Source organism: Sitophilus oryzae, unplaced genomic scaffold (genome assembly GCF_002938485.1).
Source record: "Sitophilus oryzae breed Bouriz unplaced genomic scaffold, Soryzae_2.0 scaffold_980_pilon_pilon, whole genome shotgun sequence".
Taxonomy (NCBI): Eukaryota; Metazoa; Arthropoda; class Insecta; order Coleoptera; family Curculionidae; genus Sitophilus; species Sitophilus oryzae.
The window spans coordinates 4,556,086-4,611,952 of NW_022147617.1; the positions used below are offsets into that span (position 1 = coordinate 4,556,086).

Consider the following 55,867-nt stretch of genomic DNA (forward strand, 5'->3'; position numbering starts at 1 on the left):
CTTCTCTTCTAATTCCCTGAATTCTGTTATCTTTCTCTAAATTAAGTCATTTTGATACTAAAAGGCTGGCTGTATGTCTTTAGATTTTTCTGCGATCTTATCTTCTACAATATTAATTAAATCTGAATTTCCATAATCTATCTTTCAAACCGTCTTCTAATTAATTATTTATTATATCAAATTTTTTTTTTTTTTTTTTATATATAATGTTAATTTATTCTTTCTAATTTTTTTAAGGACGAGTCAAGGTCAACTTCCAACTCAAAGCAAAATTTGTCAGGATCCTCACCTTCCACCACCAAAACGTCTCTCAATCTGGCTTGCAAAATGCTTTTCTTACCATCTGTCTCGCACTCTATCTCTCTTCCAATATGCATCTCAGTTCGGACACTTTCAAATCTTTCAACAATTTTTTTAAGCCATGTCAGTCTTTTTATTTCTTGTCTATCACACACCCCACACCTAACACCAATTGTTACGTTTTCGTCGGTTCCTGTGATATTGAAAGCACAATTATTTAAACACATTATTTACACTAATTAACAAAAAACAAAACATAAAAGACTAATTATATAAATATTTTTTTTTTTTTTTTTTTAATTATTAGAATTATTTTGAATCATCAAAAAAAATTAAAAAAAAACTATTTATAACTGCCCTCTTCAGGCCACAGCCGCCGGCTTTTAAACCTACAGCAAAGAAATCTAGAATAGTCCATCGATCGTTAGGCGCATAGAGAAGGTTTTCGAATGTACTCGTATGTACTAGTCCATTCTAGTGGGTCTCGATTCTTCTCGAACGAATGAATCATTGCGGTGTCTATGCGATGTTAAGGTCATCCGAGGGCGGGCCATATTGTGAGGTTAGGTCGAGTCCACACCGGCTCGCAACAATAGGGTGTATATCTATATAATGTAAAAATGTGTGCTTTGTATAAACTAACTTAGAGGTTCCTAGTTGCATAGGCAAAAGAGGGTTTTTTATAGTTTTAAGTTCGTTCCTGTGACAGAATTGTCTTCGTGTGAAGTACCAGGTATATCAGCAGGATCTGGATCTTCTTCATCGTTGTTTTCCTGAAAATTCGATTTTTCTTAACCCAGCTCTTCTAGCTAGGCTTTTATGATATGTTCCTTTGTTTGTTATTAATTTAATTTGATCTTCTTGATCATTGCCTTTTAAATTTAGGTTACTGATCTTTTCCTAGCTTCTGCTTCCTTTATATAAACCACATCTGATTCAAATTCGTTATAATTTTTTAATTCTTAGTTCTAGCGTTTATACTCTGAATATTTCTATAAAGATCTTCAGCTTGTTCTTTATGTTTTGTATATAATTTGATAATTATTATTCGTCATTTAAATCAAATGGGTCAGTGTTATTTATATGCCCTTTAATTATTTCAAAAGGTGTATTTTTGTTACGCTATGAATTCAATTATTATATCCCAATACTAGATCGTTTTTATTAATTGACTAGGATTAAGATTTGGATGATCACTCTTTAGACATCTATAATGTTCGATTAGAGATGAGTGAAATCTCTCTACAGGTGAGTTTGATGTTCACCAGGTTGTGTAAGTATATCCTAATTCTTTATAGAAATACTATAAAATATATATATATATATATATATATATATATATATATATATATATATATATATATATATATATATATATAGAAAATCTAGGATTTAGTGGGGTTGAAGTCGGAAGGGTTTGACAAAGAATTAATAATACACTTTGTTAATTGTCAAGCTTCCGGAATTTATTTATTCCTCCCTCAGGGCACTAAAATGGAAATACAAGTTAGACAATTGCTGTTATAAAAGTTAAGAATAAGACTTACTTAACGTGGTACAGAAAATACCTTCATAAAAACTAAGATAAACATGGTTTGTGTTGGATAACCCACCGTGAAAGTATCATCGCTGACCACAGGCCAACCACAAGGATTCCTCTTATAGGGCGGTTAAGCCGCCAAATATAAGTTAGGACATTAGAATAATTAAGAGATGTTAGAATTTTAAATTAAAAGAATTTTTGCGTCCTAATCCGAAGCGTGGAGGCGCAAAACAATTGACAGGCGACAACCGCGACATCCAAACGTCAAAAGTCAATTGTCAGAAGTCAAGCTAGTAAAAGTGATCTATGGATGTCGAACAAGGCTGTGGCATGTCCATCATTGTATTCATGTAAAAAACAATGGTGTGGGTGGTCATGTAGAAAAGTGGAGTGATGGCACAACACTAAAAACATCAAAAACATTAATAAACACCCTACTCGTGCAACGAGAGTAAAAAACAATTAGGTGGTAAAAATACAATTAATTTACAATTCAGAAAAAATGTCACCAAATATCCGCAACCAGAAAACACCGAGCGCAATCAGAAAAAGAATTTTTTTTTGAAAATCTCGAAAAAAGACCTAAAAATTTGAAAAAAGCAGAGTAAATGCAAACATCTAGAAAAGCCAAAATGTGAAAAGTTCAATAAAAAATATACAAAAAAAAAAAAAAAAAAAAAAAAAAAAAAAAAAAAAAAAAAAAAAAAATAATTAAATTGAAAATAAATTCTTTTCAAATTTCAAATTTATGGTGTTCATGAACCAAACCTTTTCATAGTATTGGCAATACTTCCAAAATTACAAAAATTACAAGGTGTAAAAACCACAGAAACAATACACCGCAAAAAGTAGAACAAAACAAATCAAAGCAAATTAAGACCAATTGAATGACAAGGTAAAGACAATGTGCGGCTTGGACAATCCAAGAAAAGGCAATGCACCAAACTGACAGTGCACTCCACGCAAATTCGCTTATTATTAGGAAAACATTTAATCAAAGGTAAAACCACCGTTGGTTCTGAAGGAAACCAAGGAGGGTGTAAGACAAAAACAAGTGCACGGTGGCACCTGTTATGGTAATATGCACTGGAAACGTATTAGTGCATACACCTAGAAACAGTCCGAGAGGGACTGGGAAGGGGCGATTAGCAAATTACATAGCATCTATAAAAGATATAGTCAACATTCCGTTGCATACATAAACAACGAAATGAGACAAAAATCTCCGGGTGGAAACACCGTCCCACTCACCACCTACACAACAACTCATCACCACGCGATGGGTGAGAATTGTATGAGTGCTCGAAAGTCTACACACTGTTAGTGTAAAAAAATTTAACAATTGAATTTCTTTGACTTAAAGGTTTTAGTGGTTAACCAAAAACCCCCAAGACAATTAGTAAGGCAAGTGATAATGTGAGGGGAACAGCGAACCAACCAAGAGACAAGGCTAGCTTTGCAATACCAAACTGTGGGTGCACGCACCACGCACAGTACCTCAAAACCTGCGATAGGCTGAGGGTTTCTAAACAATTTAAGAGGAGCCTGAGCACTGATGGTTCAAAGCTCCCAAAAACATGGAAAGTTTCCCGACAAGAATGACAAGAACCAAAGACGCAAGAGTCAGATCGCAAATGTGGAGAACATAAGAGATTAAAAACACAGGGAAACCCGCAAAAGCGGAAAAATATTACATCAATAAAACCGTCAGTAGCATTAAGAACACATTAGAAATCTAGCAGACATTGATATATCAAACAACGAAAATTATCAAATACTGACATTTATAGCATTATTAATGCATAGACACGGAATCGCTTAGTTAGAATTAATTGTTAAGGGATAACAAAATAATGCGGTTAATCTGAGTTTATTATATTATTGTTGTTATTAATTTTAATATGTAAGAAATATGTTCAAGATAGGTGATTATTCGCCATTTCTTCAAAACTTCCTAAAATGGCTTCATTAGCAGACTGTCAACAGCAGTTACCTCTATGATCTTCAATAACATACCGTTTAGCGAGTTACGATCATATTGCCAGGAGTAGTGCATTTGTTCCCGAGGGGACCCATTAACATAACTTAGTTCACAGCCCGAAAGCATTCGAGTTCGTATACAAATCATTACCTTTTGTTTTTCATCGGTAGATTTTATTCTGTATGCCAGGTTCAGCTGGCCAAAGAGGCGTAAACTCGATACCACCTGTGAATCAGAGCCCGTCTTTATGAATGGATGACAATTAAAATAATGTTATCTTCGCGAGGAGGGGTGTTTCCCTGATTAGAGGAAGAGGAAACGATCCATGATTTAGTAACTGATTTTGCCATAAAATTTTATTAATTTATAGATATCAAGAATGATTCGGTAATTTCACAGGCACCCCTGTGGCGACCAGGTGAGACGCAGAGACGCCGAGACCACGCATTCAGCCTGCGTAGGGTGAAACTGAATGCAGGTTAATGGTTCGTCATCTGGCCGTACTTTCAGCCATTTTCGTGACTATCAGGTTCTATCAAGTTCATAAACAGTGAAGGAATTGAATTATCAACCTCCCTTTCAATAGTAATTTAAGATCAAAAACAAGATTCAAACGTTCTGGGGAATGCGATGTCATAACCGACAATATAAGGTCGTCAACATACCTCTTAATAAATGGAATAAATAAGGGGATCAAGCTCATGTTCAAGCAGGTCGTCTCAGAATATAGCTCGAATGGGGAATGTTATTCTCAAGTTTATAAATTGCTTATAGCCCTGTCATTAAAGTCAAAGACTGTAGATCAAAACAAAATTTAAAATCAGGTAAAGGGGAGCCAGTTCAATATGCGTGGGGATATGGTCTTTCTGCCAGATCAGTTAGTAAGAAAGGAACAATATCGAGGCTGGAATAAGAACGTTCAGGTATTGAAATTATTATTAATTGAAAAAAGGGTTGATTTATAAAGGCCGCAGTGAGTACAGGTGAGATTTTTTCTAAAAATTCAAAATAATAACAATACCATTTTCAAAAAATGTAAAAAAAAAAAAAATCTCACCACTGTACTCACTAAAGCATACAACAAATCTAACCCTTTTTACATTGACGATTCGTTTGTTTTTTGTGAATTTATTAATGAATTTCAATTGCCTCAGAACTACGTTCTTGTTAGCCTCGATGTTGTTTCGCTCTTTACTAACTTACCTCTTGATCTAGCCCAGAAGACCATAAAAGACAAATGGGATACTATATCCCCCCACACACCATTTGATTTGGCTCTTTCACAATAAAATTCTTAAATTTTTTTTTTTTTTTTTTTTTTTTTTTTTTTTGTCGGTGAGTGTATATCAAATTTTATAAGCAAATTTATGGCAATAACCCATGTGAGCTTCAGCATTTCCATAATTTCGAGCTTACAGTTCTGGACGGGCTCCTCGCCCAGGGCATTGAGCGGGTCCCATATAACATTCCATTTATCAAGAGGTATGTTGACGACCTTATATTGTAGGTTCCTATGGACATGACTGATCACATTCTAGACGTTTTTAACGATCTTAGTGACAGTCTTAAATTCACTATTGAAAGGGAGGTTGATAATTCAATTCCTTTCCTTGACATGAGGCTTATTAGGAGACCTGACAATAAAATAGTCACGAAATGGTATAGAAAACCTACCAGTAGTGGTAGATACATTAACTACCATTCAGACCACCCTACACGAATGAAACTGGGTCTCGTCGGTGCTCTTGGTGACAGGGTCTCTCGTCTCTCACACAATTCTTACAGGGGTGCCTGCTTGAGTGACCTCAGGTCCATTCTTGTGAACAATTCATATCCCCCATAATTAATAAAATTTTATATAATAAAATCAGATTTTAAATCATAGGTCGACCACCATACCCGCTCTGGATCAAGAGTTAAGTACCCCTCCTCGCGAAGAGGTTAACATTACTTTTAGTTGTCTTCCATTCATAAAAGACTTGACTCCTAAATTGATTCAAGTTTTTAAGGGTGAAAACATCAAGTTTGCGCTACGCCTCACTGGCCAGCTGAAGACCCTCAAAGGCCAAGAATAAAACACCATTAAAACCAAAAATCAATGTTGTATACAGACTCAGATGCTCGGACTGTGATTCTTTCTACGTTGGTCAAACTTCGAGGTCCCTTAAGGGTAGAATTACTTCTCAAAAAAGTGATTGTAGGAGGTCCATTAGGTCATGCTCGCTGGCGGAACATGTCATTGATGAAGATCATAGAGTAGCCTATGACGATTGTGAGATCTTGTATGTGGAGAAGAACATTTTAGGAGGAAGTTTTGAGATGTAGGATAAATGAATGTCCGCGTACTTTAAACCGAATGACGGACATAGATGATTTGAGTTCAATTTATTCTTACATTAAAAATTCAAATAACAACAATAATATAATAAGCTCAGATTCAACCTTGTAGCCTCCACTTTCATTGTTTTCCCTACATTTTATCCTAACCACTTAACAGTTAATTTAAATTCTAACTAAATGATTCCATTGTGTACGTACTTCATTGTATGCATAAGAATTTTCTTCAGTATTTGTCAATTTTTCATTGTTTGATATTGTCAAGGATGGAATTATTCGATATATAAAATAACATATTTAATATTAATATATTTCGTAAATTAATAATTCGATTGAAAGGAAGTATAGAATAATTAAAGTTCATTGGCATTTACGCAACAAAAGTAAAGTTTTAAAAATCAAAGTTATAAGCATAATTGGTAATTGCGAAAAATATTTCCTTCAATATCACGAATTTGTAAAATCACCAAATCAGTATCTAACGCGGTCATCGCACTGGTCATCGCACCGATAGACCAATAATGCTTTCGATTCACGATCTGACGTACCGAACCTAATAAATACAAAATGTCACCTGTTGGGGACAGTCGACAGTCGATAGACGATAGTAAGTTCGATAAGGTCGCGGTCGAGATTCCGGGCATTGGCGTTACACTACCCCGACACTACCCCTGAGCTCAGTGATGATGTCCAAATATACATAAAGTGCCACTAGTTTTATACCATTTATGGTCTATCATCAAATTGATTCGTTGCTAAACCAGCATTTACTTACAGTTCGCCAGTCTTATCCCATTACCAACCTGACAAGAACTGTGAATTAAGAGTAGATGCTTCCCGAATAGGTATAGGCGCAGTTTTGCTCCAAGAAGATAGTCAGAAAAAATTACATCCCGTAGCATATGCTAGTCGCAGCTTACCTAACGCCGAAAAGAATTATACTATAACTGAATTAGAAGGATTAGCAGTTATTTGAGCTCTAACGTATCTTAGGCATTTAATATATGGGAAACCTGTTAAAATCGTAACTGATCATCATGCTCTTTGCTGGTTAAAATCATTAAAAGATCCAACAGGTAGACTAGCCAGATGGTCCATTAAACTTTGGAGTCTGAATACACAATATAGTTCATGCTGCATGGAGATGCTGGACTGTATAGAGCTGCCACCCTGTTTTAGTACCGCAAGCAAAACGACGAACCAACGACGTCCCTACTTTCCTTATAAAAGCTACAGATATCTCAAGTGCTCAAAGACAGGATAGTAAAGTTAACGAACTAATAGGAGTCTCCAAATCCAGTAAATGCTTCTATAGGTATAAGAAGACGTGCAAAAAATTTCAGACTTGACGATGGCGTCTTATATAAAATAAACACCAGCCACCAAGGAAGAGAAAATTTACTAGTCATACCGAAACAACTTGTTGGAGAAGTCATTTATTCGAATCATTCTGAACCCTTGAGCGGACATCTGGGTACTGCTAAAACACTACATAAAATAAGAAGTAGATATTATTGGGATGGACTTCAAAAAGATGTGGAAAGGTTTATAAAAGGATGTCCTGATTGTCAGGCAAGAAAAGGGCAACAAAACAGAAAGCCTATAGGTTTACTACAACCGATACCAGTTGGTATACCCTTCTTGGTAGGTATAGGACACGGTGATCCATTCAGAAGAAGCAGCAATGGAAAGACTGTAATTGTAGTAGCTACAGACTACGCTACACGTTGGGCCGAAACTGAGGCTTTACCTAGCGGAAAAGCCGGCCCAGTAGCAAAATTTATACTAGAGAAAACTATAACTAGACATGGTGCTACTAAGCATCTTCTGAGTGATCGAGGGAAAGTTTTCCAATCGGATTTAGTCAGAGAATTATTAAAACGAATGGGCACCACTAGTCAATTTACAACCGCTTATCATCCATCTACAAATGGTTTAACAGAACGATTAAATAAAACTATTGCGAACATGATTTCTATGTACACGAATAGTAACCAAACAAATTGGGACCACCCTTCCTACACGTAACATTTTGCGTACAATTCCAAAACAAAGATACACGTAAACTTCTCTCCCTTTATGTTGGTATATGGCAGAGAGCCTATTTTACCAACAGAAGCAACCTTATTACCCCCTCCCAACCCCCAGAATAGTCACGAATTGCGAGATACCGCCCTGGCAATTCTAGTATGTAGTCATTTGCATATAAAACGTCGTCGTTGACAAAGTTCGCTACGACTTTAAACACAGGCACATTGAATATGAGGAAGGTGACCAAGTAAAAGTCTTTACCCCCGTACGGAAAATCGGTAGAAGTGAAAAACTTTTGTTAAAATGGTTTGGACCATACTATATAACTGGAAAGGTTTCTGATGTAGATTATGAAATACAGAAGGGTTCATCCAAGCAGTCCAAAAGGGATATAGTGCATGTTAGTAGAATCCTACCTTATCATGACCCGTGGACTCCCGAGGCAATACCCGAGTAAATCATTCATACGTATAATGATTAATCTATAATTGAAAACAACTAACCTACAATTATATTTGAATAAGGAAATGGATAGATAATAATAAAATTATATAGGATAAATTCACATATTACCGTTATCTTACGAATAAGATTAGTTTAAAAACAAGGTTCCCTCAAAAGAAAAAATCTAAATTTCGAGAAGAGTTAAAGAGTGTATATATGTATATGAAACGTAAATAACGTAATTATCTTATTAAGTGCCATAATTAAAATAAATTATATAATTTTATTTTGAAACAAAATAAACATATAATATAGTGAGAAAAATGAAATCTAATCGTTTAGCGATAATAACATATATGAATATATGAATATACATATATTTCATATTTCTGTAGTTATTATATAATAATGCTAATATATTCATAATGAAAAAAAAAACAGATATAAGGGAGTTAAATAAATAAGAATGTTTATCCTAGGTTTGTTTGTTTATTGGCAACAGCTGAACACATAACATAAACGTGAAGAAAATTACACCGTTGAAGTAAGCGTAGGTGCTAAAAATTGGAACCGTTACCAGGATACAAAAAAAATATATGAGGCAACAATTCCACTAACTTACCAAACAAGTTGGGAGGAAGATTAGATTAACACTACCGTACCATTGAAAAATGTTTGTCAGAACTCTGTTTTGAATGACAAAGAATGCATTATATTATACCAAATGGGGCAACTTTCAGAAGCATTTTCAGAAGAATTTAATATGCTTAATGAAAATTGGAATACTAAGGCGATGAGATACGAAGATCCGCCAACAGTAAGACGAAGAAGAGCGCTAGACTTTATAGGATCAGGATTGTCTTGGTGCTGTGGAGCGGCAACAATGCAAAAATTGAATTTAGTCGAAGAAACTGAGAAATATGTGGTTCAAAGGTTAAATAAAATCAACGAAGGTGTTTCCGAAACTATAAAAAAGATTAGCGAAGACTCGAAACATTTCAAAGAATATGAAGAATCAGTAGCAAAGGCATTTGAAGCCACAGAAACTAGAATAAAGTACATTGAGAGTTATATTGAAGAAATTCAGAAAAACATAAAAAACTCTGTAGACAAACAAGAAGTATTAACATTAAACATGCTTTATAACCAATATCTAAGTTTAAAGAGAATCGTACTCCTAACAAGAGCATTAAGAAGACATGCCATTATAAACTCATGCAAAGACCATAAAATACCATCCGATTTAGTTAATCCACGAATTTTAATAAAAGACTTTTTTTTTTTTTTTTTTAATAAAGAAATATTTTCCTCAGGTCAAGGACTGGCCATCCAAACACCTGAGATATCAAGATACTACGAAATTCCTATTTGCGATTGTTCATTCAATAAGTAATTAAATTATTCATACACATCAAAGTTCCGATAATCCAAAACAACCGACAATGGCAGTTATATGAGTTAGTAACTACACCATTTTGGTAATGGTTTAATCAGACATGTTCAATATCACACGAACCACTTTACATGGCAGTATCGGTAACAAAACATCTTAAAGATAGCATGAGACAGATATCGGGAACAGGTCTACACCAGTGTAAACCCTATCACGACAAATTGTGCTACATCCCTAGATTCTCTGCAGATAGTCTACAAGGGCCACAATGCGCGAAAAAGTTATATACAGGAGCAACAGTACAAGAAATAAGCCAGTACTGCCCAATGAATTGCCACTCCGCAACAGCGATGATCATATCCGAAATAGACGAGGAAATATATGTACTAACACACATCAAAAACGATTTAGAGATATCATGTGACATACAGACAGGCATCAGCCAATACAAAATATCATCAAACTTTGCAGGTCAAGGCGCTATAAAAATTCATCTACCTTGCAATTGTCATTTACATTCCACTAACGAAATTATTATACCAAAGAAATTTCCGTGAGTAGAATATCTAACTCCATTCAATACAAACGTAGTTCATATTATACCTGCAGTTTGGTCAAATCTAAAATCTTTTATTCTTAAACCAAAGATGTTACACGTCTCTCCAACTTTCAAAAATTTATCTGAATGTTTAAATTCAAACTGGACCCTTCAGGTGCCAACCCTAACCTAACTCCCAACCAAAAACTAATATCGATACAGTCATAGATTCAATTAAAAATTCGTTTCCAATATTTGATTCTTATAGTGATACCTATGGCGCTCACAGTGATACTTTATTCATGATATGGAATATCGTATTATCTGTCTTAGTAATATATCTCTTATGTAATCGTAATAGACTAGCAGTTGCAACGTCATTAATTCAAATGGTTCACGGTCAAGGTGCGAAACTTGATCACGACACGTCTCATGACATACTTTTTGGGCTAGTTTGCACTTTTTCATTGCTTTTTACAGTTTAGTTATTTAAATATACGAAAAAAAAAAATAAAGTTAAAAAGGCAAAATAATGGGCGTTTAAAAAATTTAAATAGGATGTACCTTAACAATGAAAATAAAAATATTAAACTCTCTCGCGTATCTAGCGAAAATCGAACATTTAATTATAATCTAGAGCCAAACGATAATCAGAACCTCCTATCTCTATCTCCTGGGGATAAAATAAATGCAACTATTGAATGCATACAAATAGAATAAGTATTGTGTATACGTGTATTGAAAAGGCAACTCTGTATGCCCAAGTTAGTCTTCTTCAAAATAAAATCAAGATGGAATATTGAAATAATTGGAAGATATGTTTTTCTTTAACATAAAAAAATATTAATGATGTCTTTATTAATGACATGTATTATTGGAGCTTCCCTAGTGTGTAGGTTTTAAATTGATATTTAACCCTAACTGCGCGCAAACTCTAGGACAAATATCAATTTGAAACGAAAAGTATTGAACCACTAGAGTTAATTATTTTAGCGCTTAAATAAAAAAAAAAAAAGAAATAAAGTAAATTATTATAAAACCCAAATGTAGGTAGGAGATAGAGGGCATACAAATTAGGTAGGAGAGTAAGTCTCATAACCTACAAATTTGCAGTTCTAAAAATATAAGTTTATTATTTGTTTTACGCCCAATCATATAAAATTTTTATATTCTCCTTTGCCGTCAAGAATAAAAAAAATGAAAAAAAAAAAAAAAAAAAAAAATAATTAAACAAACAAACTTAAAATAGGATTAAGTTTGATATACTTTAAGAACTAGTTTATAAGACATAATACTAATTTAATACGAGATAAGCCAAAGTAAGTATATCATATTTACTCTTTGTTCTCTTTTTTCATGTAATTACTGGTCAAAACTGCCAATACCAAGCAACAAGTCAAGGAACACCACTGAGAAGAATCGACGTATGGACTCAACCCCGAAGGAGGAAGAAGAATGTAGTACCACACCATCATGCCTATACGATGCAAACTGCCTACTTCGTATATGAAGCTTTGTGAACAGTACACTATGGTAATGCAGTCCGAAGCAAGTAGTCCAATTCAAAAATGGGTTCAGAACGTGCTGTCAAATTTGGCGATATAAGCAGCTACAGGAAGAGTTATTGTCTTGTCTAAAAACTGGTCTCTTCTTCGAAAGATGAATTCGACGCCAATCCAGATGACAAATAAAATCATACTGGAATTTTGTTTCCATGGTCAGCCTACACCGATATCAAGAAACAACTCCCTAAGGACGCAAGTATTGAGAAACAGCTTACCAAAACAAAGAGCTTCTCAAAGTGCAGGGAACGGAAGGCATGTGTGCATTCGTTAGGTTTATGATGTGAAGGTGGATACTACAATCAAAACTTCAGTTTTCAGCCTCCATGAGCAGTCGACGAGATTTGTGGGTTGGTGTTTTATGAACGAAGTCAGTGCAAAGCGCATTGAAAAACTTAAAAAACTATATGGCATTGTGCAGTTCACGTTAGTGCCAGTATTAAAAGACATTTTTTGTCTATATGTAAACGGCTAATCGCCATCCTTAAACTTTTTTTTTTTTTTTTTATTATATTTTTAGTTAGTAAATTTCTTTGAAAACATTTTTTTTATTTTTTTTAATATTGTATAATTTAAAAACATTTCTTTTTATTATGAAACGTTAAGCACAATTTATTGAAATGTATAATAATTATTGTTAGAAAGTATAATTTCATAAATCTTGAATTATCGCTGGGGTCCAGCTTTAGAGGTGCGGGGAAAGTGTCAAGGATGGAACGGCCTGATATATGCACAACATATTTAATATTAATATATTTTGTTTTTTTTTTTTTTTTTTTTTTATTTTAGTTATAAAATAATAAAAGTTCATTGGCATTTACGCAACAAAAGCAAAGTTTTAAAAATCAAAGTTATAAGTATTAATTGGTAATTGCGAAAATATTTCCTATCAATACTACGAATTTGTAAAATCATCAAATCAGCACTAACGCGGTCATCGCAACGGTCATCGCACCGATAGACAATGCTGATTCGATGATTCGACGTAACGAACCAATAAATACAAAATGTCACCTGTTGGGGACAGTCGACAGTCGATAGTCGATAGTAAGTTAGATAAGGTCGCGGTCGAGATTCCGGCATTGGCGTTACACTACCCTGACACTACCCCTGAGCCAGTGATGATGTTCGTCCATAAATATAATATGTAAGTACACATTTATTTATAATTATTGTATTATTCGTAGAATTAATAAATTTGATACATTAATAATTGAAGTATTTATTATTTGCTATCCCTAGTCATAACCCACACAATGGGGTGTGACAATATATTTTTTTTTTTTTTTTTATGATTTTTTATGTCCTTTAAGTGCAGTTAAGGAGGTTGAGTTTTATTGATGTAATATTTTTCCGCTTTTGCGGTTTTCCCTGTGTTTTTAATCTCTTATGTTCTCCACATTTGGGATCTGACTCTTGCGTCTTTGGTTCTTGTCATGCTTGTCGGGAAACTTTCCCATAATTTGTTTTTTTTGGGAGCTTTGCACCATCAGTGCTCAGGCTCCTCTTAAATTGTTTAGAAACCCTCAGCCTATCGCAGGATTTGAGGTACTGTGCGTGGTGCGTGCACCCACAGTTTGGTATTGCAGAGCTAGCCTTGTCTCTTGGTTGGTTCGCTGTTCCCCTCACACTATCACTTGCCTAAGCTAATTGTCTGGGGTTTTTTGGTAATCCACTAACTTTAAGTCAAAGAAAATTCGAATTATTAGAATTTTTACACTAACAGTGTGTCGACTTTCGAGCACTCATACAATTCGCACCCATCGCGTGGTGATGAGTTGTTGTGTAGGTGGTGAGTGGGACGGTGGTTCCACCCGGAGATTTTTTTGTCTCATTTCGTTTGTTATGTAGATGCAACGAATGTTGACCATGATTTTTTAGATGCTATGTAATTTGCTAATCGCCCCTTCCCAGTCCCTCTCGGACTGTTTCAAGGTGTATGCACTAATACGTTCCCAGTGCATATTACCATAACAGTTGCCTGTGTGCACTTTTGTTTTGTGTTCTCTTTTACCCTCCCTTTGGTTCCGTTCAGAAACCAACGCGTGGTTTTAAACCTTTGATTAAGATGTTTGTTTAATAAATAAGATTTGCGTGGAGTGCACTGTCTGTTTGGTGCATTGCCTTTTCTTAGATTGTCCAAGCCGCATATTGTCTTTAGGCCTTTGTTTCAATGGTCTTAATTTGCCTGATTTTGTTTGTTCCCCTTTTTGCGGAGTGTGTTTTCTGTAGTTTTTTTTTTTTTTTTTTAATTTTGTAATTTTGGAATATGTGGCCAATACTGAGAAAAGGTGGTTCATGAATTTCCGAAATTTAAAAAATTGAAAAAATTTGTACAATTTAATTGATATTTCTTTCATTTTTTTTTCTTCCATTTTTGATTTTAATCAAAACAATATAAAAATAAAAAAAAAATTATTTTTTCTCTTTCATACCTTTTTGTTTTTTTTTTTTTTTTTTTTTTTTTTTTTTTTTTTTTTTTTTTTTTTTTTTTTTTTTTTTTTTTTTTTTTTTTTTTTTTTTTTTTCTTTATTTTTTTTCATGTGATGAAATTGATATTTTGTAGGTATCATGTCCTAAAATGTTATTCAATTGCTTATAATGTAAATTCTTTTTCTGAATTGCGCTCAGTGTTTTTCTGGTTGCGGATATTTGGTGAAATTTCTGAAATTGTAAATGAATTGTTATTTTTACATCTAATTGTTTTTTGCTCGTGCACGAGTAAGGGTTTTTTAATGTTTTTAGTGTTTTTTTTAAGTGTTGCCTTGATCAACTCCACTTTTTCTACATTGACCCCCCACACCAATTGGGTTATTTACATGAAATACAATGATGGAACATGCCACAGCCTTTGTTTCGGTCATCCATAGATCACCTTTACTGAACTTAAGAGCTTCTGAACAATGACTTTTGACGTTTGGATGTCGCGGTTGTAGCCTGTCAATTTGGTTTTTGCCTCCACGCTATCGGATTGAAGACGGCAAAAAATTTCTTTAATTTCAAAAATTTCTAACATCTCTTAATTATTCTTATGTTCTAACTTATATTTGGCGGCTTAACCGCCCTACAAGAGCCCTCTCTTTTTTTGTGGTGACTGGTCAGCGATGCTTTCACGGTGGAGTTATCAACACAAAACATGTTTAATGTAGTTTTATGAAGGTATTTTCTGTATTGGCACGTTAACGTAAGTCTTATTCTTAACTTTTATAACAGCAATTGTCGTAACCATCGTATTTATTCCTAATTTTAAGTGTCCTGATGAGGATGGAATATATAAATTCCGAAAGCTTGCAAATTAACAAAGTGTATTAGTTCTTTGTCAAACCCTTCCAACTGCAACCCCACTAAATCCCAGATATATATATATATTTTTTTTCTCACTAGTCAGTCGAAGTACAACTGGTTCTTGTCTTATATATATTAGTAAGTACTATAATTTTTACAAAATCTGTCTCCATTCCTTGTTCTTAAATTCGGTTCCACAATCGGTGGTTATTTTCCATGGTAAACCGTGATGAGTTATGAAAGTGTATAGATTTTCGATTATCGTAGGACCCGTTAAAGCATTTAAATGATATGCTTGTCCATATCTAGAAAAAGCATCTGTAATTGTTAAAAAGCTCTCATTTGCTATTTTAAATGTATCAATATAGATTTGTTCGAAAGGTTTCGATGTTGTAGGTGTTAAATTAAATTTTACGATGGGTGGACTTCTTAAACGATCGTACTTATTTTTCTGACCAGTCTCACAATTGTTTACGTAGTTTTCGATATCTTCGCTCATTTTTGGCCAGTAAAATTTTGATGTTAAGGCGTTTTTCATTTCATTGATACCGCGATGACAAGTTTTTGTCGTGTGGTACATTTCAAGTTTTTCTTTTTGTTCGTTTAATGTTTCGATATCGTTTAGAAGTTTAGTACACTGAATAAAATTAAATGCAGTATTTTTAAATAATTTTTGTAAGGTAATGATAAAATTTCTAGCTATTAATTGATCTTTAAAATACATAGCATAAGTTTGTTTGGGGTCAATAAATTCTTTGAGGAATTTTACAAAAGTTTTCCGTTGATCGACGTTGTGATATAGTTAGGTATATTCGAGTATTTTTAAATATTTGTTCGTGTCTACATTTTATATTATCGATTTCTCCGTAGGTGAATATTACTTGATTTTTATAGGTGTTTAATGAACGTTCTGAAATAGGGAGACCTATTATTGATTCTTCTAGAGAAGTATGACGTGTTTCTAGATCAGTTAATTCTTTTTTCTTTATAGGATTTGGTCTTATTTGTATGTCTGAGTGGATAATTATTTTTGGTTTAGGTTTTATTCCTAACATTTCTTCTAATTCTTTTTCTTCTATTTCAGGTAAACTTTCTCTATTTTTTTTTAATTCTTCGATTACGTCGTCAATATCTCCTGGGTTATTATCGATTGATTCTGTCTCTAAGGCGTTTAATTCTTGATTGTTTATTGGTATTCTTGATAGATTTTGAAATTCGATCGGTGCGAAACCGTCTTTTGATGTTGTCAAAATTTGGAGTATAAGTAAAGTATTAAGAGTTCCTGGTCGAGTTATAATTTCTCCTTGAAAAATATTAACTGGAACTTTTTTTATTAGTTTTTCGTGAGGGTTTACGGAAAAAGAAAAATTTATTTCTTCCGGTTGGCAATATTTGAAAGGTATTTCGACAAAATTGTTTATTAATCTTCTATTTGTTAAATCGATATTTAGATTCATATTGATCAAGTCTTTTAAACCTATAACTCCATCGAAATAATCGTGGAAAGCAAATAAAATAAATTTAATTTTATGATTATTTCCAAATTCCGGGAATGAGAGGTTAGCTTGATATTTTGTTGATTTTTGACCAATAGCTGTTTTAATTATATTGGTTGTTTGATATATACAGTTCGGGAAAAGGTTTTCTACGATAGATAGTTTTAAAATAGAGCGCAAGCTTCAGGTATCGATTAATAATTTTAACTTAGGATTTTTTATTTCTACATACGGAAGAGCGTTACTAGAAGAGATGTTTATTTCTATCATGTTTTTCCTTCTTTCTGGCTGGGGTTCCGAAAATTTCCTCTTGTGCAGGATTTTTGTTCCTCAGCAGCTTTCTCGTATTCGGGTTCCTGTTGAAATTCTTCTTCCAAACTATGAACAGGGTATTCTCCAGAATATTGGTTTTCGTATTCGTCATAATTATTATAATCGGTATAATTATAGTTTTCTTCATAGGGATGCGTATTTGTTGTGTCTTGGTACGCATAATTATTCAAATCTTCGTTGTATTCATTAGTGAATAATTCTTGAAAGGTAAAATCTGGTGGTCCAGTTGACTGGAAAGGTATTGGATATTGTCTATTCTGATATGATTGGATTTGACTATCCCTTTTCTTCAAAGCATGGGTTTGCTGAAGTTGTAGACATAGGCTTTGGTTTTGATTGTTGGTGTGGTGGAATAGGCTTTGGCTTGAATACATTTACAGGTGGTCCAAAGACTTCTCTATTTGTAGGATATCGTCTTGGAGGCATTTCTCTTGGAGTAATATTAATTGGTTGACAAGGCCAAGGTTGTTTTTGGTTAAAATTTGTATTAGGTACATTGTGATTGAATTGATTGTATTGATTTGGGTGATTAAATTGATTTTGATTGTTAAATTGTTGTCTGTTATTATTTTTATAGTTAGAATTGTTGTGTGGAAAATTTGTCGCGTTAGAAAAATTATTTTGATTTTGAAAATTCTGTGATGGTGTTGGTTTTTGATGGAAATTTTGTGTTTTGTACGCCTTGTTTTGTTCGTTAGAACTGCCGTAGAGCATCTCAAAATTTTCAAAATCATTTACGCACGCCATTGCAACTCATCAAGATGTCGGTTTTTTAATGTAAAGATTGTTTCTTAAAGTTCCGCTGCAACCCGCAATAAATGTATTTAACGCGGTCTTATCATAGAGGCTTATCTGACACGTTTTCTCTAGAGGCGCTAGGCACGTATCGTTACTGATTCTTTGAATTACGTTGCTCTTTAAGAGTTGTAATCTGCTGTCAAAACTTAAGAGATGTTCATTTTTAAACGGTCGCGTTCTCGTCAATTCTTGGATTAAGCAATCCAAATCACGTCTATCTGAGAAACATTGTATTAAATTTTGCGGCTTTTAATTTTGACCAATGGTCTAATTCCAATCTGTTTCCTATCATTATTACGGCTTTTCCAACTAGTTTGGACTGTACGCACTCAAAAACATGCTGTCTAAAATCCTCGTCTGGTACGGTCGCATATTTTAGTAAAAGTGATTCGCATTTAAATATAAAAGTATTTAATGTATTACTGTTTCCGTCAAATGGCTTAATATTTTGTACTTTTGACTTAAAAATATCCCAATTTACAGTTCGCGAGTTTTCTTTCGTAACCGGGACAATTACTTTTTAAAAAACAACACAGAGACTTGATCAGTTTATTAATATGTTTGGTTGAACAGTACTAACAAAAAGATGAGAAAATATAAATGTAACTTATATTTATAAGCTTCTACTGCTGAGGTAGCAGTGACGTCAAAGGCGGGTGACGTACCCAGCTACGTGGATATAATTCGCGTATTTTCGTTTTCAGAAGCACTTGTTCTCGCATTCATTTTGTTAATTTCGGTATTAAGTTTTACTGTTAAATTTGATAGTCTGTCCACTAACTCGTCTACACTCATGAACGTGCTAGTTTTTCATCTACGATCTATGAGCGTAAATTTTATTTTTATTTTATTTTTATTTTTTCTTATTTCTACTTAATAAAAATGTTTTAAGTACTAGGTAACTTTTTCTTTATTATTTTAATTGGAAGATTTTTTGTTTGGTTTTTCTTAATCTAATGTCTGCAATAGACTGCTCCTATAACTATCCCTACTGATTTCCTTAAACAGAGGTATACCAAAAGGGGCAAAAAGGAAGGCACTTACTTTTTTGAAGTCTTTCCTGTCCTTTTCCTGGACTCTAATTCGGATCGATTGCACTATCCTGTCCGTCACTTCACAAAGTTTTTGTTAGATTTTCGCGTTAAAGGGGTTAAAACCGCCACTTCCCGATCTACCACTGCATATGACACTCGAAAGAGAATACACGAAATCCTACCGACTGTGTCAGTTTTAGGTTCTGAATTAACAGAGTTGTTTTTAAAAAACGATTTTATTGTTACAAACGCTCTCGACAGAGTACAGAGAGTGAAAAGTCTGCTTCGAACCGTGCAGTTCGCTTTTATATGTGACATAGTGTAAAATAGGCATTCAGTATTTAATTACAATAAAATAACACTTATTTATACATATAACTCATCAGACTATCCTCCTAATAATGTGTATAATATACCACAAAAAAAACAAAAAAATATTAGGTCTTATGAAAGATGAAAATAATGGGAAAATAATGACCGAATTTATTGGTTTACGATCTAAACTGTACACTTTTAGAACTCAAGCACATAGTTGTGAAAATTTAAATGTTAGTAAAAAAGATAAGGGTATAAAGTCATCTTCACTTAAAGCTATAACTTTTGACGATTTTTATCAATGTCTTTTTAATAATTCCACTCTTGAAACTGAACAACATTTAATTCAATCAAAAAAACATCAAGTGTATACTATAGCCCAAAGAAAAATAGCTCTATCTCCGAATGATGATAAAAGAATTATTAATTATTTGCATACAGATACAAAACCATGGGGTTGGGAACTAAGGGGAAACATTTAGAAAATCTTTAGATTTTATTTATTTGTTATAAAACCTCCCATTTTTTGAAAACATAGTCAAATGATGATGAAATATTGATGATGGAAAAGAGAAAATGCTTGAAATATGTAAAAGCAATTCCAGGAGCCTTTACTCCTACCAAAGGATCTCCTAGAGCTGCAGGATTTGATTTAAGGAGTGTCTACAGTATAACCGTACCTGCAAGGGATAAGGCGCTCATAAATACAGGTCTGAAATTTGAATTGCCTTCAGGATGCTATAGAAGAATAGCACCTAGATCAGGACTAGCTTCAAAAAACGGTATCAATGTTGGAGGTAGAATTTTATTTTTATAATTATTAATATGATAACTATTCATTTTAATTTTCTTCTAGCTGGTGTTATCGATCAAGATTATAGGGGAATTGTGATGGTTCTACTCTTCAACCATTCGAATGAAGACTTTCAAGTAAACTTTGAAGATCGTATAGCTCAATTAATTTGTGAACGTATACACTATCCTGAATTGGTTGAGGAAAAAGAACTTACCCATACCGAACGCAACACCAATGGTTTTGGATCAACAGGGCGATGATAAAAACCTAGCTCTAAGTGTTTTTTTTATATAACTTGCCTATAAATATTATTGTAATGAATATATTTATTAAGTATATTAAGCCTATTAAAAAAATAGAAGCATTTATACTAGAGAAATCTTCTCAAATCGTTGTATAAAATGTAAAGATTATATTATTTTACTTTAGTATCCATAATAGTTAAGACAAATAGAGAGCATGAAAAATTTTATTAATAAAAAAATTATAGCGTCTTCCGCAAGAAGTATCAGATGAGATTCGTAAATGGCGTGAATTTAAAAGATGTCCAGCATTCAATTACGAGTGTGGTAGATTGTTGTCAGCATTTGACAATCCTGGGAAATTAACATGCGCCGATTTGAAAAGGCTTACCGACAAATCTGATGTACTTGAATATGTGAAAACTGCAGTAAAACGGGACATTGATAATCGTCAAGCTGCACATTTACGTAACATACCTGGACATTTTTAATTTATGATTATAAATATATCAGTTTGTAATATTTAGCATATGTAAAAAATAAACTGTTTTAAAAGATTTGTCTATGTGTGTTTTTCTGTTAATATCTCCAGTCTAGACTAGGTTAGTTAATACAACATTTAGTTTTAAGTAAACCATATAAAATTAGTACTCTTATTGATAACCTTTAACCTATTATGCATCATCACATGCAATAACAACGTAATATTCTTATTGATAACCTTTAATCTTTTAAACGTTATCACACACAACAACAACATGGCATTTTCCAAAATTTTAAGCAAATTTCTCGTCTATAGCACCCCAACCTATGTAACTCTTATAACATGGCATATATGCAAACTCCCTAAATCTACTAATTTAGATCTGGCAAAGCAGCATTTGCAGTACCCTCCTGCTTACCCTTAAAAACCTACCCTCACCCACCCCCAACAATTACATTAAGGCCCTTTTCAACAGCCTCTGGTAAATTTACAAGAACTACACACAAGAATTATTTATTTAGAAATAACCTTCAAATTAATCAAGGTCAATACTTCTTCGGCTCATGGATCGATGCTGATGGAAAACATACCATCGAGCAAAAAGTGGTCCAGTATCCCGCTAGCTATACTACTCCCACCTTCAGCACAAAAGGGGACCATACTGAAAGCGGTTAATAAAACCAAACAAAAAAACTTTCATAAAACTATATTACCTTGGGACACTGATTTTAAAACTGCCGCTGAGATACTTTTAAAACCAGTTTAAATACAATTTAAAACCACGCAATTTTTAATTGGTTTTAAAAAGTTTGGTTAAATGTATACTTTTAAGGATAATTTATCTTATAGTTAACCAACTTTAAATAAAAAAATGTTTTCTTAAAACTATTTGATCACTTTGCTAGGAAATATTAAATTATTTTAACATATTTATCCTGTAAGCGGCCATCAAACTATAAAAATAATAAAAAGCGGATATAAAGTAGATGGTTATATTTCGGATTTTCAGATCAAATTTCTTGCGCACCAAATTTTATCGATAAATGTTAACAGAAAAATGTTAAAAAACTAACGCGCCTCAAAATTTCTGGAGTTTTTTATTTAAAAAAAATAAATATAAAAAAATAATGTAAGAGATATTTTGTATTTCAAAGAAATATAATTTTATCCACTCTACTAGATTGTTTTTGGTTAAAATAAACTGAAATAAACTAATTTGTCATTTTTATGTAAGCTTATAATATTTTATACTTCTTGGCTTCCGCCGTTTGGAGACAGCAAAATGGTGGAAATTAAATAAAACCATATAGCAATCTAAAAGGAACCGTTAAGATTAAAAGGTTTTATTACAAAATAATTGCACTTAATTTATACCATTTTAAAAGAACATAGCTTTCAAGGTTCCTTGCTAACAAGCAAGGTGCTCTACGAATTAAAAGCTGTTTGGTTTTAACTTTGAATAAGAAGACTAAGGAAGGAGCATAATGCTATCCATGTATTCATGCATGGTGGGCGGAAAAAGCACTCTAGGGTGGGGATCCTTGACAGTTCTGTTTGACGATTCATTTGACACATTTGAATTTGATTTGAAATTTTGTGGATTTGTCAGTCTTTACGGAGCTTATTTTATGTTATTTATTATTTATTCTACTACTGATAGTTGTATAAAGGTAGTAAATCTAGATGGAAATTGTGGCAGAACTTAAATTAACAGTGACACTATCGCGATTTATCGAAAAAGACTCTAAAATAATTGGTTGTGTAGCGTGCGGTAGATCTCGGCAAAAATTGAGTGAAATAATGGAACAACTTTTCGCTAGTAAGTGACTATATAATATACATACGTGTAGTAAACCGATCATTTATGTAATTCACTTAAATTAACTAAAGTATATATTTTTCTTGCATTTTAGCTTTTATTTATTACTTGTCAAAGATTAGATGTCAAAGAATTTAGATACGTTAATTTGACTTACCAGCCTCAGTAGCGTATCGAATGTTTGTGTTAATAAATACTTATTATAGCTTATCTATTTTTATTAGAATTGTATATTTTTATAACAATTTTAATAACTACCAACATTTATTCACAACGTAAAATAAAACAACAAATTATTGAGTCTACCCCACGTCAACCCTACATCATAGTTTTATATTTTTTAAATAAAATTAGAACGACACTGATAAACCGGAATTTAAGTCGGCCATATTTGAGGCCCATCGCGGTGTACCTAAGATTTTTGATATGTTTCTTCCTTAGTCTTCTTATTCAAAGAGTTTTAAGGTAAGTTTAACCTTAAAATCGAGAAATCATTTTCAGAAAATTACCAGCTCATCAAGTGTGGATGATGGCCGGCACAGCGAAAGAAAGGAAGTATATCCCAATCCATGAGATCTGCCAAATTATTCCCAATGCTCAAAAGAAGAATATCTTGGCGTTCCACGCTGTCACAGGTTGCGACTCAACATCTCATTTTGCAACAATCACAAAGAAGGCAGCGTTGAAAGCATTTAATGGAACGGCCTGCCAGCTTCTTAGCAATCTAGGGCACTCTCCACTGACTTCCTTATCAAAGGCCAATGCAGAGAAATTCCTGGTACAACGTTACAAGGTACGGACTTTTTTAGGGGTTTCGTTAAGTCCAACTTCGATTTATTCATTATTACAATGTTTGTGATTTTCTTCATAGGTGGGCAAAGATGTATCCAGCGGGGATGAAGCCAAACATCAGCTTTTCGGTGTTGTGAAAAGGCCTGAAGCCTTACCTCCAACTAGCGATGCGTTCACCTCCTAAGATGTCATTATCAGGTAAAGACTTAATAAAACCAGTTGCTTTTTGGTACTGAGAATTTATAAATCATTTTAGGTGAACGTGTGGGAAAATGCCCATCATGCCCGACCGATGGTGCTGGATTCTGAGTCATATGGGTGGAGGCTTCGCCAAGAAACGTACATTTCAATTCTTTTGATCCCGTCCCTAAAGCTTGCACGGATATTTTCATCTGTAACTGTGCATCCCAATGCCTGACAACAATGTGCACATGCAAAAAGAACGGGTTGAATTGCACCAAGTTGTGTCACCGTACTAAACAATGTTTGAACCTTGCATAAACATAATATGTTACTGCTTTTCATTTTTTTTGTCATTTTTTTAATATTAAACAATATTTGATCTCTAAAATATTCGTTTTCTAAATTTCGTCGCTTAAATCCCAGCAAAAAAAACCAGCGGCCATCTTGGGCGCCATCTTGAAACCTATGCTTTCCAAACTTAAGGTGAGTAAATTCTAAGAATTGCAATGTGTTTGGTATCCGAAAAAAAAACAAACAGATGTTTAAATCACTATTTTTAGTTAACCGACAATGGAGATATACAAAAATATAGTGTTTGGCCGCCATCTTGGATTCTCTACTTCCAGTTAAAATTTCGGCTTTGGCAACAGGCAGATTCGTATTCAGCGAGGTCTAATTACCATAATAACGTTGTTTTCCCAATTGTTACATAAAATGCTTCCTGCAATGTAGTTTTTTGAAAATGATCTTTACATTGCGGTGCCACTTGACCCCCCTTCCCATTTGAAAAAGTTGGAGGATGACACCTCCGCTTAGAGGGTTGAAGATTTTGCAATAATTTTTGGGGCAAAAGTTGTCCCCCTCACAAACAAAATTGACGTGTTTTCGGATTTTTTGAAAAAAAAAATATCCTGGCCGTCATGCCTTGCGGAACGTTTTCGATGGGCCACCCTGTATACAATAATAACCACTGACATATTTTAGTTTGGTTTAAGTTAGATTTGTTACCTAGATAATTTTAGAAAAACCGGAATTTTTTTAATGGACACGTCGTATTTTTCAAATATCTTTTTTAACCTGTATTACACTAAATTTGTGTTTTGATATATACATATTGGGGCCAGTTCTTCATATGTTTATATAAATTTGAGGAAATAAATCTGTCATACTATTTTTTTAAGAACCACTCCAAATTTTAGTGTTGCGTTTACGCAACAATGGGCGAATACATGAAGTCTCGATTTAATTTTCCTGTCCAGACTTGTCAAACGTCAATCGTTACTCTTATCTATTACCACGAGCGTACGTGAACTAGTATTGTGTGTAAAGCAACATTTTCAAGTGCCAAAATGCCAAAATTTCTCACACAGAAAGAATTAGAGCTAGCTTTAGAAGAAATAGTACAAGATTTGGAATGTGACAATCGTAAGTAGAATATTACTTTTATATGCAAGACATTTTTAGATCATATACTTTTGTTTTTTAGAAATAGATGCTGTGTATATTCTGCCAAATGTAGACGAACTTACAGACGAAGAGAATTTTTCTGATTTTCTTTCTAAAAAACAAAATGCAAATGCCGATATCGCGGGAACTTTTGAAATTCATACCAATGAAACTGTATGATGATTCTGATGAAGAACCCTTGGCTGTTGCAATACCAAACCAATTTGAATCCTGCCTGGCGGTCTGGAAATTTTTTTTTGAAGCAAAAAAGATTTTTTGCTACGGGGACGATCAGAGAGAACCGAACAAATGGTTGTCTCTTAGTGTCACGCAAATTCCTTTGAAAGAAAGACAGAGGCTCATATGACTCACAATTTGAAGTTTCAAACAAAATTGCATTGGTAAAATGGAATGATAATTCAATTGTGACGATGATTAGTACACACTGCAACGTAGAACCTATCAAAAGTGCTAAAAGATATGACAAAAAAAAACAAAAAAAAGAAATAATAATTCCGCAGCTGGCAGTAATCTCGTTATAAAATAAACACATGGGAGGCGCTGATTTGCACGACAATGGGGTCGCCAAATATAGAAAAAGTGTCATGGGAAAAAATGGTGGTGGCCATTATTTGTAAACACTTTGGATAGCACTCTGGTCAATTGTTGGAAGCTTTACAATAAAATAAATGAAGAGAAGATATCACAGCTAGATTTTAAATCATTCATAACAGTACGACTTCTCAAAGCTAGAACTGGAGTTGCAAGGCCGCTTGCAGTGGAACCCCCTATTGAAGTTAGACAAAATCAGGAAACTGGTATGAGCCATATAATTATCAAAACTCAAACAAGGAGAAGATGCCGGGTATGCCATAGCCAAACTATATACCGAGCTGGCAACTGTTACTTTTGAGTCGGCATTTACATGTGTGGAAGTAAACCGCATAGGGATCTTATTAAGTCGAAGTGAGAAAAATGCGACCGACCGACGCGACGCGCGACGTTGTGCTGTTGCGGCGTTGCCGATACGCCTTTCCCTATCAAGTAAAGTAAAATCACGATCGCAAACCGCTTATTTTTAAAAGATTTTTTTTTCAAGAGATAACTAGATAAAATCATTAGACATGTTTCTGAGTATCTGAAATGGAATTATAAGGATATCGTTAGGGTGTCATTTTTTTATAACGAGAAATCGCGATAATTTAAAAACTCAACTTTTTAACACATAACAGGCCATAATTCAAGAACCACTTTAGATATTGAAACTTTTTTTTATTTTCACGATCGGATATTTTACATTATGTTTACATAAGAAAAATTCGATAAGGTTGTTTTTTCCATTCAAAAATTGTAAACAATCCATCCATTTACTTTTAGAGCATAGCAATTTAGAGCAATCGTGTAATTTTTTATTGATAAAGATTTTCACATACTGTCTACAAAGAAAATTCAGCAGAAATATTAATAAAGTTCTTGAAAAAACTACAACCTATTATTTCTAATAGATTTCGAGATATCGATTTTTGAATACATAGTTTTTTTTTTAGGTTCAAGTTTCGACGTAGCTGGGCCGTTGCCCGAATACATAGTTCTAATAGCGCGACCACTATCGAACACCCACTCAATTCCACTTATTTTTACCAAAAATACAAGTGTTTCTAGCTTGCACTTAAAAAAATTCAAGCTATAGGGAAAATTACAACGACTCGTTAATAAATAAACAAATTAAGTATCACGAGACGTAATTAAATCGTGAAGCTGAACGCATGACGTACACCTTTCCCTAGAACTTTAAGTACTGACAGAGGTATTGATTGGGTCGACCGGTCAACTGCGACAAATCTGCTATATCCGCTTCCACGTCTCTTAGCGATGTGCACAGTTTCTCGGTTTATTTCATACGTTTGGCAACGTGTTTACTGTCCTCTCTTTGTTCAGTACATTATAAACGCATTGTACTCTTCTTACATACGGAAATCTCGACCCAAGACCAACCTTTGCCAGCCCTTAGTATATGTGTCAATGTTGCAACGTTTTTTTGCATACTACTTGTTTTGCTGCATATCCTTAGGACTTCATGTTTTCGGCCAATGTTAACACCATTTTTTATTATAGCTCTGTATTTTTGTGTTTTTCTATTACAATATATGTTGTTATTAACCATTTTTACGTAATATATTTTTGATTTTTTCAATAGTTTTGCTCTATTTCAATAACCGGCCGAAAATGGATTAATTTTCATCATTATTCTTAATACTTCAGATTGAAACTGAAGTGTTTGTATCTCATTAAACGTTTGTAGGGTTGGCAATAGTGACATTAAAAACGCTGTGTGATCAACTTGGTCATGTTTTTTAGTCTCTTCGAGGAATGCTATTAATTTGTCATCCAATACATAATTCTTCCTTTTTTTCGAAAAGGATTGTACTATTTTTTTCACAGGTATTCTAACATTCTCTCCTTCCTCTTCGGATTCTGAAAACATATATGATTGATGATATCATCAGCAGCTTTTCTGTAGAAAGAAGGTCTTCAGTATCCAAACTGTTCTCAATCCTAAAAACACAATAACAGTGGGTTGCTTTTATGCAAAAATAAGTCTTACGGATTCAAATCCACTGATTGAAAAATTTTATAATAATAATAATAGCTCCCGTATATAGCGTTTGACGCCTTGGGAGTAGCAAGGTACAGCTTGCCATACTAGAGCCGTTCGGTATACAAGGAAGGTAATATGGCTAGCACTACGCTTCAACCGCCTATTATTACCTCAGGATTGTGAATCCCAAGTACTCATTTAAGGCTGAGTCGACCTAGGTACCCAAACTATTTTTATTTTAATAAAAACAGTCGGCTGATGAAATGCCGGGTGTGAGATTCGAACCCACTACCTTGAGATTGGTAGACGAGAGCCTGTGATCTACGCCACCGGGCACCTTTGAAAAATTATAAATTTTCAAAAACAAACGTATTTTTTAATTATTTTTGCGGCATCACCACTTCTACATGTTTTTATTTTAGTTCTATTCTTTACATAGGCATCCCTAGCGGTTTTCCATCTCTTTTGTACGTGTTGCACTGTAAATAAAGGTTTTATTAGAATCGTTGGATGGTCACAACCTGTATGTATGCTGTATTCTGTAGATATACAGCATGTGACCAGTGCTTACTTATTTCTATTTGTATTAGCTAAAGTACGAACCCAAATAATGGCTATGAAGTTTAATATACTTTCTCCCATTTTATGTTTACATTATTTATACTATTTAAAACTTAAGCCTTCAGAAATATTTTAGTTTATATTTTATAAAGTATGTATTTTTCAGATACCTAGCTAGTGGAAATACGTTTATAGACATGCATAACTCCTACAGACTTGGAATTTCAATAATTAGTGGTATTATAAAATCAGTATCCGATGAAATATGGAAAATAATGAAGAGCGAATGTATGCCAGAACCTACAGCAGGGAAATGGAAAGAAATTGCTGCAAACTTTCAGAAATATGCAAATTTTCCAAATTGCATCGGTGCCGTCGATGCCAAACATATAAGAATAATCAAGCCTATTAATAGCGGATCTCTCTGTTTTAATTATAAACATTTTTTCTCTCTTGTGTTATTGGCTATATATATGAGGGCTTTTGGCAAATTTTCGGATTCTAATATATTTGTTAAAAGCACTTTTTTGGAACAAACTTCAGAATAATTTATTAGAAATTCCGGAAGACAAGTCTATCCCAGGATACGAAGAAACAGAAGCTTTCCCACATGTTATTGTTGGTGACGAGGCATTTAGACTTACGCCTCATCTTTTGCGTCCATATGCAAGTAAAAAGTTAAATCATAAGAAACAAATTTTTAACTACCGTCTTACCCGAGCCAGACGATATATCGAATGTACATTTGGTATTTTATCCAACAAATGGCGCATATTTCATCGACCATTAAATGTATCTTTCCGTTTAGCAAAAAAAATTGTTAAAGCCTGTTGTATTTTGCTAATGTGGTATGTATTAGAGATGGATATGCATTTTACCGTACCCTGAATATAAAAGGATTCTCTGATATTAACCCTGGCTTACATATCCAGATCCAGAATAGAACCGGCTACACTATAAGAGACCATTTTGCAAATTTAAAACTGTTTTTCTTATTTAAATATGAAAAAAATATATAAATATAATATATATAAATATCTTTGTGTTATATCGTTATTTATCTTTTAAGATATCAAGCTATAATAAAACCTCCAAAGAGTTGTCAAACAATGGAACTTTTACAGCGGATGCTAAGGCTGAACAAAATAATTTGGAGGTATATTTATAGTTCTAGAAAATCTGCTATTGGTAAGTTATTAGTAAATTATAGAGTAGGTAAAATAAAACAAAAATTTATTACACAAAACTAAAACAATAGCCCGCCTAAAAATGATTACTATTATTATTTCTAAAATTCGAAACCAAAAGAATCTGTTGTGCAAACAGACAATAATCTTGTTTTACTATCAAACGGAAATATTAATCAGTGGAACAGCCTTACTGATAGCAATAAGCCGCTTTTAGGACAAACTAGATTTTTCTCGCTACTTCGTTCGCGATACACATACACCTCGAATCGTTCATACACTGATTTAAATGATTGTTTACCTTTTTATGGATAGAGCTAGTGAGCCTTACAAATGCACTATTTATAGTACGTTATTAACAGTTTTAGAGCTACTCGTATTTCATATGAAAGTTTGCAATTGTCGATTTTGTAGGTATTATACAGGGCGGGTCTTGAATAAGTACAAATATTTTGAGAGCTATAGGGATATTTTCTTTTTACCGTTTTTCAAATAACTCCAAAATAAAACCGAGTTATTTTACTTTAACAATTTCCAAAAAAAAATTTTGGCTTAAATTTTGAGAACCACTGGAGATATTTTCGGGTTTTTCTGTCTGGTAAATTTCATCTACTACCTATGTCGCCGTATTATCAAGAAATTATGGTTTTCAACTAAGAACAAAAAAAATAGCGAAAAAAATCGTATTACTGGGGTGAAAATCATGTTTTTACGGTCAAAATATACTACCGCTAAAAATATTTGCACTTATTTAAGACTCGCCCTGTATATCTTTCTAAAAAAATCGATTTTGTTATTTTTTACTTATTACACATTTTTTACTTATTACACATTTTTTACTTAAAATGTATAAAGAGCCGTCAATAGGCCAATATCAAGAGCATTTTTATTCTCTTTAAATATTATTATGTATTTAAAAAAAATCCGAAAATTTAAAAACCATTTTTTATTTTCTCATCCCCTGTATACGACTTTATGACACACTCTGTATACCAAAAATAAAACTTTTAATTAGACTCATCTGAGAAAAAATAAATCTGAAATAAAAAATAAAATAAAGGTCGGTTTGTCGGTAGTGGTAACGTTATTTAGCTAATTTAGCTAAACTATTACGATTTTGGGCGTAAAATGGGAAAACATAGTAAGAAGAGGGATAAAAAGAAGAAACTTAAGAAACTGTTACGGGAAATAACTCTCGAACACTCAGAAATGCTTTTTTTAAAATTTATTTATTACAAAAAATTGGTTTTAGTACATGTGTATGCTATGATGGTTGACAATCAACTGCCTAATTAAAATGAATTAGAATAAAAAGTAAAAAGTATATGTCAGCTTAATTGTCTTGGTGGGAACGGCTGTCTCTCTTCTTCTTATTGAAGGATAGGAATCTTCTGATATATTTCCTCCCTCTGTAGATTCAAATCCAAGGGTTACAGTGGGATTTGAACATCTAATGGATTTTCTTGACGTACGGGCTTCTTGTAGACATATCTTGATATGAATCTTCTGATTAAATAAAAACTAATCAATAAGATTATTGATATATAGATAAAGATTGTCCAGATACTAGGAGATGTTGAAAAATCAGTATTATCTATTTTCGGCTGATTTTGAAGTATTTTTCCTCTTATATCTTGTAGTTCGTCTAACTCGACATTTTCCAGTGATATTGTTAGGTCCATATTTTGTGGCGAACTGGTTAGGGTGTTTATCTTTGGGTAGTTAAAACTTTGTTTAGAATATATCTCAGTGTTCTTAACTCTTTGGTTAGGAGTTGAGAGTTCACATCCCTCTGGAATATGAATTATAAGGCTTCCGTTTACTTTCAAAATTTCTTCTTGATGGTGGCAGTGTAACTTGATATTTTCTTCATCGGGGATTATAAAAATCCACTGATTTGAATTTTCGATATGTTTGATGATCGGCCGGTTGACGCGAACATTGTGTTTTTGACAAGTGGAAAGGTTTTTTAAGCTCAAAAACTGGACAGTGCAGGGGTTGACTTCTTGGATTTCTAGTAGTTCCACTTCATTGCATAGGTATTGCTCTTGGAAGATCTTCGTGCAGGAATCGCTCGAGTACGCGTAGTACAATTTATTCATTATTAGAAATTTATTTTTTGGAATTACAGCCTTAAACTGACTTTCTCCCATTATTGGTACGGAATAAATGTGAAATAAGTTAAAATCCGAAGGGTGAATAATGGGTATATTTAAGATGTATGTAATTTTATTTTTAAAAGAATAACTTTCTATTTTAATTAACTTTTCTAGTAACAAAACATTTTTATGATCAAGTTCGATAGGTAATAAAAATGTATTTGAGCCACTCTGTATACGTTTCAGTTCTTCCAAGAATTCCAATGGTTTAATTATACTCGGGTGCATTATCCCTAGTCTAGCAAACGTAACTGAATTTTCAATATCTTGTGTAATAGAATAAATAATATTATATAGTTCTATAATTTGATTTAAAACATCTTTTATGAACATAGAATTTTCGCGGTGAACTGTTCCATTTATTATAAATGCAATTTGTTCTAATTTAGATTGAAGCAGTTTTTCATTATGCATTATATTTTTTAATGTATTGTTAAAATTATCGATTAATTTTATAGATAGCGAATTTTGCATTTTAATTGTTTCTGATAATTTATTTTGATTATTTTGAAGTTGTAATATTAGTTTTTCATATCGTTCACCATCACTAGCATCTAGATTACCACTGATAGCTTTGAAAATAGATCCCAAACCATTTATTAGTCCACGTTTTTTCCTTGGAGAATATGGAACTAATTCAGATAATTTATCACTTAATTTGTTTTCGATAAAATTTAAGACTTTTATGTAATTTGAGGAATCGTTTAAATATGTTGTATGTTTGCTAATTTGAAGTTTTATATTTTCAGATTGTAACTTTAACTTATCAATTTCTTCAATAAGAGGCTGAAGATCGTAAAAATGTATTAATTTATAATAATATTGTGTAAGCTTAGCCGTTCCAATTTTTGCTGGATATATACCGGGGTTGTTCACTAAGTTCTTGATTTCTATTTTATCTTCCATCCCCAGAATTACGGGTATGCTGAAAATAAATATTATCGGTCATTTAGGGTTTAAATTTAAAAGGTTTTTTGAGAGGACGTTTTAAGTTGTCCATATGAATTTTATCTTGAGCATCAGTAGAGACCGTTTTGCTTTTAGTATTAATCTGCTTTAGTTTTGTTTTCTTGCCAAACTTATTGGCAGTTTTTTGTCTGGTGTGTTTTTTGACAATTACTTCTTCAGTGTCATTGAATATTTCCGGGTCGTCACGGGTTTCGTTTATTTTATTTATTCGTTTTTCTTTTTCGTTTACTAGGTTTTCATTTATTTTTGAGTATAATAAACGGGATCGTTCTTTATGATCATTGACATAGTCGTTAATTAATATTTTATCGATATCTAAATTAAAAGGGCTGTTTTCGGTAATATGTCCATTTATGATGTCTATAGGTTTGAGTTTTGTGACAGAATGGAGCGAATTATTATACGCTAAAATGGCATATACAATTTTGTGTGATATTGGTGTTTTTAAGAAACCTCTTGTGTTAAGTAATCTAACGTGCTCGATCAAGGTTGAATGGAACCTTTCGATTGAACCTTGAGATTGGGGGTGGTTAACTGAACAAAAATGTATTTTTATTTTGTGTAAGGCTAGCAGCTCTGAGAGAACTGAGTTTTTAAACTCGGTACCATTGTCTGTTATGATTTGATCTGGAACTCCGTGATGAGAAAAGAATTGTATAAGATTATTTACGATTTCCGTACTGCAAAGTGATTTGAGATGATATGCTTGGGCATATTTCGAAAAACTATCGATAATTGTTAAAAATTTATTTTGTTCAAGTGTAAAAGTGTCCATATGAAGGATTTGGAAGGGTTTTGTTGCAGTAGGTGTAATGTTCATCTGTATTTTTATAGGGTGTCGCTCATATTTGCTTTGTTGGCAAATTTCGCAATCATTGATGAAAGTTTGGATAGAATTTTTCATAAAGGGCCAATAATATTTTTCTTTTATTCTATTGTAAGTTTCATCGATTCCTCGATGATTAGACTTACTTTCATGATAATTCTGGATTATTTCTTTCAGGTCATCGTTGTTAGTTACATCGATTAATTTTTTAGTGCATTTTCTGAGTTTTAATGCAGAGTGTTTGAAGTAATTTTGAAGAGTGTTTGAAAAGGGTTCATACAGGTCAGGGTTTTCGAAATATAAATAATATAATGTATCAGGATTTATGTAGGTTTTGACAAAATCGATTATATCTTTTTCTAAATTATTTTGTGATAGTTGTAAAATAATACGTTTCTTTTTTCCAAATAAAATTTTCGTCTTAGGATTTGCTGGTGAATGTAATACTGAGTTAATAATTATTTGATTTGCCCCGTAATTAACTGCAGTTTCTATTATTGGAATACCGAAGATAGGATGATTTTCCGCGTTAGAATGGATTGTGTGATCGTCAGCATTTTCATCTATCTCACGGTGACGGTCAAGGTCGGGTTCAACGTGCATGGAGTTGTTGTCATCGTTAGGTGGATTACTTACGTTAGGCAGATTTTCGCTGTATAAATCTAAAGGCGATTTCTCAGTATTATTATTAGTGCTGGGTGGATTTTGAGTAAATAAATTTAGATCGATATTTTCGATTTCATTTCTATCGAGTTTGTAAACTTCGATAGGCTCGGACAAGTCTAACACAATACTGTTAGTTGTACTATTCAAAATAGTTGTTATGGCTTCGCCATTATAAGCCATTGTTAAACTCTCAGGAATTTCACAATTTTGAATTTTTGTGTGAGGAATTATAACTTCGCCATTTTGAATAGAAGTTCTAACTTTAATGAGTTGTTGTGATCTCGGTGAAACATTTATAGAATATACTGGATTTTGAGTTCCGTGAAAAAACAGTTTAATTTTTGCATATGGTGTTAGTAAATATCCATCTTTAAAATTAATGTTGGCTTGTAAAAATTTAAGAATGTCAAGTCCAATAAGCCCATTAAAAATATTATGGAATTTAAATAAGTAGAATTTAAGATATTTTGTTTCCGGTAAATTAAAAATTTGGGAGGCTGGAATTTCAGCGCTGTATTTATGTGATGATTTTTGAAATACCGTAGTTACGATAAACGGATCTGATTTTATTGAATTTGGAAAAAATTTATTAGCGACTTGTGGATCGATAAATGATTTGGTCGATCCAGAATCGATCAATAATTTTATATTATATTCAGGAAAAATTAAATATGCTAATTCACTTGAATTTGTTGTGTTTAATGAAATTATTTTCGGTTTTATGTGTCTTGATTGGGAGTAGGAGTATCGTGAAAATTTTGTCTGTCAACATTCGAAACAATATCTGTCTGTATTTCGGTTTCATTGATATCTTGATAATTGACATTAAATTCCTCGTAATCTTGAGGTTCAGAGTATTCAATATTTTGATCATATGTCTCTTCTTGATTTGCCTCTGTATTGAAAAGTTCTTCGACAATAATATTTGGATTTTTACCAACATTACTAAAATAATTACGATTTTGATTTTGGTTAGAAAAATTATTTCTATATTGGTTTGATGTTGACGGACCCGCTCTATTTACGTTTGTAGTGTTTCTAGTAGAGACACTCATAGGTGTAGGTGGTGGAAATCTTTGTCCAGGATTGGGTTTAAATACATTAACATTTGAAGGTGTTTTAAAAACTTGGGAGTTAGTAAAAAATTTAGGTTGTTGATAGTTAGGGTTAGGCCTTATATTTATAGGTTGGCTAGGAAAAGTATTTTGTCTAAATTGATTATTTTGTGTATGCGAATTTAAAGGTAAATTCTGAGAAGAACCGAAATTAGGTCGCGGTACTTGTGGCATTTGTTGTCTAAATTGTTGTATTTGTGCCACAGGTGGCCTAAATATATTTTTGTTACTAGAAAAATTTTGAAAATAATGAATATTATCTTCAGAAATTACGTATTGTAAAGCTTCTCCCAAAGTACTAGGTTTCATGCAACGTATAGTAGTTCCCAAAGGTTCTCGTAACCCAGACAAGAAAGTTTTTAGAGCTATATCCTGATATAAATTTTTCTTTAAGTTTTTTGCCTCAGTAGTTGATTCGTGAATGTCAACATAACTACATAGAAGATTTAAAATATTTAAACATTTATCGAAAAATTGCTGTGGCTTTTCATTTGGCAATTGTCTTAACATTACTAGATCTCTATTGAGACAACACTCATCTCTTTGATCAGCAAAGTTTCTGGTTAAAACAGTTTTTAAATCTTCCCATGTGGCTGTATTTTGAATGCTTCCAACTATTTTGGCGTTGCCCTTAAGCTTAGAAATTATAGAATTCATTAAATATGTATTTTCAAATTTATTTGGATTACTATGGTCATAAAAATTATTTATTAACGATTCACTTATAGATATGTACCTATTTAATTCGTTAGGATTGCCGTCGAATTCAGGCAAACAATTTAAATATTCAGCTTTGAAAGTTTGTGTCATCTTGCTTATATTCGAATTTAAATTTCTTTGTAAAATTTCGTTAATTGGTTGAGAGTCAGTTGAAGGTTTGTTAAAACTTAATTTTTTAAAAAATTTCAGAAAGTTCTTCCATAAATTGTACTTACAGTAAGATGAGAGCGATTCTGAGCATCCTTTCCTATGAAGAAATTCACCAGGTCTGCAATGTAGTCTTCGCTGATGGTTCCTTCGCAAATTTGGACAATGTTGTTCCAAACTTCGATGTTCTGCTCGAGCGAATTGTGTATTGGTCCAATACGAGGTCGGTTTCTTGATTTTGAAGAGCCGCCAGTACACTTTCCACTTTTCGCGAACAACTGTCTAGGATCTGTTCACAGTCAATCGTTAAAACGAAAATTCACGTTCGATACGGGAATTCTGTGTATCCTACCGACTGCGCCAAATAACGCTCGAACACTCAGAAATGCTTTTTTAAAAATTTATTTATTACAAAAAATTGGTTTTAGTACATGTGTATGCTATGATGGTTGACAATCAACTGCCTAATTAAAATGAATTAGAATAAAAAGTAAAAAGTATATGTCAGCTTAATTGTCTTGGTGGGAACGGCTGTCTCTCTTCTTCTTATTGAAGGATAGGAATCTTCTGATATATTTCGTGTGTTGTCTAAAGAAATGGATAGTAGCACTTCAAGTAAGTTTAATTATAGAATTTAGGAGTTACACGGCCTTATGATCACCACATTGTGGTAGAACTAACGCACACGGATTCTCTACTTTATGGTCATTTACTATTATTATTATACGAGACCGTAAAGTAGTGTAATTATGAATTAATGAGACCTTTCTCTTTAACTAGGTTCGTCATCAGCATCAGATTCAGAGTCATCTGCATATGCGGAGCAATCTGGATCAGAGTTAGCAGTGGGAGAGTAACAAGAAAAGGATGTTATTCCTGAACAACCTCTACCAGCCTCACAGGTTCCTAGCATTAAATCGATATTAGGGAAAGTCCCAATCGCTGCAGTGCCAAAAGGTCCCCCGTTAACGAGGATACAGCTACTTATTGGACATCTATTTTAACTCTGTATCGTTATTTGTAACCATATGGTTACATTGCACTAGATTAATAGAGAGTTATTGGAAGCCCGATAAGAACAGCCACTAATAGTGCCGTTCTTATTGACAAGTACGCATGCGCAGTTGTAACCTTCAAGCTCTTTAGAATGAAGAAGAATGAGTGGGAGGGGGGTTAATCACTTCGACCTTACAGATCCATTGTGTCCCCCTTTCTTGAATCATAACTCATCATACAGTCCCAGGGCTTTGACAAAAGCCAGTATCTGGGACGGTTTTATAGAGGGTAGTTCTCCATCTCCAATATCAGTCGTACCAAAATTCATGGCACGAATGGTTGTCGTCTCGGCGCACTCAGTGATGAGGTGTACTGGTGTTTCACCATCTTCCCCACAGAATCTGCATTCGCCGTTTCTTCTTAGTTTCAATCTACTGAGGTGTTCATTGAGGAGACAGTGTCCTGTTAAAAACCCCGTGACAATCCGAAGATTGCTCTTACTCTAGCATTAAATCGATATTAGGGAAAGTCCCAATCGCTGCAGTGCCAAAAGGTCCCCCGTTAACGAGGATACAGCTACTTATTGGACATCTATTTTAACTCTGTATCGTTATTTGTAACCATATGGTTACATTGCACTAGATTAATAGAGAGTTATTGGAAGCCCGATAAGAACAGCCACTAATAGTGCCGTTCTTATTGACAAGTACGCATGCGCAGTTGTAACCTTCAAGCTCTTATGGCAGTATTAAGATTGTGACCGTCAGTATTTGTGAGGGAATTGTGCCATATCAGTATTTTTATTTTTAATTGTTTGGACGAAGATAGACCTGTTTTTTGTTTTGTCTCTACAACCGTTTGTGCATTGAACTATATTGCTTTTTGTTTACATTTGTGTGTTTCATTTCTTCCATTTGGTTCAGTTTAGAAGGTTTCCCTGTTCAAAATGGAGAAAACTAAATTTACCAGGCTTACATTTCAGTATGAAGACGATTTCGCGCTGTTAAGAGAATTTATTAATGTTAACTAACCTATATAAATCCAGAAGGTTGGGAAATAATACAGTAACATCTATTATATTTAGTTAGTATAAACACCTATTGACTATCAACCACCGTGTTCTGATCTTCTTATCACTTCATTGCGCACGCACTCCCTTCTAGATAGCCTGAGGTAGTCCATTTCGGTGGCAAGAAGTCTTCTGCGCAAATCAAAGTTAACCGTCCATACCTCACATCCATAGCACAAGACGGATTCAACTAGGCTCTGACCAAGTCGTTTTTTATTCTTCTCGGATGTGTTCGCTGAAATGGTTTGGGCACCTCATGAGAATGCCAGATGATCAATGGCCAAAACGAGTCTTTCAATGGGTTCCGCCGCAACGAAGGAAACGAGGAAGACCACGACGATCCTGGACCGACGGAATAAGAGAATCCATGGAAGCTCGGCAACTTACCAAAAGAGAACCTATAATAGAAAAATGCCTTATCTTACTTAAAAGAAAAAAATGAAAGAGATAACAGTATTAAAATAAAAGAATTACATTTGAAAGAAAGGCGAATTACTTTGGAAGAACGGAAAATCGCACTGGAAGAGATGCAGTATATGCTTTGTTAGTGGCGTTGTTAAATACGTTTTATAATACTATAGGTTAATCGAGGGGTAAACCGCTGGCGTATTTTGGTGTACAAGATGTTGGCATTTTTGGCATTTTCGTGGTATTATTGGTATTAGCACTAAATTATTTGGCATTAGTGTACAGAAATTCATCAGCGGTTTACCCCTCGAGGTTAATTCAGCATATAGGGGAGAGTCGGCTAAGATGACGCAGTTGGAAAGATGACGCATGTTAACATTTCGGTCACGCCGTGTTTATAAACTAATTTTCCCATCCACGTGTGCCTATTAGGTAAACACAACCGCGCCTATGAAGTTAGCAGCGAGTCGGATGTCAATCAGTCTTTATATGGCCGCCAAAGTGTGAAGGACGTCAGGTGCTGTAAAAATTAGTTCAAAAACTATTCGGTGTAAACGTTTTGTCTGTCATAGAAACTTACTTGTTCTTAGTAACGTAAGTAGTCTAGATCATGACTATCAGCTTAAGCTTTTAGAACTAGTGATAAATTATATGAAAAGTAGATTCGGCCATTTTTTTCGTCCGTTGCAAATTGGCTAAGATGACGCTTGGCGAAGTGGCAAAGATGACGCGCGTCATCTTTACCTCACTTGCGTCATCTTTGCCTACAAATGCTTTTTGTTCATAACTAAAGATTTGTTATGAGTGGTATTTCTTTCAGATGGGTAAATACAAACGAAAAACTGAAAGACGGTCATTTACAGAAGAAGCTCTTACTTCTGCACTTAATGCTACAGAACAAGGTCGTAAAATTCGTGAGGTAGCTAAAAGTTTCGATATCCACGAAGCAACTCTAAGACGTCGTGCTAAAATTAGGAAGAATATTTTAGAAAGCTGACTCACTTGGGCGAGCCTCGAAGAACGAGAAATCGCTGATCATATTAAACATCTTGCTAAATTATTTTTTGGAATAACTGCTATAGAACTCCGACAAGCTGCTTATAAATATGCTGAGATGAAAAATATTAAACACAACTTTAACCGTGAACAAGCCATGGCTGGACCAGATTGGTTTAGAAATTCTCTAAAGAGAAATCCAGATATTTCGTTGAGGAAGTCAGAGGCTACAAGTGTAAACAGAGTATCAGCTTTTAATAAAAGAGAAGTTAGTAATTTTTTCGCCAACTTGGAACAAATTCAAAATAAATATCATTTTGGTCCTGATCGAATGTATAACGTTAACGAAACAGGATGCTCTACAACCCCAAAGGAAGTAAGCAAAAGACTAGCACCTAAAGGTATTAAACAATTTGGTTCTATTTGTTCTTGGGAACGCGGAAAAAATATTACGGTTATGTGTGCCGTGAATGCTACAGGTAGTTTTGTGCCGCCATTATTTATTTTCCCGAAAGAATGAGCCCTCAGTTGGAAAGGAATGGACCATGTGGAGCAATGTATACCTGCACAAAAAATGGATGTATATCAATGAACAAGTTTTCATGATGTGGCTTAAACACTTTCAGGCGAAAGTATCATCTTCTGTTGATAATCCCCAATTGGTATTAGACAACCGAGACAACGAGCCATATATCCTTATCTATTTGCGAATATTGCAAAAGTCACGGGATAGTTATGGTCAGCATTCCACCTCATACTTCGCACAAGTTGCAGCCGCTCGATCTGACTTTTTTTGCGCCTCTGAAGAACGCTTACAGTAGGCAATGCAACTTATTTTTGAAAAGTAAAATTAGCGATGAGCAAAAAGAAAATAAATTGACGCCTTACGATGTTGCCGAAATTTTCAGGCTAGCATATGAACAGGTTGCAAACGTGGAAAAGGGAGCTTCCGGTTTTTCTGCCGCTGGAATATTTCCACTAAATCCAGAAAAATTCACCGAAGACGACTTCACTCCAGCTGAGAGCTTCAATTCTGGCTCTCAGGAAGAAAATCTGTATGGTTCACCACAACGTAATGGGACACCTATTACTGCACCCCTAGTGCAAAGAAAATCACCCCAACCCTCTACTAGTAGGCAATCACCGCCCCCAGACAAACAATTATTATATTTCGACCCAGAGCCTATCACCGTTGCACAAGTTTTGCCTATTCCAAAGGCAAAGGGAACTACTATTAGGAAGAATATGCGAGAAAAACAACATTCACAGATAATAACGAGCACCCCCTTTAAAGATGATTTGGAAAAGAAAGAACAAAAAAAGAATGAAAAAGCAAGAAATGCTGCAAAGAAAAATATTGCCAAAAAAAGTAGGAAAACAAACAAGAAGCTCAAAAGAAAAAGAACAAAGCTACCGGACAGTGATAGTGAGACGAGCAGTTTTGATGAAAAAGAAATTGGCGACGATGACGATCTAGATAACATGTGTAAGAGCGAGTAAGAAAAATATAATATTTTTTTTGTTTATATAGCATAATATATGAATGGTGTTAATATCAATTTAATATTCAAACAACATTAACAAAAGAAGCTAAACTCACCTTAGATGTCGGGACACTTGTGTAATGCTCTCACTCTATGATCACGCAATTTGCAATCTATAAAAATAAAATATACTTGAGCATCACTGGAAAACGCACATGATCACATCGCCATAATCGAGTATATAAAATAGTTAAATATTTTTGTTGTTTCCTAGCTAAGCGACAAGGCGTCTATCCCACACGCAAAAGGGATGGCCACAAAGCGACATAGCTTAATATTGTTGTTCCGCAGCTAAGCGACAAGGCGTCTTTCCCACGCACAAAAGGGATGGCCACAAAGCGACATAGCTTAATATTGTTGTTCCGCAGCTAAGCGACAAGGCGTCTTTCCCACGCACAAAAGGGATGGCCACAAAGCGACATAGCTTAATATTGTTGTTAAACAATTTGGGTCATACGTAAAAATATAAAACACTCCAAAATAATAATACTAAATACCATTTGATAATTTGCCAGGTATTAAAAATCACACCCAATAAATATTACTAAAATACTCTTTGATAAATAGCTGTCCATTACGTATCTTTAATAAATAACACTAAAACACTCTTTGATAAACATCTATCTTTTAACTAAACAATATTAAAATGCCCTTTGATAAACACTTGTCTACTATAAAACACACACACAGAAAAGTAATACTAAAATACCCTTCTCTATCTACTACTAAAGCTCAATAACTGTTAACTAAATAATATTAAACTACTCTCATACAAATCCCAGTAATGCCCGTGAGTGAACAAAATACACTCACCTGTATAATACTTCATTCCTTCTATTCAGTCCCAGAAATATTTTCCACACAATTATAATCTGAATTTAATATTTTTTGATAAATGTCGACGTCAGTCAAAATAATCATCAACAATGCAAACCGCATCGTCTAGGAAACGACAATTTATAATTTCCATTGTAATGCGGCCAAGAAAAGTCAATTAGAGATTCAAATAAAATATTATTTCTTAAAATAACACAATTTAATATAAACAATTTTTTAACGGAAAACAAGACTCTTACACATGAGCGATGTTTCGGAGCACGAAAAATGTGTCATTTGCGGAGATATCGGAAAGAACAGAGAAATGTGGTTTAGATGCACGATTTGCGGTTACTGGGCACACATGGCGTGCACTGACTGCGATTCAGCCGAAAGCCTTGTGTGCGATAGCTGCAGATCCTGAGTTATTTAATAATTTCGCGGATTTTATGTTATTTTGTGTTGTTTATTTCTATTATATCATTTGCATTATAGATGCCATTTATGATAATAAGTTTTTTATGTTGGTTTTGACGTTAATTTTGTTTCTAATGTCATCTTACTTTTTTAACTCAACTGATGTTATCTTAATTATATATATTATATTTGTTTTGAAATTTAAATAAAATACATATACCATTAAGCAATATTTGAGGCTGTTATTAATAATAAATATATTTCATTAATTAAATTATGATATATTATTTGATTTTGTTTCTTGTTATTAAATGCGTCATCTTACCCTTACCTACTGGATAAGATGACGCAGTGTTACTTTTTATGGAATTAGAAATTGCCCCTTTTTAATAAAGTATTAAATTGATTTTAATAAGTACAATGATAAATATCGCTCCGAACTTTCTATAGCTCACTAATTCGCTTTTCTATCTTTAATAGCTACAAATATACAAGTCTTTGCCCTTAAGTGCGTCATCTTCGCCCACTCTCCCCTATGTTTTATATTATCAAATTTAATTAGCATTTAACTGTAAGCCTTTGAAAAGTGTACAATAGTTTATACTTTTCAAATATTCCGTTTTTAAAAATAAATTTTCATTATATTTTTGCAGTTTTGATTTCGTAATATTTTTAAAAATACATAACATTTTATATTCACATTTAAACTGCCCGCCTTTTTTGTGGTAGGTAATGCTGTAATGGTACCTATTTTATCGATTACGTCTGTCATATTTCTATTAGTTCAGTTAGGGCTCAAGGGTGCGCTACAATCGATCCTCGTTAAACGTGTTGCCTACTTTAGACTATGGAAATGACAACTCTTTTATTTTATATTTCTATGCTGTAGATTTAATGCGAGAAATCGAACAAACCGCGCCGATTTCCCTACTCCGCTAAGTGGAGGGGTGCGCCAGTCGAGTACCTCGGCTGCAGCAGTGAGAAACGAAAACGACAGTTCGTGGAAGCAGGGCTGCCTCTCCTACGGATTTTTCCGTACATCTACGGAATTCAGAGGATACCTACGGAATCTCCGATTTTACTTTCAAATCTACGGAATTTTATAAATTTCCGCTTGTATTTTATTTATTAAATACATTTTTACAATGCCAATTCCATCCAGGTATAACTCATATAAAATCACTCAAGTAATATAAAATTATAATATAGTCTTAATATTGAGCGCCATCTGTATATAGTCGCGAATAGTAAATAAAATAATTCCTTTGGGTTTGTTTCCAGACTGTTTTCAAAATAAAACATAGATGTTACACTAATCGTGATGTCGTGACCTTATTTTCTGGGAATAACAGCCTACTATGAATTCCAGAAAAATCTTTGTTTGGTGGTATTTTGTAAGTAAAAACATAAGTTAGGCTGAGCGTAATTTGTAAATCGTTTTTTACAACCGTTAGGGAAGTACACTAGCAATCCGGAATAAAAAACCAAAGTCCAAAATGTAAAACGAAAGTTCAAACTGTAAAACCTTATTTTATTGCAAATGCTGTAGAGATAATTACGTGGGGGGAGGGGGTTACAGAAGCTACAAGACACGAGCAAAGTGAGAAACATCAGACAAAATTAAAATCCTCAAAAACTCAGCGGTCAGCCTCAAGTTTCTTCTCAGTGCATAGTGCTTTCATAGCAGAACATAATTTACCCATAGTGATAGCTGATCATATTCCTCAACTGATACAGTCTATATGTCCTGATAGTAAAATTGCAAAAAGTATTTGTTGCGGGAAAACAAAATGCACCGGCATTATTAAAAATGTATTAGGAAATTATAAATTTACCGAAGTAGTTAATTTGTTACAAAAAAAATGTCCTTGTTAGTTGATGAATCTACAGATAAAGGTACCACTAAACATTTATCGTTAGTAGTGCGGATGCTTCAAACTAACATAACAGTAGATTTGTTTTTAACGTTAATACCGATTATAGATGCATCTTCACTACATTTGTATCAGGCAATAAAAGTTTTTTAACGACCAAAATATACCTTATTCGCAGAATATGATAGGTTTTGCTGCAGACGGAACAAATGTTATGATGGGTGGAAATCAGTCTGTAGCAAAATATATTACTGATGAGATACCAAATATCTTTATATTGAAATGTCCTTGTCATAGTTTTGCACTATGTGCGTCATATGCCTGCAAGAAACTACCAGAATTGGTAGAAACCCTTGTTAGGGAAGTTTATAAATATTTTAAGTACAGCACAAAAAAAGCTGGACATTTTAAAGAGTTTCAAGTTTTTTGTAACACTAAGCCACATAAGATGCTACAACCTTCACAAACAAGGTGGCTTTCCTTAGTTGCAGTAGTCAAACGAGTGTTAGAACAATGGGATGCTCTTCGTGTCCCGAAAGGGTAGTCTGACATCTGCTCAGGTATAACGTACCTCTCGGGGGAATCTAGTTAAGGGCTATTAATTAATTATCTTTTTCGTATTATTAAAGTTGTAAAGTGTAAATCCCGAGGCTGGTTCTGTCGCGCTCGGATTTCTCAAGGTATGCCGTCCGGACGGTACCCTGTAACAGTGACGCTTGACGGGATCTCGCCAAATTTCCGAGGCTGTCCTGACCGGGCTGTGTGTGTGTGTGTGTAATGCGCCTATCCGAACGATGTACAACTTGCCGACGCGTCTGTAACTCCGACGCCGATCCCGGACTCGCGCGGCTGTATCCAACGGGACGCCGGTAACTTCAACGCCGATCCGGGATTCGTGTTTCGTTTTTAAAAGAACGCCGTTCCGGTAGATACGTTGCTGTGACCATCGGTTGTTAATGTAACTTTTGATTTACGAGATTCTAGTATTCATTTTGTTTTACTATGGTTATTGCAATTCGAGAACGTAAACTTTTCTTTGATTGCTCTTTGTATATAATTAATTTGTTAAATAAAAACTTAGTGTTACGTTATAATTAATTGTACGTTTTATTTTCTTTTCATCTCATCACTCTCTGGTATCTCCACTGTATAAAAGCTACCCGTACTGGCACTAGTGGTCCCTTAACCCCTATAAACTTTTAAGGGTGGCGCCCGAGAAACGACCCAAGGCAACTCGGCGTCCGTAAGCGTCCTCAAAAAGGGAGATAATCTTACAAAATTGGCGCCCGAGCAGGGACTTTTTTTCAAGAATTTGAATCTAAAACCGTCAAAAATACCAGGAAAATCGGGTAAAGCTAGTAAAAGCGAGAAAGCTATTGAAACAGTATGAGAGGAGGTGAAAAGAGAATAACAACCATCGAACACAAGTACCTCTAGAGGCAGTAAAGTCTCAGTACCCCTGAGTTAAATACTAGAGAAATCTAGAGCGATATGGAGACTGAAGATTTTTTGTCAATCGGTGCTTCCGTCGAAGGTAACGACGCCGGACCGCAGCTGTCGCATACAAGTTTCAACCTGGCGCCATCTGGCACGAGTGCTGAATCTGATTTCAGGACAGGATGGATTTATTACCTGAAGAAGTCTGAACTAGCCGCACAATTGTTGCGTTTCGGATTGGATAGTGCCGGGACTGTTGAAGAAATGCGAAAAAGAATAGTGAGATTCATTAGAGAAGGACAGGCGAGTACACAGCCTGTGACGCAGCCTTTTCGATTTTCTGGAAATAGTACTGCTGTACCGACAGTGAATTCAACAGCAACCTTGACCACTACAACAGTAACAACAACAGTGACAGCAACCTCAAGTGCATACATCGCTGGACGTGTAGTGACTCTCCGGCGATTTATACTTCTACTTATGCAATATCCGTCAAGCCTACGCTAAGAGGAGCGACGCTTGCTAATGGCACTAATGAAGCCATTTCCGAAGCCTTTAAAATCAAATTTCAGATAGGAAACCGGTCCTTGAACGAAGTGTTCCATATTCTGGAAAGTCTTGTACCCGAAGTGGTGATTGGAATATACTATATACTGCCATTACTCGCCGACGAGTACTTGACACGCATCAGAAGATGGTCACGCAAGGCGTTTTCTTTCATGAGCTTTTCTGTGACTGAAAAGCCCGATATGTGATGTTATCTGTCTACCGCACTCCAGACGTTCAAAAATCTCAATGCATTGTGTTGCCTCTTTACTTTTTGGTTGTCGCTGTTAACTGACTTTCCAATCCTTCTCCATTCCGTTCTATTGGAAGCTACCTCTTCCCACTCATTCTGCTTGTTAATTCCCTTTATGTTTTCGTGGAAAATATACTTGTACCTTTTGAGTTGTCCACCCGGCCTCCTCTTACCGTCTAGAAGCTCACCGTAAAACAGAGATTTTGGTATGCGGTTTTCTTGCATTCTGCATACGTGACCAGCCCATCTTAAGCGGGACTTTGTAATCATGACTTCAATACTCTCGCAGTTAGCTTTTTCAAGGACCGATACGTTTGAGATATGATGGAACCATATTATTCTTAAGAGTTGTCTAAGATGTCTCTGTTGCAACTTGATTAATGCGTTAATGTGTCGGCGGTACGGCACCCAGGTTTCGCTTCCATATAACATGGTGGGAATTATTATTGCTCGGTACACTGCCAGTTTCGTTTTTGTACTAAAGTCATGATTGTAGAAAACCCTGTCTTTTAATTTCCAGAATGCTCTTGAAGCGCTCTAATCCTGTGCTGAATTTCAAAGTCGATATTGGCCTTTTCCGAAATCAAACTGCCGAGATAATTGAATTCCGCTACATATTCCAACAGCTCATCTCCGATTTTTATAGCATTGTTGTGATCTTCCGGGGGAGTGCACATGATTTTAGTTTTATCGATGTTCAGCTTAAATCCCAAGGCCTCGTATGCCCATGTATATGTGTTCAACATTTCTTGCAATTGCTGTAACGTATTTGCAACTAGAACACAGTCATCAGCGTATTGAAGTTCTGTGATGAATTTTGTACGTGTTTTTGCCCTGAGTCTTTTTATGTTGAACAGACCGCCGTCGTATAATCTAATGCCCAAACCTCTCTCCTGCAGTTTGCTGTCCACTATAATGGAGAGCGCTGCCATGTAGGCATGTCAAAATCCGGAGGTTAAAACCGAAAAACCGGTTATTTCCATTCGGTTAACCGGTTAATAACGGTTATTTATTTGCTCCAGTTATATCCGGTTTTTAAACCAAAAAACCGAAAACCGGTGAACAAAACGAGCACATGAAAATTGAGTCGACCAAGAACAATGAACTGAATGTACGACGGAAAAATTTCTATCTTTTCAGTTGGACGACAAGTGAAAGTGGAGTCGACATTTTGATGTTTGGCGGTTTGGCCATGGTTGGTCATTTGTCTGTTTCACAACCTGGATTGACATTTGAAATTGAAAATTACATAAACTACACTACGTCGATTAACTACATGGTAATGTAGTTTATATAGTTTTTAACAGTAACATGTAGTTTTCCGAACCCTGATGGGGAGTATTCTTATGGATCGTATGACAGTTTTGAATGGAATGCTTGGAATGGAAAATGAAATCATTGTTAATCTGTCTTCATGAACTCATAGAAAATCGCTATAGCTTAATTGTACTGATTTTTAGGTGAAATGTTCTGTTTACTGATCAAATAGCTTACTGATTACAGTACAATTATACTGATAATCCCAACGCTGTACCTAACCTAACTTCTAACTTTCTAACCTTATTCACTTTTAAAGATATTAAATCTTATAGATAGATATAAGACTCTTATCGTTTGCGATTTAAGTATTTGAGTGTTGGTTTTATGGTTTTGTAATATTGTGAATTGTGAGTCTGTTTAGTACTTGTGCTCGAGTGCTTGTGCCTGCTTGTTAGTGCTTGTGCTTAGGATTCATTGACTAAAAAATGAAGTGTTGTGTGGAGATATTTTACCAAATGTGAGACATCGAAGGCTAGGTGCAAATTGTGCTGCAAAACCTTAAAAACAGGAGGAGGGACTTATAAGGTAAGGTTGATCTGATTTACCTACCACATTAACATTTTTGTGCATTTGTAGTAGTGTAGTATTTTTGTGCATGTAGGATGCCAATATATATATATATATATATATATATATATATATATATATATATATATATATATATATATATATATATATATATATATATATATATATATATATATATATATGTATATAACCAACAATGGCCAGCCAATAATAACCCAGCAACCAACATGTAGCTGCTGTAATGGCCAGCATGTATGGCAATAATAATAATAGCCAGCAGCCAGCAATATAAGACGGAGTCAGACCCGGTACGTTGAAGATAGGCCGTCAGACCCGGGGTATATCGGACGAAAAATGTTCAAGCGATGCCTTCAGGCCCTGATGCTGGACCGTTTAATTTGTCCCATTTATATAAAAAATAGAGGTTTATTCGTTTCGCCAGACCCACGACGTTGCCGCTTTTAATTCTCAAATATTTATATTAGAATTAGACGAACGGACCTTTTGACGCGGTAATGATCACAGTGCAGAAGTAAAAACGGTGCATTTCTGCTATAGTGAATATTATTGTACTTATTATTGTTAGTATTAGATATATTCTGTCTTATAAATGCATCTGTACGAAAGCGTTTTTATCTGAAATTTCTTTGTAATAAGCATAATCAAGTTACAATGCATTATCAATTTCGTTTAGTAGATTTTGTAAGTGTTTACTAAGTGATGATGGAACCCCGTTTATTATCTTTATACTTTAAAAGAAAAAAAGTTTAGCTACTTCTACAACGAAATCGAAAAAAATTTAAATAATTTAATTTTTTTAAATAGCATCGAAATAAATTTTTAGATACTCGTACAATTTTTTGACACGACGATCGATTCCGACAAAAAAAAATTTAGTTACTTCTACAATGATATCGTAGCATCGATATAAATATTTAGGTAGGTATTTGTACAATTTTTTGACACGACGATCGATTTCGACGACTGTCATTTCTAAGGTAATTTGACGCCGTGTTTTGGAATCATAGGGTATGTGTGTATTTATCATTAACCTTTTTTCTATTTTGTTATAAAGAATTATTTTAACTTATTTTTTTATTACATACAGATATGAGGGCGGCAATTTAAAAATTTGCAGTGTGGGCAAGACGGGTAGAAAAAAGATGCTCATTTAGAATATTAAGAAATTCAGACAAAAAAATGAAAATAAGCATTCTTTAAAGATTGTTTCTACTAGTTTTCTTTAAAAATATAAATAATATAAGGTATAATCTGGCGAGTTGAGTTTGGATGAGACTGTAAACAAAATTTTTAAAAGTATAATTGTAATAATTTAAATTTTCTGCGTCTGATAAGATTCATGTAGCAGTAAAGTAGGAAAAAAGTGTAGGTTTAAAAGCATCAATTTCTGGGAATTCCATATTTGTAGAGGCTGGGAACCACCTACTTTTCTGGGAACCCCATACTTTCAAGTTTAAATTATTAGAACTGTGATTAAAACAAATCACTATTTTCATTCATATTGCAATCAATGAATAATAAGAATATTATATTATCAAATATTACTCTACTTAAATTTTCGAATACAAAGTAAATATAGAAGATAGAACATATTATAGAGATGCAACCATAAAACGTGTTTGTCATATTTACATGGTGTTGGTAGATAGCATCCAGCCGTAAACTGAATATACAATGTACCTATTACTGTAGTGTGTAGCCACAGTTTAAAGAATACGTGTAGCCGTCAAAATTTTTGTTTCACTGAAATTACTATTTTAGATCTCACTGAACGAAATAATGCAATAAAATTAATTATTGTGAAATAACTGAATTCTGTCATATTTAGGATCGAAAAAAAACGGCGTCAGCGATGGCTATGAAATGAAAATTGCTGTCATTTTATATGTAAAATTATATGGTGAATGTCATCGATCGTCATTTCCAAGCCAAGGACGCCGCTTTTTTTCGATCATACGGTACCTTTTTGTTTAAATTTTTTCCTGTGGGGAGAAATATCATACAAAACGGCCTTATCGTACAGTCACTATCATATATACGATGATCGTAATTATTTTGATGTAAATACTTCGACAATGAAATCATACCACCGAAATAAATCTTTAGGTACTCGTACAATTCTTTGACCCGTCGCGCGTCGATCGATTTAGATGAAAAAAATCTTACTTCTATAACATAATCATAGCACGAAATACATTTTTAGGTACTCGTACAATTCTTTGAAACGACGATCAATTTAGACAAAAAAAACTTTAGGTACTACTACAACGAAATCATAGTACCGAAATAAATTTTTGGGTACTCGTACAATTTTTCGACACGATGATCGATTAAGATGAAAAAAAACTTTAGGTACTTCTGTATATGTATAACCATATGCGAAAATGTCAAAAATTGACATATTATGATGTCATTCTATTGAGGGTGCATCCACACTATCCTAAAAACGGCGTATCGGCGTAACGGCGTAATGACCTTGAATAGATTTCCAGTAATTCTATTGGCTGAAAAATTCATCTGTCAGAAATTTTATATGTCAAATTCATCTGTCAAAAATTTCAGCTAATAGAATTACTGGAAATCGATTCAAGGTCGTTACACCGTTACGCCGTTTTTAGGATAGTGTGGATGCACCCTCAAAGTGTAATTTTGTATCGAATAATGTCAAAACACAAATACGACGACTGATTTAAACGAAAAAAATTTAGGTACTACCACAACGAAATCATAGTACCAAAATAAATTTCTAGCTACTCATACAATTCTTTGATACGACGATGTGTTTTCTGAGACGAAAAACATTTTTAGGTACTTCTACGTAAATTTCTAGGTACTCGTACAATTTTTGACGCATCGATCGATTTAGATGAAAAAAATCTTTTGGTACTTCTCTAACGAAATATATTTTTAGGTAGTACTCGTACAATTTTTTGACACGGTGATCGATTTAGATGAAAAAAACTTTAGATACTCGTACAATTTTTTGACACGACGATCGATTCTGACGATTGTCATTTCAAAGGTAATTTGACGCCGTTTTTTGGAATCATATATATGCCATATGTATACTTATCTAATAAGTAAAGTGTATTCATTTAGAATATATTAAGAAATTCAGACGAAAAAAATCAAAATAGGTAGTAAGTATTTTTTAAGATTGTTTCTACAAGTTTTATTTAAAAATTGTAACAGAGAACCATTATTATTATAGGGCCCCTCTCGGACCGCTTGGACCAGTCCATTATAAAAAAGAGCGAGGGATAGTAGGTAGAAAAAACATATGATTTGATTTGTCACGGAAACGTGAAGTTTATTAATAAAAGTGTTTTGTTGAAATTCTTCGAGTTTTATCATAAAGTTTATGGTTCGACACCCAATAAAATAATTGTAACGAATCCCCGTCACAAAATATAAATAATTTAAAGTCTAATCTGGCGAGTTGAGTTTGGATGAAACTGTAAACAAAATGTTTAAAAGTGTAATGTAATCATTTAAATTTAAATAAAATTCGTATAGCAGTAAAGTAGTAAAAAAAGTGTAGGTTTAAAAGCATGAACTTCTGGGAATTCCCTATTTGTATAGTCTGGGAACCACCTACTTTTCTGGGAAACACATACTTTCAAGTTCAATTTATAAGAATTGTGATTAAAAGAAAGAACTATTCTCATTCATATTGCGATTAATGAATATTAATATTAATAATATTATACTACCATATATTACTCAAATTAAGTTTTCGAATAGGGGAAAGTGGTATACATTCGGCTATAGGGAACATTCGGCTACCCTCAATAAATCACGAATATGTTTAAATTTGGCGCTGATTTTGTCGTCAGCTGTCAAAAGTATTACTTTGAAGTTGTGGCAGGTGTATATTGTGTTAATCGTTTTATGTGTTTTTATTTTGGACATCATCAAATATTATAGCGTTTTTAAGGTAAGTTTTTACATCTTGAAAATAGTAAATTAGGCGACGTTGGTTATTAACTTAAAAAAGTTTAATTATGGTTTATAAGTCGTATATTACGTGTCTTTATTACAAGTGAATCAACATAACCTCAAATATTGTGTGCGTTTTGCTGGTCGCAATAAAGATATTTTATTTCTTGGTGGGTAACATTCGGCTGCCAAATCTAGTGATGTTTCGGCTGGCGGCCGAATGTTCCCCTTGGTGTTAATTTTTGTCCAAATTTTGTTATAGATGCCAAAGAAGTTCGTAAAAAAGACAAACCGTTGTAATATAAGCGAAACAAGATTAAAATTGGCCATTAAAGCGATTTTGTCTAAGCGCTTAAGCCAATATAAAGCAGCAGAAGAGTATCAAATAAAGCGTCAAACGATTCAATCTCGAATTAAAAAACTTACGGAAAATAAATCAAAAGAACAACTATTACAAGAATTGGAGGACTCTGGCCATGAAAGCGAGGAAGATTTTGTATTTTCTAGTAAATACACATCCCAGCAAGTATTCACTACTAGTCAAGAGGCAGAGCTTGTCACTTATATCAAGAGGTGTTCTGATTTAAACTATGGTTTAAATTACAAACAAATTAGGACTCTGGCTTATGACTATAGTCGGAGCATTAAGAACTGTAAGTCTTCAAAAAACTGGGAGTTAAATAAAATGGCAGGTATATGAATAATGTACACGCTGTATTTTAGATATTTGTTCAAAAATAACTTGTTTCGTGTTTTAGGACTAGACTGGCTTCGCGGATTCATGACAAGACACGAAAGAGAGATATCCTTACGCAAACCAGAGAATACCAGCATAAGTAGAGCCATGGCATTTAACAAACCAGTTATGAATTACTTTTTTGTTAAATATACGTCAGTCATGGAAAAATACAAATTTCCTCCAGAAAAGACATTTAATCTGGATGAAACTGGCTTGACAACTGTGATGCCGCCATTAAAAGTTGTTGCCTCCAAAGGAAAAAAACAGGTAGACCATATATCTTCCAAAGAGAGGGGAGAACTTGTAACCTTAGGGGAGAACTTGTAACCTTTGTCGGTATTATAAGTGCAGCTGGATCTGCAGTTCCACCAGTTTTTGTCTATCCAAGAATCAGAAATCGTGAAGACTATTTAGGTAGTGATTACCCAAATTCAGCAATCGCCCTAGGAAATAAAAAAGGGTGGATGACTTCTAATTTGTTTCCCAATGTGATCTTACATTTTGCAAATTATGTAAAATGCTCGGTGGAAAACAAAGTGCTTCTTATGGTGGAAAACCATGAATCCCACATTTCGGTAGAATCTATTAGACTGTGCCGTAAAAACGGAATTGTGTTAATGTCATTTCCGCCCCACACCACCCATAAAATGCAGCCGCTTAATGTCGGGGTGTATGGCCCCTTTAAATCTTATTTTGCCACAGCTTAACTGGCTTCTTTCAAATCCGGGTAAGGTGATAACTATAAGACATTTGGCATACCTTGCCAAAAAAGCTTATGAGAATGCATTTACAATCAAAAATATTGTGAGCGCCTTTATACACACGGGCCTTTATCCATTGAATCGTCTAATATTTGGTGATGCTGATTTTATAGCTAGCGAGGTGACTGATAAACCACTAAAGGAAAATAATCCGCCGCTAGAAAGCATTCACGATAATATTCCCTCACAGCAGGTCACAGTTTCACTATCTCCGATACCTTCCATATCAAAAGGTGAGCAAAATGTCACAGTTAGTAGCAGTAATGAAAATGAAGTTAAGCAGATAACAAGTGATAATCTTACATCACAGGGTAACACAACTTTTCCATTATTAGCTACTACATCCTCTGGAGCTTCTCTATGTGAAATCAGACCTTATCCAACAGCACCAGTAGTGCAGGAAGTCAAGAAAGGTAGAAAGAAATCTAAGTCATCAGTTTATACAGACACACCAGAGTATGAAAATAGACAACGAATAGAAAAAGAACGAAAAAGGAAACGGTCACTAAAAGAAAACAAATCCTCATTAAAGTCGGCAAAAAGAAGGTTAGTGAAAACTCATAAAAAGCGTAATGATTCAAGCTCTAGTGAGTGTAGTGTTTGTATGTCATCTGGAGAGTCGTCAGGCGAAGAAGATTTTTGGGAGAATTTAAGTGCTCGTAACAAAGAAGACAAGGTTGTTCTTGGAAATTTTGTTTTGGTCAAATTTATTACCAATAAAACCGAAGTTCATTAGGTTGGTCAAATCATTTCTATAGATAACGAAGAATTCGAAGTGAAATTTTTAAGAAGAAAAGGAAAATCCAACTGCTTCCTCTTTCCTGATATAGACGATTTTGCACTAATATCTTTTAATGATATTGTGGCAGTTTTACCACATTCTACCGTCCAAGGAACATCAAGAACATCTAGTGCCTATAAGTTTAACGTAAATTTTTCCTCTTTGAATGTACGTTAAAATTAGTGTCTAAGTTCTAATAGATGTATTACCTATACTCGTAGTACCTATGTCCTGTTTTTTGTTCAAAATATTTTGAATTAGTTTTGTTCATTTGTTACTATGCATTAAACACTTATTTTACTGATGTTTGTAACTATTTGAGTTAGTTTGAGTTTAGCTTGAAAGTAGCCGAAACATCCCAGAGTCCTAGATGAATGATCACCACCGGTGGGCATGATTCGGCTATTTACATTAAAAGTAAAAACTGAAAAAATACTTGGAACTTGGTTAAGCAGAAATCTGCCTGTGCGCCTTATCAATACACAATACTACCACAAATTCATCGAGACACTTATAATTCTTTTTTTTAGAGGTTTTCAAAAGTTAGTGAAATTTAAGTAAATATGCCGAATGATCCCCACTTTCCCCTACATAGTAAGTAAACATAGATAGAAGATAGAACATATTATAGAGATGCAACCTGCAACCATAGAACGTGTTTGTCATATTTATATGGTGTTGGTAGATAGCATCCAACCGTAATAACTGTAGCAATCAACATTTTTGTTACACTAAAATTACTATTTTAGATCTTAGTGAACGTAGTAATGTAATAAAATTAATTATTGTACTGATTAACTACCATATAATCGAAAAAAAACGGCGTCAGCGGTGGCATGAAATGAAGATTGCTGTCATTTTATACCGGGTGCGTCTCAAAAGTGGCTCACCGCTATAACTTTTTAATTTTTTTAGATAAAAAAACGAGATTTGGTATGTAAGTATATGACGTAAATTAGTAATATGACATAAATTAGGAATGATTGACGTATTCAATTGTTTTTGGTCACTTCCTGTTTCACCAGAAATGACTACAACTTTTGATTTTTAAATGACACCCCCGGTATGTTTTTACATTATTTGATAGAAAATGACACTCTGAATCGAATGACATATCATATGTCAACTTTTGACATTCTCGCTTTAAAAAAATTGTATTTTAAATTTCAATCTAGAGTGCCATGGCTGTGTTAAAAACACTATTTTTTAATCAAGGAGCCTTGGAAAAATAGATTTGATAATCTAATGATTTTCGTGTCTTGTCCGGGCCCGTTCTTATAAGATGCCCAAATCGTATGTTTAATCATATCTCAATTTTTTC

At 34.0% G+C, this 55,867-nt stretch overlaps 3 protein-coding genes across 3 annotated transcripts; all 3 read left to right on the forward strand.

Annotated features, from left to right (window-relative positions):
• Positions 1 to 19,939: 19,939 nt before the first annotated feature.
• LOC115891237 (deoxyuridine 5'-triphosphate nucleotidohydrolase-like) lies at positions 19,940 to 23,707 on the forward strand. The gene is made up of 4 exons (XM_030911667.1): positions 19,940 to 20,187; positions 20,247 to 20,439; positions 23,233 to 23,524; positions 23,603 to 23,707. The coding sequence occupies exons 1-4, from the start codon at positions 19,950 to 19,952 to the stop codon at positions 23,705 to 23,707; spliced, it is 828 nt and encodes a 275-aa protein (XP_030767527.1). The 5' UTR covers positions 19,940 to 19,949.
• A 15,981-nt stretch (positions 23,708 to 39,688) lies between these two features.
• LOC115891238 lies at positions 39,689 to 40,090 on the forward strand. Its single transcript, XM_030911668.1, has one exon. It carries the CDS (start codon positions 39,689 to 39,691, stop codon positions 40,088 to 40,090), a length of 402 nt encoding a protein of 133 aa, XP_030767528.1.
• Positions 40,091 to 40,305: 215 nt separating this feature from the next.
• LOC115891239 lies at positions 40,306 to 41,070 on the forward strand. Its single transcript, XM_030911669.1, has one exon. The coding sequence runs from the start codon at positions 40,306 to 40,308 to the stop codon at positions 41,068 to 41,070; it is 765 nt and encodes a 254-aa protein (XP_030767529.1).
• The last annotated feature ends 14,797 nt before the right edge of the window (positions 41,071 to 55,867 follow it).

Coding starts and splice junctions, on each gene's coding strand:
- LOC115891238 (XM_030911668.1), top strand. CDS start 39,689: ATGAAAAATATTAAACACAACTTTAACCGTGAACAAGCCATGGCTGGA.
- LOC115891239 (XM_030911669.1), top strand. CDS start 40,306: ATGGTCAGCATTCCACCTCATACTTCGCACAAGTTGCAGCCGCTCGAT.
- LOC115891237 (XM_030911667.1), top strand. CDS start 19,950: ATGATGGAAAAGAGAAAATGCTTGAAATATGTAAAAGCAATTCCAGGA. Junction 20,188..20,246: donor AAACGGTATCAATGTTGGAG/GTAGAATTTTAT, acceptor ATTTTCTTCTAG/CTGGTGTTATCGATCAAGAT. Junction 20,440..23,232: donor AATGGTTTTGGATCAACAGG/GCGATGATAAAA, acceptor AATCATTTTCAG/AAAATTACCAGCTCATCAAG.